The sequence below is a fragment of the Pseudophryne corroboree genome, chromosome 10 (genome assembly GCF_028390025.1).
Source record: "Pseudophryne corroboree isolate aPseCor3 chromosome 10, aPseCor3.hap2, whole genome shotgun sequence".
In the NCBI taxonomy this organism is placed as follows: domain Eukaryota; kingdom Metazoa; phylum Chordata; class Amphibia; order Anura; family Myobatrachidae; genus Pseudophryne; species Pseudophryne corroboree.
This window is the reverse complement of record NC_086453.1, coordinates 221,870,809-221,942,897: the sequence shown is the minus strand read 5'-3', so window position 1 is coordinate 221,942,897 and position 72,089 is coordinate 221,870,809. Positions and strand designations below refer to the sequence as shown.

The 72,089-nt window shown below is 47.3% G+C and overlaps 1 protein-coding gene across 1 annotated transcript; it reads left to right on the top strand.

The window, feature by feature from the left end:
* The first annotated feature begins 20,545 nt into the window (after positions 1–20,545).
* On the top strand, positions 20,546–68,401 carry SPSB1 (splA/ryanodine receptor domain and SOCS box containing 1). The gene is made up of 3 exons (XM_063943095.1): positions 20,546–20,870; positions 57,454–58,250; positions 66,368–68,401. The coding sequence occupies exons 2-3, from the start codon at positions 57,557–57,559 to the stop codon at positions 66,493–66,495; spliced, it is 822 nt and encodes a 273-aa protein (XP_063799165.1). The 5' UTR covers positions 20,546–20,870; positions 57,454–57,556; the 3' UTR covers positions 66,496–68,401.
* The last annotated feature ends 3,688 nt before the right edge of the window (positions 68,402–72,089 follow it).

Genomic DNA, 72,089 nt, shown 5'->3' with positions numbered 1-72,089 from the left:
GAAGCCCCAGCGTCATGCGGTGGACTTTGCAGATGCAGGGGAGGACTTCTGCTCTTGGGAACAAGCTGTGTGCAGCTTTTTTCCCCTGCCTTTCCCTCTGGCAACAAAGGATGATCCCTGTACCTTCTTGTTTTTTTTGGAACGAAAGGACTGCATTTGATAATGAGGTGCCTTTTTTGTATGCTGCAGGGGGACATAAGATAAGAAATTTGACTTACCAGCCGTAGAGACAAGATCCGAGAGGCTGTCTCCAAACAACTCCACCCCTTTGTAAGGCAAGGACTCCATATGCCGCTTTGAATCGGCATCTCCCGTCCACTGTCGGGTCCACAAGAGCCGCCTAGCAGAAATAGACATAGCATTTATTCTGGGGCTTAATAAACAAATGTCTCTCTGAGCATCCCTCATATACAAGGCAGCATCTATGATATGCTCTATGGTCATATGAATGGCATCCCTATCTAAGGTGTCAATTTCCGTAGATAAGGAATCTGCCCATGCCACAACCGCACTACAAAACCAGGCCGACGCCATAGCCGGTCGAGCAATAGTACCGGAGTGATTGTAAATGTGCTTTAAGGTAATTTCCTGCCTGCGATCAGCAGGTTCCTTGAGGGAAGCCGTATCCTGAGAAGGCAGTACCACCTTTTTGGACAAACGTGTCAGCGCCTTGTCAACTTTTGGCGAAGATTCCCAGCGTATCCTATCAGTTTGTGGAAAAGGATACGCCATGAGAATCCTTTTGGGAACTTGTGGTCTCCTATCCGGAGATTCCCAAGCCTTTTCGCACAAGTCACTTAATTCAAATGAGGATGGAAAAGTGACTTCAGGCTTTTTCCCTTTATACATATGTACCCTCGTGTCAGGGACAGGGGGCTCCTCAGTAATATGCAAAACCTCTTTAATGGCAATAATCATGTACCGTACACCCTTTGCCACCTTCGGCTGTAATTTTGCATCTTCATAGTCGACACTAGAGTCAGTATCTGTGTCGGTATCTGTGTCATCGATCTGGGATATGGTGCGCTTCTGAGACCCCGAAGGACCTGGCGCCCCAGGGACAGGCATGGACTGGCTACCTGACTGATCCCTAGCTTCTGCCTTGTCTAACCTTTTATGCAATAGATTGACATTTGCATTCAAGACATTCAGCATATCCACCCATTCCGGTGTCGGCGTTGCTGACGGCGACCTGACATTCAAGCACTCCCCCTCCACATTAAGCGAGTCTTCCTCGTCAAACATGTCGACACACGCGTACCGACACACTTCCCACACACACAGGGAACCCCTTTCCTGAAGACAGTATCCCTGTCAAGGCCCTTTGGAGAGACAGAGAGAGAGTATGCCAGCACACACCCCAGCGCAATGACCCTGGAGACCAACACAAAATGTTTTTCCCCAGCAGCGCTGTATAATATGTAAACCGCCAATTATGTGCCCCCCCCCCCTCTCTTTTAAGCACCCTTTCACCGTGTGTAAGCAGGGGAGAGTCCGGGGAGCTTCCTCTCAGCAGTGCTGTGGAGAGAAAATGGCGCTGGTGAGTGCTGAGGGAGAAGCCCCGCCCCCTCGGCGGCGGGCTTCTGTCCAGCTCAAACTTAGTTTAATATGGCGGGGGCTCTTTTATATACATGTACAGAGCCCACCTGTACATGTATATAGTCTTTTTGCCATGCAGAGGTTTATATTGCTGTCCAGGGCGCCCCCCCAGCGCCATGCACCCTTACAGTGACCGAAGTATGTGAGGTGTATGGGAGCAATGACGCATAGCTGCAGTGCTGTGCGTTACCTCAGTGAAGCTGAAGGCTTCTGCCACCTGACGACTTCTGTCTTCTGTACTTCTAGCTCTGTGAGAACGGCGGCGCGGCTCCGGGGGTGGACGCCCAGTAAGAACCTGCGTTCACCCCCTCTGGAGCTAATGGTGTCCAGTAGCCGAGGAAGCAAAGCCTATCTTTGACAAGGTCTGCTCCTCTCTCCTCAGTCCCTCGATGCAGGGAGCCTGTTGCCAGCAGTGCTCCCTGTGAAAAAGTAGTAAAAGGTAGAAAAAAATCCAAACAAAAATGCTTCTAGGCAGAGAACTCTGGAGAGCTCTCTGCAGTGCACCCATCTTGCTCTGAGCACAGTGTAAAACTGAGGTCTGGAGGAGGGGCATAGAGGGAGGAGCCAGTGCACACCCAGAGTCTAAAGTTTTCTTAAAGTGCCCTATCTCCTGCGGAGCCCGTCTATTTCCCATGGTCCTTACGGAGTCCCAGCATCCTCAAGGACGTTAGAGAAAATGCAGGCGTGGTTGGTCGAACGATGGTGTTCATGACGTCAAAACAGGAACTAAACAGTGTGAAGTGATCAGAAGCGCTGAGTAGGTATTGAGCTACTCTAAAACTGCACAAAAAATGTTTGCCGCCGCTCTGTGAACCTTTCGTTCGCATTTCTGCAAAGCTAAAATACACTCCCAGTGGGAGGCGGCATAGCGTTTGCACGGCTGCTAAAAACAGCTAGCGAGCGAACAACTCTGAATGACCACCAATATACCATCCAGTTCCAGACATTGGCATCAGAGGTTAAATGGAATAATCAAGCGTTGGTTGCTGCGTTCTGGCATGGACTATCCTACCGTATAAAAGATGAGTTGGCCACCCATAGATCTCCCAGAGCAACTGGAAGCTTTAATCTCCCTATGTGTGAAATTAGAGCTGTGTTTATGCAAAAGAACCAGTGAACGTTCTCGAAGTAACCCTCGCAAGCATCGAGCTATGCCTCTAGTACAGTCCCTACCCACTACTTCTGATGAGCCTATGCAAGTGAATAGGTCCCACTTACCCCTGAGGAGCGGTCATGAAGGTTACGAGAGACTGTGTCTATATTGTGCTGCTGCTGGTCACATGATTGGTTCCTGTCCTTCTCGTTCGGGAAACGCCAGATCCTAACTTGTAAAGGAGGAGTCAAGTTAGGAATTTCAGCCAAAGCTCCTTCTTCGCGAGACCTCATCCTCCCTGTAACATTGGAAACAGAGTGGATTACATACCTTTTCTGCTTTAGTAGATTGTGGTGCTGTTGGGAACTTTATTACACAAGCTGCAGTTGATAAAATCCATCTTCCTGTTTTAAAGTTGTCTTGCCCAGTCTACCTCACAGCCGTGGATGGTAGTCGTATTGCTGAGGGTTCCATCAACCAGCAGACTAAGCCAGTGGTCCTGGGAGTGGGCTTCCTCCATTCCAAGTTCATTGAACTTTTGGTCATGTCTAAAGCCACTCATGAGATCATACTGGGCATGCCCTGGCTTCAAATACACAACCCACAAATCAACTGGTCCAAACTACAGCTCACAGCATGGAGTCCTTCTTGTTTCCATTCCTGTTTGGCCGAAATCTGTCCTGTGAGATCTTCAGGGTTAAAACCGCAGTCTGGACTTCCTGAGGCCTACAAGGATTTTGCTAATGTCTTCAGTGAAAAGGCTGCTGACGTTCTGCCTCCCCATCGAGAATGCACATATCCTCGCTCCGTTCTTGAGACCCTTGCTATGAGTGAGTACATAAGAGAAAATCTGCAGAAAGGATTCATCCATCCTTCCTCCTCTCCAGCAGGAGCGGGGATTTTCTTCGTCAAGAAAAAAGACATAGGATTACACCCCTGCATCGATTACCGAGGTTTAAATGATATCACTATTAAGAACAGCTACCCTCTGCCATTAATCACGGAACTATTCGACAGGGTCAAAGGTGCCAGTATCTTCACCAAGCTAGGTCTCCGTGGAGCTTATAATCTCATCAGGATCCGAAGTGGCGATGAGTGGAAAACCGCCTTCAACACTCGCGATGGCCACTACGAATATCTAGTGATGCCCTTCGGCCTAAGTAATGCCCCGACGGTATTCCAGAACTTTGTCAATTAAATATTCAGAGACATATGTGGTAGTCTACCTCAATGACATCTTGATCTTCTCCTATGACTTGGCCTACCATCGCCAACAAGTGAAAGAGGTTCTACGACGTCTTCGACAGAATCGTCTTTATGGTAAACTGTCCAAGTGTACTTTTGAAACTTCTTCAATGCCCTTCCTAGGGTACATAATTTCCGGTTCCGATCTTCAAATGGATCCAGCCAAGTTGGAAGCCATAGAGAACTGGTCTCTTCCCACTACACTCAAGTCGATTCAGCGTTTCATTGGCTTCGTCAACTATTATAGAGAATTTATCAAAGGATTCTCCACATTGATAGCTCCCATTACTTGCCTCACTCGGAAAGGGGTGAGTCCTTCCCAGTGGTCTGAAGAAGCACTGTCTGCCTTTCGAAAAATAAAACAAGCTTTTGTTTCACCTCCTGTGTTACAGCAGCCAGATGTCAACAAGGCTTTCGTGTTAGAGGTGGATGCCTCGATGGTTGGCGTTGGTGCAGTCTTGTCCCAAGTGGGCGCCGATGGTTAGACTCACCATTGTGGGTTCTTCTCCCTTAGATTCCCACCCGAGATTAACTACTCCATCAGAGACCAGGAGCTGCTAGCAATTAAACTGGCCATCAAAGAATGGAGGCATCTGTTGGAGTTTATACCGACCACAAAAACCTCCTTTACCTAAAGGCAGCACAGTGTCTGAATCCTAGACAAGCAAGGTGGGCCTTATTCTTTTCTCATTTTAATTTCAAGTTGCAGTTTCGTCCTTGCTCTCAGAATGTTAAAGCAGATGCTTTATCACGCTCCATGAGTGCTAATGAAGAATCTTCAGAACAAATCTCTTGTCCAGTTCTCAATCCCATGGCTTTTGCTTCCACTAATGTGTCTCCAGCTCCGCCTCCTGGCAAGCTGTTCATTTCACCTGAGCTTCGTCCAAATCTCCTGTCTTGTGCTCACACTTCCAAGTTCACTGGTCATCCTGGAATCCTTGAAACTTATAAGTTCTTGTCACAATCCTATTGGTGGCCGCATATGAAAGCCGATATCCAATTTTTTGTAGCTTCATGTCCCAAATGCGCCCAGCATAAAGTTCCTCGTCAAGCTCCTGTGGTGAACTGTTGCCAAATTCCATACCAAGTCTTCCCTGGTCTCATCTGTCGATTGATTTTATTTCAGATCTACCTCCCTCCAAAGGGGCCGATACCATCTGGGTAGTGGTCGACAGGTTCTCTAAGATGGCCCACTTTATTCCTCTCATTGGCTTACCCTCTGCTCCAAAGCTTGCACAATTATTTCTACGTGAAATCTTTAGATTACATGGACTTCCAACCGAGATTATTTAAGACCGTGGAGTTCAATTTGTGGCAAGATTCTGGAGGGCCTTATGTTCTGCCTTGCAAGTCAAACTCGTTTTTCACAGCATACCATCCGCAAACAAATGGGCAGACAGAGAGAGTAAACCAGGAGCTTTAGACCTTTCTAAGACTCTACAGCTCTTCTTCGCAAGACGACTGGGTGGATTGGTTGCCCTGGGCCGAATATGCTCACAACTTCCGTTATCATTCAGCCACCGATACTACTCCTTTCTTTGCAGTTTATGGTCAACATCCCAGAGTTCCAGATTTCCAAGATCTTCCTGTTGTTGATGTACCCGCTGCTTCTTCAGCAGTTCTCTCAGATTTGGAAAAAGATTAATCTTTCTCTCAAGAAAGCATCCAACCAGTACAATGTCTTTGATGATGGGAAAAGGCGAGCAGTTCCAAGTTTAAAGCCAGGTGATAAAGTCTGGTTATCCACCCGTAACCTCCGTCTCAGAGTTCCTTCTATGAAGTTTGCTCCACGGTTCATTGGTCCATTTCCTGTTGAACGTGTCATCAATCCAGTGGCATACAAGCTGAAATTACCTCCTTATTTAAAAATCCCGAACTCATTTCATATTTCTTTCCTCAGACCTTTCATTCTTAACCGTTTCCAGAAAGCTCTTCAAGTGGCTCTAAAAGTTCAAACTCATCGGGGCGTAGAGTATGAGGTTGAGAAGATCTTGGATTCCCAACATCGGTATGGTCAACTACAATATCTGATCGACTGGTCCGGGTATGGTCCTGAAGAGAAGAGTTTGGTCAACGCCACTGATGTACATGCTCCACGGTTAGTTCAAGCTTTTCATAGACTTTTTCCTTCCAAGCCTCGTGGGTGTTCGGTGCCCACCCATAAAGGGGGGGGGGGGTACTGTCAGGAATCGGCATTCAGTGACATCTCACTTCCCAGTGCGCTGGTGTGCTTGCCTACGGAGATCACGGCCCCAGTTTGCGACTGCATGAATGCTCTGTCCGCGGACGCGATGCCCATTGTCATTGTGTACCCCTGAAACCCATCCAGTGTGTACCCACCATCTGTGCAGCATGGGCGCCGCCATGACACTTGCGGTCAGCTGACCTGTAACACCCAATCCTGCTCTGTGTCTGCACACATGATTCAAGCATCCATTGCCTGCAGACCAGAGGGTATAAATCCAGATCAGCTCAGTCTCATTGCCTTGAACAACGCATCACATCCAGTGTACAGCGTCTCCTGGCTCCAGTCTTCTGTCTCCAGTGATTTCCTTGCTCCAGTGTCTCCGTGGAACTACAGGCTCCAGCCATCCAGCTCTGCTACAACTCCTTCCACAGTCAGCTTCCACCTCTGCATGCAGTAAGAGACTCTCTCTAGGTGCTACTTACCATTCTCACCTGTGTGTTGTTTATACGCGTTCAGCACTGTGCTATTCCATCTGGCACTTAAAACAACCAGCTTGCAATTTACAAACTGTCTCCTGCTTTGGCCTTGCTTGGCTTTGTTGGCTTGTGCACAGTCTGTATAAATACAGATGGTGTGAATTCATTGCTGTTGCTTTCCAGACCAATCACCGGAGTTACTATTGCCTGTGTTCACTGTCATCAGTTGCATTACCATCATCTGCATATTTGACCGTTACCATCGACCTCCAAGTCGACCATCGATGTTTGCCATCGGCCTCCAGGATGGTCATCACTGTTATGTATCTCACTGGTTTACAGATCATCACCTGTGACTGTTGTTATACCTCTGTCAGCTTCCTTGCTTAAACCATCAGTATTTTTATTGTGCTTCAGTAACTGTCATACATCTGTGTGCTAAATAAAATAAGAATTTACTTACCGATAATTCTATTTCTCGTAGTCCGTAGTGGATGCTGGGAACTCCGGTTGGACCATGGGGAATAGCGGCTCCGCAGGAGACTGGGCACAAAAGTAAAGCTTTAGGACTACCTGGTGTGCACTGGCTCCTCCCCCTATGACCCTCCTCCAAGCCTCAGTTAGGATACTGTGCCCGGACGAGCGTACACAATAAGGAAGGATTTTGAATCCCGGGTAAGACTCATACCAGCCACACCAATCACACCGTACAACCTGTGATCTGAACCCAGTTAACAGCATGATAACAGAAGGAGCCTCTGAAAAGATGGCTCACAACAATAATAACCCGAGTTTTGTAACAATAACTATGTACAAGTATTGCAGACAATCCGCACTTGGGATGGGCGCCCAGCATCCACTACGGACTACGAGAAATAGAATTATCGGTAAGTAAATTCTTATTTTCTCTGACGTCCTAGTGGATGCTGGGAACTCCGTAAGGACCATGGGGATTATACCAAAGCTCCCAAACGGGCGGGAGAGTGCGGATGACTCTGCAGCACCGAATGAGAGAACTCCAGGTCCTCCTCAGCCAGGGTATCAAATTTGTAGAATTTAGCAAACGTGTTTGCCCCTGACCAAGTAGCTGCTCGGCAAAGTTGTAACGCCGAGACCCCTCGGGCAGCCGCCCAAGATGAGCCCACCTTCCTTGTGGAATGGGCTTTTACAGATTTTGGCTGTGGCAGGCCTGCCACAGAATGTGCAAGCTGAATTGTACTACAAATCCAACGAGCAATAGTCTGCTTAGAAGCAGGAGCACCCAGCTTGTTGGGTGCATACAGGATAAACAGCGAGTCAGATTTCCTGACTCCAGCCGTCCTGGAAACATATATTTTCAAGGCCCTGACTACGTCCAACAACTTGGAGTCCTCCAAGTCACTAGTAGCCGCAGGTACCACAATAGGTTGGTTCAGATGAAACACTGAAACCACCTTAGGGAGAAAATGAGGACGAGTCCTCAATTCCGCCCTGTCTGAATGGAAGATCAGATAAGGGCTTTTACAGGATAAAGCCCGCCAATTCTGACACGTGCCTGGCCGAGGCCAGGGCCAACAACATGACCACTTTCCATGTGAGATATTTTAACTCCACAGATTCAAGTGGTTCAAACCAATGTGACTTTAGGAACCCCAAAACTACATTGAGATCCCAAGGTGCCACTGGAGGCACAAAAGGAGGCTGTATATGCAGTACCCCTTTTACAGACGTCTGAACTTCAGGTAGTGAAGCTAGTTCTTTCTGGAAGAAAATTGACAGGGCCGAAATTTGAACCTTAATGGACCCCAATTTTAGGCCCATAGACACTCCTGTTTACAGGAAATGCAGGAATCGACCTAGTTGAAATTCCTCCATCGGGGCCTTACTGGCCTCGCACCACGCAACATATTTTCGCCAAATGCGGTGATAATGCTTTGCGGTTACATCCTTCCTGGCTTGACCAGGGTAGGGATGACTTCATCCGGAATGCCTTTTTCCTTCAGGATCCGGCGTTCAACTGCCCTGCCGTCAAACGCAGCCGCGGTAAGTCTTGGAGTAGACAGGGTCCTTGCTGGAGCAGGTCCCTTCTTAGAGGTAGAGGCCACGGGTCCTCCGTGAGCATCTCTTGAAGTTCCGGGTACCAAGTCCTTCTTGGCCAATCCGGAGCCACGAGTATAGTTCTTACTCCCCTCCGTCTTATAATTCTCAGTACTTTTGGTATGAGAGGAAGAGGAGGGAACACATACATTGACTGGTACACCCACGGTGTTACCAGAGCGTCCACAGCTATTGCCTGAGGGTCCCTTGACCTGGCGCAATACCTGTCCAATTTTTTGTTTAGGCGGGACGCCATCATGTCCACCTTTGGTTTTTCCCAATGGTTTACAATCATGTGGAAGACTTCTGGGTGAAGTCCCCACTCTCCCGGGTGGAGGCCGTGCCTGCTGAGGAAGTCTGCTTCCCATTTGTCCACTCCCGGAATGAACACTGCTGACAGTGCTATCACATGATTTTCCGCCCAGCGAAAAATCCTTGCAGCTTCTGCCATTGCCCTCCTGCTTCTTGTGCCGCCCTGTCTGTTTTCGTGGGCGACTGCCGTGATGTTGTCCGACTGGATCAGCACCGGCTGACCTTGAAGCAGAGGTCTTGCTTGGCTTAGGGCATTGTAAATGGCCCTTAGCTCCAAAATATTTATGTGAAGTGATGTCTCCAGGCTTGACCACAAGCCCTGGAAATTTCTTCCCTGTGTGACTGCTCCCCAGCCTCGCAGGCTGGCATCCGTGGTCACCAGGACCCAGTCCTGAATGCCGAATCTGCGGCCCTCTAGAAGATGAGCACTCTGCAACCACCACAGGAGAGACACCCTTGTCTTTGGTGACAGGGTTATCCGCTGATGCATCTGAAGATGCGATCCGGACCATTTGTCCAGCAGGTCCCACTGGAAAGTTCTTGCGTGGAATCTGCCGAATGGAATTGCTTCGTAGGAAGCCACCATTTTTCCCAGGACCCTTGTGCACTGATGCACTGACACTTGGCCTGGTTTTAGGAGGTTTCTCACTAGTTCGGATAACTCCCTGGCTTTCTCCTCCGGGAGAAAACACCCTTTTTCTGGACTGTGTCCAGGATCATCCCTAGGAATAGAAGGCGTGTCGTCGGGATCAGCTGCGATTTTGGAATATTGAGAATCCAACCGTGCTGCCGCAGCACTATCTGAGATAGTGCTACCCCGACTTCCAACTGTTCCCTGGATCTTGCCCTTATCAGGAGATCGTCCAAGTAAGGGATAACTAAAACTCCCTTCTTTCGAAGGAGTATCATCATTTCGGCCATTACCTTGGTAAAGACCCGGGGTGACGTGGACAATCCAAACGGCAGCGTCTGAAACTGATAGTGACAGTTCTGTACCACAAACCTGAGGTACCCTTGGAGAAGGGTAAATTGGGACATGTAGGTAAGCATCTTTGATGTCCAGAGAGACCATATAGTCCCCTTCTTCCAGGTTTGCAATCACTGCTCTGAGTGACTCCATCTTGAATTTGAACCTTTGTATGTAAGTGTTCAAGGATTTTAGATTTAAAATTGGTCTCACCGAGCCGTCCGGCTTTGGTACCACAAATAGTGTGGAATAGTACCCCTTTCCCTGTTGCAGGAGGGGTACCTTGATTATCACCTGCTGGGAATACAGCCTGTGAATGGCTTGCAATACTGTTTCCCTGTCTGAGGGAGACGTCGGTAAAGCAGACTTTATGAAACGGCGAGGGGGAGACGTCTCGAATTTCTTGAGACGGGTCCCCATCGTGCCTGAGACCGCTTGTAAAGCCCCAGCGTCATGCTGAGGACTTTGCGGAGGCGGGAGAGGGCTTTTGTTCCTGGGAATTGGCTGTTTGCTGCAGCCTTTTTCCTCTCTCTCTGCCACGGGGCAGAAATGAGGCGCCTTTTGCCCGCTTGCCCTTATGGGGCCGAAAGGACTGCGCCTGATAATACGGCGTCTTCTTAGGTTGAGAAGCTACCTGGGGTAAAAATGTAGATTTTCCAGCCGTTGCCACCAGGTCTGTTAGACCTACCCCAAATAACTCCTCCCTTTTATAAGGCGATACTTCCATATGCCTTTTGGAATTAGCATCACCTGACCACTGTCTTGTCCATAACCCTCTTCTGGCAGAAATGGACAGCGCACTTACTCTTGATGCCAGTCGGCAAATATCCCTCTGTGCATCACGCATATATAGAAATGCATCTTTTAAATGCTCTATAGTTAGTAATATACTGTCCCTATCTAGGGTATCAATATTGTCAGTCAGGGAATCCGACCAAGCCACCCCAGCACTGCACATCCAGGCTGAGGCGATTGCTGGTCGCAGTATCACACCCGTGTGAGTGTATATACATTTTAGGATATTTTACTGCTTTCTGTCAGCAGGTTCCTTAAGGGCGGCCGTATCCGGGGACGGTAGTGCCACCTGTTTAGACAAGCGTGTGAGCGCTTTATTCACCCTAAGGGGTGTTTCCCAACGTGCCCTATCCTCCGGCGGGAAGGGGTATGATGCTAATAACTTTTTAGGAATTAACAGTTGTTATCGGGGGAAACCCACTCATCATCACACACTTCATTTAATTCCTCAGATGCAGGAAAAACTACAGGCAGTTTTTTCTCACCCAACATAATACCCTTTTTAGTGGTACTGGTATTATCAGAAATGTGTAAAAACATTTTCCATAGCCTCAATCATGTAACGTGTGGCCCTACTGGAAGTCACATTCGTCTCTTAATCGTCGACACTGGAGTCAGTATCCGTGTCGGCGTCTGTATCTGCCATCTGCGGTAACGGGCGTTTTAGAGCCCCAGATGGCTTTTGAGACACCAGGACAGGCACAGGCTGAGTCGCCGGCTGTCTCATGTCATCAATCTTTTGTAAAGAGCTGACACTGTCACATAATTCCTTCCATAAGCTCATCCACTCAGGTGTCGACTCCCTAGGGGGTGACATCTCTGTTACAGGCAATTGCTCCGCCTCCACCTCATTTTCCTCCTCATACATGTCGACACAACGCACCGACACACAGCACACACACAGGGAATGCTCTGATAGAGGACAGGACCCCACTAGCCCTTTGGGGAGACAGAGGGAGAGTATGCCAGCACACACCAGAGCGCTATATATATATACAGGGATAACCTTATATAAGTGTTTTTCCCCTTATAGCTGCTGTATTGTTATACTGCGCCTAATTAGTGCCCCCCTCTCTTTTTTAACCCCTTTCTGTAGTGTAGTAACTGCAGGGGAGAGCCAGGGAGCTTCCCTCCAACGGAGCTGTGAGAGAAAATGGCGCCAGTGTGCTGAGGAGATAGGCTCCGCCCCCTTCTCGGCGGCCTTTTCTCCCGTTTTTCTGTGGAATCTGGCAGGGGTTAAAATTCATCCATATAGCCCTGGGGGCTATATGTGATGTATTTTCGCCAGCCAAGGTGTTTTTATTGCTGCTCAGGGTGCCCCCCCCCCCTAGCGCCCTGCACCCTCAGTGACCGAAGTGTGCTGAGGAGCAATGGCGCACAGCTGCAGTGCTGTGCGCTACCTTGGTGAAGACAGGATGTCTTCTGCCGCCGATTTTTCCGGACCTCTTCTTGCTTCTGGCTCTGTAAGGGGGCCGGCGGCGCGGCTCTGGGACCGAGCTCCGAGGCTGGGCCTGTGTTCGGTCCCTCTGGAGCTAATGGTGTCCAGTAGCCTAAGAAGCCCAATCCACTCTGCACGCAGGTGAGTTCGCTTCTTCTCTCCTTAGTCCCTCGATGCAGAGAGCCTGTTGCCAGCAGGTCTCACTGAAAATAAAAAACCTAAAACTAAACTTTCACTAAGAAGCTCAGGAGAGCCCCTAGTGTGCACCCTTCTCGGCCGGGCACAAAAATCTAACTGAGGCTTGGAGGAGGGTCATAGGGGGAGGAGCCAGTGCACACCAGGTAGTCCTAAAGCTTTACTTTTGTGCCCAGTCTCCTGCGGAGCCGCTATTCCCCATGGTCCTTACGGAGTTCCCAGCATCCACTAGGACGTCAGAGAAAATAAGAATTTACTTACCGATAATTCTATTTCTCATAGTCCGTAGTGGATGCTGGGGACTCCGTAAGGACCATGGGGAATAGCGGCTCCGCAGGAGACTGGGCACATCTAAAGAAAGCTTTAGGACTATCTGGTGTGCACTGGCTCCTCCCCCTATGACCCTCCTCCAAGCCTCAGTTAGGATACTGTGCCCGGACGAGCGTACACAATCAGGAAGGATTTTGAATCCCGGGTAAGACTCATACCAGCCACACCAATCACACCGTATAACCTGTGATCTGAACCCAGTTAACAGCATGATAACAGAGGAGCCTCTGAAAGATGGCTCACAACAATAATAACCCGATTTTTGTAACAATAACTATGTACAAGTATTGCAGACAATCCGCACTTGGGATGGGCGCCCAGCATCCACTACGGACTATGAGAAATAGAATTATCGGTAAGTAAATTCTTATTTTCTCTAACGTCCTAAGTGGATGCTGGGGACTCCGTAAGGACCATGGGGATTATACCAAAGCTCCCAAACGGGCGGGAGAGTGCGGATGACTCTGCAGCACCAAATGAGAGAACTCCAGGTCCTCCTCAGCCAGGATATCAATTTTGTAGAATTTTACAAACGTATTTGCTCCTGACCAAGTAGCTGCTCGGCAAAGTTGTAAAGCCGAGACCCCTCGGGCAACCGCCCAAGATGAGCCCACCTTCCTTGTGGAGTGGGCATTTACAGATTTTTGGCTGTGGCAGGTCTGCCACAGAATGTGCAAGCTGAATTGTACTACAAATCCAACGAGCAATAGTCTGCTTAGAAGCAGGAGCACCCAGCTTGTTGGGTGCACACAGGATAAACAGCGAGTCAGATTTCCTGACTCCAGCCGTCCTGGAAACATATATTTTCAGGGCACTGACAACGTCTAGCAACTTGGAGGCCTCCAAGTCCCTAGTAGCCGCAGGCACCACCAATAGGTTGGTTCAGGTGAGACGCTGAAACCACCTTGGGGAGAAACTGAGGACGAGTCCTCAATTCCGCCCTGTCCGAATGGAAAATCAGATAAGGGCTTTTTCAGGATAAAGCCGCCAATTCTGACACGCGCCTGGCCCAGGCCAGGGCCAACAGCATGACCACTTTCCATGTGAGATATTTTAACTCCACAGATTTAAGTGGTTCAAACCAATGTGACTTTTGGAACCCAAAACTACATTGAGATCCCAAAGTGCCACTGGAGGCACAAAAGGAGGCTGTATATGCAGTACCCCTTTTACAACGTCTGAACTTCAGGGACTGAAGCTAGTTCTTTTTGGAAGAAAATTGACAGGGCCGAAATTTGAACCTTAATGGACCCCAATTTCAGGCCCATAGACACTCCTGTTTGCAGGAAATGTAGGAATCGACCCAGTTGAATTTCCTCCGTCGGGCCTTACTGGCCTCGCACCACGCAACATATTTTCGCCAATTTCGGTGATAATGTTTTTGCGGTTACATCCTTCCTGGCTTTGATCAGGATAGGGATGACTTCATCCGGAATGCCTCTTTTCCTTCAGGATCCGGCGTTCAACCGCCATGCCGTCAAACGCAGCCGCGGTAAGTCTTGGAACAGACAGGGTCCTTGCTGGAGCAGGTCCCTTCTTAGAGGTAGAGGCCACGGATCCTCCGTGAGCATCTCCTGAAGTTCCGGTTACCAAGTCCTTCTTGGCCAATCCGGAACCACGAATATAGTGCTTACTCCTCTCCATCTTATCAATCTCAGTACCTTGGGTATGAGAGGCAGAGGAGGGAACACATACCCTGACTGGTACACCCACGGTGTTACCAGAGCGTCTACAGCTTATTGCCTGAGGGTCCCTGGACCTGGCGCAATACCTGTCAAGTTTTTAATCATGTGGAAGACTTCTGGGTGAAGTCCCCACTCTACCGGGTGGAGGTCGTGCTGAGGAAGTCTGCTTCCCAGTTGTCCACTCCCGGAATGAATACTGCTGACAGTGCTATCACATGATTTTCCGCCCGGCGAAGAATCCTTGCAGCTTCTGCCATTGCCCTCCTGCTTCTTGTGCCACCCTGTCTGTTTACGTGGGTGACTGCCGTGATGTTGTCCGACTGGATCAACACCGGCTGACCTTGAAGCAGAGGTCTTGCTAAGCTTAGAGCATTGTAAATGTCCCTTAGCTTCAGGATATTTATGTGAAGTGATGTCTCCAGGCTTGACCATAAGCCCTGGATATTCCTTCCCTGTGTGACTGCTCCCCAGCCTCGCAGGCTGGCATCCGTGGTCACCAGGACCCAGTCCTGAATGCCTAATCTGCGGCCCTCTAGAAGATGAGCACTCTGCAACCACCACAGGAGGGACACCCTTGTCCTTGGTGACAGGGTTATCCGCTGATGCATCTGAAGATGCGATCCGGACCATTTGTCCAGCAGGTCCCACTGGAAAGTTCTTGCGTGGAATCTGCCGAATGGGATTGCTTCGTAGGAAGCCACCATTTTACCCAGAACCCTTGTGCATTGATGCACTGAGACTTGGCTCGGTTTTAGGAGGTTCCTGACTAGCTCGGATAACTCCCTGGCTTTCTCCTCCGGGAGAAACACCTTTTTCTGGACTGTGTCCAGGATCATCCCTAGGAACAGAAGACACGTCGTCGGAACCAGGTGCGATTTTGGAATATTGAGAATCCAATCGTGCTGCCGCAACACTACCTGAGATAGTGCTACACCGACCTCCAACTGTTCCCTGGATCTTACCCTTATCAGGGAATTGTCCAAGGAAGGGATAACTAAAATTCACTTCCTTCGAAGGATTATCATCATTTCGGCCATTACCTTGGTAAAGACCCGGGGTGCCGTGTACCATCCATACGGCAGCGTCTGAACTGATAGTGACAGTTCTGTACCATAAACCTGAGGTACCCTTGGTGAGAAGGGTAAATTTTGACATGAAGGTAAGCATCCTTGATGTCCCGAGACATCATGTAGTCCCCTTCTTCCAGGTTCGCAATCACTGCTCTGAGTGACTCAATCTTGAATTTGAACCTCTGTACGTAAGTGTTCAAAGATTTTAGATTTAGAATCGGTCTCACCGAGCCGTCCGGCTTCGGTACCACAACAGTGTGGAATAATACCCCGTTCCCTGTTGCAGGAGGGGTATCTTGATTATCACCTGCTGGGAATACAGCTTGTGAATGGCTTCCAAAACTGTCTCCCTGTCAGAAGGAGACATCGGTAAAGCCGACTTTAGGAAACGGCGAGGGGGAGACGTCTCGAATTCTAATTTGTACCCCTGAGATATCACCTGAAGGATCCAGGGGTCTACTTGCGAGTGAGCCCACTGCGCGCTGAAATTCATTGAGACGGGCCCCCCACCGTGCCTGATTCTGCTTGTAAAGCCCCAGCGTATACTGAGGGCTTGGCAGAGGCGGGAGAGGGTTTCTGTTCCTGGGAACTGGCTGATTTCTGCAGCCTTTTTCCTCTCCTTCTGTCACGGGGCAGAAATGAGGAACCTTTTGCTCGCTTGTCCACGAAAAGACTGCGCCTGATAATACGGCGTCTTCTCAAGTTGAGAGGCGACCTGGGGTACAAACGTGGAATTCCCAGCTGTTGCCGTGGCCACCAGGTCTGAAAGACCGACCCCAAATAACTCCTCCCTTAATAAAGCAATACTTCCAAATGCCGTTTGGAATACGCATCACCTGACCACTGACGTGTCCATAACCCTCTACTGGTAGAAATGGACAACGCGCTTAGACTTGATGCCAGTCGGCAAATATTCCGCTGTGCATCACGCATATATAAAAATGCATCTTTTAAATGCTCTATAGGCAAAAATATACTGTCCCTATCTAGGGTATCAATATTTTCAGTCAGGGAATCCGACCACGCCAACCCAGCACTGCACATCCAGGCTGAGGCGATTGCTGGTCGCAGTATAACACCAGTATGTGTGTAAATACCTTTTAGGATACCCTCCTGCTTTCTATCAGCAGGATCCTTAAGGGCGGCCATCTCAGGCGAAGGTAGAGCCCATACAAGCGTGTGAGCGCTTTATCCCCCCTAGGGGGTGTTTCCCAACGCACCCTAACCTCTGGCGGGAAAGGATATAATGCCAATAACATTTTAGAAATTATCCGTTGTTATCGGGGGAAACCCACACATCATCACACACCTCATTTAATTTCTCAGATTCAGGAAAACTACAGGTAGTTTTTCCTCACCGAACATAATACCCCTTTTTTGGTGGTACTCGTATTATCAGAAATGTGTAAAACATTTTTCATTGCCTCAATCATGTAACGTGTGGCCCTACTGGAAGTCACATTCGTCTCTTCACCGTCGACACTGGAGTCAGTATCCGTGTCGGCGTCTATATCTGCCATCTGAGGTAACGGGCGCTTTAGAGCCCCTGACGGCCTATGAGACGTCTGGACAGGCACAAGCTGAGTAGCCGGCTGTCTCATGTCAACCACTGTCTTTTATACAGAGCTGACACTGTCACGTAATTCCTTCCAACAGTTCATCCACTCAGGTGTCGACCCCCTAGGGGGTGACATCACTATTACAGGCAATCTGCTCCGTCTCCACATCATTTTTCTCCTCATACATGTCGACACAAAAGTACCGACATACAGCACACACACAGGGAATGCTCTGATAGAGGACAGGACCCCATTAGCCCTTTGGGGAGACAGAGGGAGAGTTTGCCAGCACACACCAGAGCGCTATATATATACAGGGATAACCTTATATAAGTGTTTTTCCCCTTATAGCTGCTGTATAGTTAATACTGCGCCTAATTAGTGCCCCCCTCTCTTTTTTTTAACCCTTTCTGTAGTGTAGTGACTGCAGGGGAGAGACAGGGAGCTTCCCTCCAACGGAGCTGTGAGGGAAAATGGCGCCTGTGTGCTGAGGAGATAGGCTCCGCCCCTTTTTCGCGGACTTTTCTCCTGCTTTTTTATGGATTCTGGCAGGGGTTAAATGCATCCATATAGCCCAGGAGCTATATGTGATGCATTTTTTTGCCATCCAAGGTGTTTTTATTGCGTCTCAGGGCGCCCCCCCCCAGCGCCCTGCACCCTCAGTGACCGAAGTGTGAAGTGTGCTGAGAGCAATGGCGCACAGCTGCAGTGCGCTACCTTGTTGAAGACAGGACGTCTTCTGCCGCCGATTTTCCGGACCTCTTCTGCCTTCTGGCTCTGTAAGGGGGCCGGCGGCGCGGCTCTGGGACCCATCCAAGCTGGGCCTGTGATCGTCCCTCTGGAGCTAATGTCCAGTAGCCTAAGAAGCCCAATCCACTCTGCACGCAGGTGAGTTCGCTTCTTCTCCCCTTAGTCCCTCGATGCAGTGAGCCTGTTGCCAGCAGGTCTCACTGAAAATAAAAAACCTAATCTAAAACTTTCACTAAGAAGCTCAGGAGAGCCCCTAGTGTGCACCCTTCTCGTTCGGGCACAGAGATCTAACTGAGGCTTGGAGGAGGGTCATAGGAGGAGGAGTAAGTGCACACCAGATAGTCCTAAAGCTTTCTTTAGATGTGCCCAGTCTCCTGCGGAGCCGCTATTCCCCATGGTCCTTACGGAGTCCCCAGCATCCACTTAGGACGTTAGAGAAATATAATTGCGCACATGCGCAGGAATCTTCTATAGCCTCCTCGCTTCCTCCACCGCACCACCACTGACCCACTAGTGCCCCCTCCGGGAACAGACAGTTACAGACCTGACACCGCGACCTCAACCACAGAATGTGGTGAGCCAGGACAGACGTAGTTGACGCCTTGGCTGTCAAAACTACCACCTCAGAGAACGCCTCCGGAATGTAATAGGAGGCGGTGGTAATGTGAGACAGGTATTGTTTGGCAATGTCAGAAATATCCTCAGGAAGCTCTTCCTCTAACATCTGAACCCACACTTCAATGCCTTTTGCCGCCCAAGATGCAGCAATAGTGGGTCTATGAACAGCCCCTGTAAGGGAGTATATAGATTTCAGGCATCCCTCCACACGTTTATCCATCGGCTCTTTCAGCAAAGTGACAGTGGTGACAGGTAGAATGGACAACACCACAAGGCGGGTGACATGAGAATCCACCAATGGTGGAATCTCCCATTTGTTACACAACTCTGCAGGGAGAGGATAGCGAGCCAAGGCCCGTTTAGGGAGACGGAATTTCTTCCCTGTATTAGACCAGGGTTCCTGTCTGATGTCCACTGGATGATCAGAATGAGGTAATACAGTTTTAACCACCTTTTGCTGTTTAAACATATCCGATTTCTTTGCCACAGTAGTGGAATCCTCCTCATCAGTGTTTTGCAGGATATGTTTAAGAGCAACCACTAAGGCAGGGACATCAATTTGTAAGGGAGAATCCTCATCAGTAACACAGGATTCAGTGTCTGACAGGACCCCTCCTCTTCAGATGAAACATCAGAGAGGTTAGTAGATTGTGATGAGGAAGCAGCAAGCTTTGAGGGCCCAGGGGCACGGGAGTGACCTGGGGTAGTTTTCTGTCTAACCAGAGACTGATTTAGTTGTTGCAGTTGTTTAGACAACTGTGCTGACATTTATCTCCATGGGCCACTGGCCTCAGCAAATCCCAGTGCCAGTATTGTAAATGCCCTGGTGGCCTAGTGGGGTCCCCGAAGAACCAGATACACATTCATGAAGCAGCAAAAAGAGTGGAGAAGTGAGCCAGTGGAGAAGTTGCCAATGGCAACCTATCAGCTGCAACGTATATTTTATAGAATGCACTTGATAAATCATACCTCTCGATTCCAGCGTAATAGCCCCTGCTATTTGGACACTGTCCCACCCACTAGCCGAAGTTTCCCACGGGTGTGGGGACAGGTTGGGAGAGCCTGAGATCACGTCTGCTCTGCAAAGCAGCCAGTGACCACTGAACAGATGTTGTGTGACTGTGCACGCCATCTTTCAGTGCAGGGTGGTGTACTGCTCAGGGAACGCTGAGCACCCCCCCAAAAATGTTGATAACAGGGGTTGTAAAGCGAGGGCACTCTCCCTCTACCCAAGGCTTTTTTGGGGCCAGGTCCAGCATTTATTACCTATAAAGTTGGGAGGTATGGATAAATATTTCAATGCTGCTCGGTTGCCATGGGCAACTTCTCCATGTCTTTTCACTGCTTAATGAATAGACCTATATATCTCACACACACATGCATGAGGAAACTGCTTACTTCTGTGCTAACACAAAGCCTCCCTTCTATTTAGCCATCACACTTACCCAGCAATGGGGGTGACTCAGAGCTGATCGTAGATGTGCTAAAATGAGCACATCTACGATCAGATTCTCCGTCGCCCCACGTGTCTGCCCTTCCCCCCTTCACCGGTGCAAAAGAATTGCACCCAGCGAGTAGCTCCCTGCCTGCACAGCCTAGCTGCGCTGGCAGGCGGCTTCTCGACATGTTTTGGATCGCAGCAGTTGCCCCAGCAACGGTCCGGGTACGCTGGCGTTGTCCAACAGCGTTCTCACGATGGTTAAGCGCCCCCTCTAGCCCCGCGACAGCCTCTGCCTGTCAATCAGGCACTGGCGATCGCACCAGTGAGATGTGCTCATGTGCACAAGAGAAGGGGCTTCAGGGTGCGATCGCTGTTGTAGCAGCGATCAGCCCTGACTCAGGGCCAATGTGTGCTGTCTTCCCAGCATCATGCTATCACACTTGTAGTTCCACAGAAGCAGATATTGGGGGCCCAGGGTGGGAGAAGATGAAACACTGGAGAATGAGGGAAGGTGATAGGAGGAGGGGCTGCTGCTGGAGCCTCCTCTACCGGGGAGCGGGACAGAATTATGTAGCGGGAAATGTGGATGCAGCAGGACGAGACACCACGGCCGCTACCACCACACACACATCTTCCCACCTATGAGTCTGAGAGAACACGTGTCCAAAGTAACTGAACGGCGCATGTGACGTTATGGGCGTGGCTAAACGCCGGTGGGGGCGGAGCGTCAGACAGCTATTAGTAGGCGGTTATTGGGCTCTGTAAACCAGCTGGCGGCATAGGGGCGGAGTTCTTGCCGAGGGCGGGATACTGAGGTGGTGGCTGTTCTCGCGAGCGTATCCCGGCTGCTGCTCTCTGCCTCCCCCTCGTTCGGCGACTGAGGGTGAGAGAGCTCCCGGTGCGGGGAGGAGACACTGGACGCCGGAGAACGGGGAGCTCGCTGGTACGAGCTATAGACCGGCACTGACCTCAGTGGGGCGTCCGTCCGTACACCTCCCCCACCCGGGGAGCGCCAGGGAGGCTAACGGCCCCGGTGAGTAGCGCTACTAACTGATGGCTGGTAGAAGTGGTGACCCTGCCGAACCCGGTGCTCATCCTATAGGCCAGTGGTACAATCGCTTACAGCAGCTGGGTTGCTCCGTGGAGCATGGGCTCAGGGAGCCTTTGGGCACGGCGCAGTGCTGCTCTATTCTGCAGGGAAGCTGCTTGGTGCACACTGTAGTTTGTAAGATTGGGGCTGCCCTGCCTGGTGCCCTAGGGTTGGCTGCACTGTCTGAGCCTGGTGCCCCTGGGTATATCAGAAGGGGAATGTTACACCATGTATAGGCTGCACGCTGTATGTTGTGGGTGTCAGCCCTGTAATGTGAGGTGCATGTTCTCCCCTGTTGCCTCCTATGTCTTCTTCCCATACATGTGAGCCTGGCTATGTGGCCTGTGTAGTTGATCTCAGTTCTCATTCTTATCAGTTTGTTGTATTGGTAGCTGCTGCTGCACAGGCCTGCCCCTGCACACTCCGTTACTTGTTTTGCATCTTATCTGTAGAAGGCTCCTGCCTGAATTGTTTATTTTAAGAATAGGGTCCCCTTGCTGATTAGATAATGGTACATACATTTACTTTGCGTTCAAAAGTCAATATGAAGCATGATAGTACTGCTAGTTACAATTTATAACCCAGCTGAGGACTAGGCACCTGCAGATAGGTACTCTGTAAATATTTAATTGTCTTATCTGGAATTATTACTAACCCTATCTCTTCCTGCTATGTTTGGCTGATGCAGATATTAAGGGCTGGAAGTTACATTTTCCTGCAGGTTATAAAGGTGGTAAGTAGTTTGTGAGCTCAATGTTCAGTACTTCTCACCCTCATCGCCTTCCAGTGCTTTACTGTTGACTTTATTCAAGGATGAGTAATATAATACAGGTTGAGTCTCCCTTATCCAAAATGTTTGGGACCAGGGGTATTTTGGATATGGGATTTTTCCGTATTTTGGAATAATTGCATACCATAATGAGATATCATGGTGATGGGACCTAAATCTAAGCACAGAATGCATTTACGTTTCATATACACCTTATACACACAGCCTGAAGGTAATTTTAGCCAATATTTTTTAGAACTTTGTGCATTAAACAAAGTGTGTGTACATTCACACAATTCATTTGTTTCATATACACCTTATACACACAGCCTGAAGGTTATTTAATACAATATTTTTAATAACTTTGTGTATTAAAGTTTGTGTACATTGAGCCATCAGAAAACAAAGGTTTCACTATCTCACTCTCACACAAAAAAGTCCGTATTTCGGAATATTCTGTATTTCAGAACATTTGGATATGGGATACTCAACCTGTATGATAGCCCCAGGTCAGTTGTTCCTGAACTTATAACATGGAGTCCCAGAGTATCTGTTTTATTTTCATAGCACACCCTAGGTCAGGTTATTTGGGTAACTTACGTGGGTGCCCTTGGTTGGTGGTCCGAGACCAGTTAAAATTTATGGCAAAACCAGTGCTTGTACCTTTCCATCATAAAATATGTACATAAACAAGCAAATCCTGTCCCTCACCATACTCTAACTAAAGGCTGGGGCCACATAGTGGGCACGTGGGTCCTGCTGAACGGGACCTACTTGGCTGTGGGGGAGGGGTTTGTGTGCACATGGATCCTGTTCTGTGGGATGTCACGGAACAGGATCCGGCCAGTGACACACAGAATTTCATTGAAATGTATGTGTTCTTACTGAAAGCCCATTGTCCTGCTTTCTGGCCCAACTGCAGCATGCTGCGGTTGGATGTGGCGGCGGTACTGCCGCGCATGTGTGGAAGCCTGCTTGGGTGCCCTGTGCACTCCTTTCCAGCCAAGACGGGACCTGTTTGGCCGCTTTGTATGGCGCTACACTTAGAATGACACGTAACCACAAATCATTTAACTTGGAAAAAGAAAAAATACTCTGAATTTCTCAACAAAGTCTGATAAAAAAAAAAATTGCTGGAAACTCTGCCTTAGGCTAAAGTTTTTTTGTTTTTTGAGAAATTCAGAAAAAATCTTCAATAAAGTAACTTGTTCTTGCCTATCCGTAGGTTCCTTCATATGATGGTAAACAGGGTTGTGCTTCTGTTTACTCAAAACTAATAGCTACAGTAAAAACAATTGAATCTCCTCCCTTGTGTGTGCATTGTTATCTTGTTTTTATTATTTAGGAGTAGTACAGATCATAGTGTAGCTCAGACATCTTTCCATGTACTTTGCACAATGAAAATATTGATGCTACAGCATCTTAGTAGCTGAAATCTGTATGTAATCAATCGTATTGTAGTAGCAGTATTTGCAACCTCAAGTTTGGCTGTTTTTTGTCAATAGGCCTGTAGTTGTGCAGCCTTCAATGCTTAATGTATTACTTGTTCTCCTGTCACTTACTTTCAGGCATGTATTGATTATGTTTATGCAAAATGACAACTTTGCTGTGCTCTAAATTTGAGAACTGTCTTATGCCAGGGTAAAAATATTAATGAATGGCTGTCTAGCAGAAGAGGGATACAGAGTGTTATTTGTTTGGTTAGCTACGATGAGGATGACTTGCCTTTGCAACAGCATGGAAACACCGTCAGCAGCACTTCATTTTATCCCTGTTGGTTGGAGATATATTAGCCTGAGAGTCTGCTAGGCCAGAGCAATGGTATATGCTGTGTACTTGCGGCATAAGCAGACTTGCCCTAGTTGGCTTTCTAACAATGTATATCAGGCATGTCAAACTCGTGGACCTACAGCTGTTGAGCAACTACAAAACTACTGGGACTTGTAGTTTCACAACAGCTGGAGGGCCATGAGTTTGACATGCCTGATGTGTATATAGTAAATTACAAGAGAGAATGGAAAGGTATACTTATATTATCTGGATGTAAAACATTAGCGCTACAATCTTCTGTTGTAAGTTATCTGTATGTTAGGTGGTTGCTTGAGCAGTGTTCTGTTTTATCAGGAAATTACTCACTGGATGTCTCATCTTCTGCAAGTTTGTACATTTTACCAATCTATGGGGTTGATCCAATTAGGCTCACTGCGAGTCTATAATGCAAGCTATAGCCATAGGACTGTACAGAAATCCGCAAGCCTGTGGTGAGATCTAGGTGCTGTTGGCATTTCCATGACTTTGCAATGCCAGCTGCTCTTCGTGACTTAAATTGATTACACTGCTTGGTGAGTAACATCTCCTAATGTTTCCCCTCTCGGGCAGCCTGACAGTGGGCATATACACTGCGCGATATCGCATAGTGACGTCATGCAGCTTTGGACGAGCAGTCCAAATTGAGCTGCGTGCATGGCTGAGACCGTGGGCCGTTAATGACCCATGGGGCAGCACATTGCTCGTCGTCGGCTGCTTACGCACTGGGTGATATAGTAAACTATTGCTCAGGAGGGGGAAAATGAGCGGTATAGTTTACTATATCGTTAAGTGTGTATACACCTTAATTGGTTCGACCCCTCTGCTTTTAAGGTGTTTGCATAATTATCCTTCTGGTGGCAGTGTTTCCATTAGCAGGAAGTTCAAGTCTTCTGTTTACAAGGGCCATTGCAGCAGAGTATCTTTGTTATGGAATGTTAATGTTGCCATGTAAAACACAACTGGTTCGGACACTAGGCTAGTAGCTTCTGGACTGTAGAGCTGTGCTGACTGTTTACTCATATGTAAGCAATGTCACTTACATACTTAAACCCCTTTTCTTTACTTGAACTAAATGCTTGTTCTAAAGAATACCTGCGGTAAGATCTGACTACGTTAAGGGGGGAATACAAATTTTATCATACCCCTGATCCCACGTCTAAAGTGATGGGAGTTAAAGTGGCGATATTCAAATGCCCCGATCCCGCCTATTACACCTGGTTTTCAGCGCGCAAAGTTTTTAAACCTGACTAAAGTAATAGTAAACTGGTCTTTACACGCATTTTAGCTCTACCCCCGGGGGTAATGAGCTGAAATTAATTTGTCACGCCCATTCGCAGTAACATTAGAATACCACCGGCAGGCACAATAGGGGGCAGGAGAGGGTGATGGAGATTTGGATCTCGCCCTAAGAGTACTTTCCTCCTACACTTTGGTGTGGAAGCCATTTTAGGTTAAGAACCAGAATGTGTGACTAGGCAGCATTTTAGCACAAATAAGATAATTTAGACCTTTGACTGCAATACTACAAGTGCTTGACATTCCATATCGATGAATTATAGTTTCTGCTGTATGTAGTAGGTGCTCTTTAATGAGACATGGAAGTTTCAATCTATAGTACAGCATTCTAATGGGGCCTACACACTAATACCCCTTTTCCACTAGCTCTTAGAAACACGGGTAAATATTTTTCCCTAGTGGAAAAGAGTCCCCTGGCAAATTCCCGGATCAAGTGATCCGGGAATCCTACCCTGGTAGCTAGCCAGGTTGAACAAGTGTTCACCCCGGCTAGCTGTTTAGTGTGAACGGGAGCCGTGTCGAGGCGACACGGCTCCCGTTCAGTGTATGGGAGGGCGGCGCTGGGAGATCATGTGATCTCCAAGCGCCGCCCCCTGCCGCGTCAATAGCTGCGTCACCAACCCGGCAATTGGCGGGTTGGTGAGCGCTGTCTTTAGGGGGCTGTAGCACGGGTTGCCACCAAGTCAGGTGACACGGCTGCGACCTGTGCTACAGTAGTGGAAAAGGGGTATAAGCGATTACACTGAAAGATATGAACGATCTCGTTCATTAATGAATGAGAGATCTGTCATATCTTTCAGTGTGTATGCACCAACAATGCTCGGCCCCACGTTCGTTCATCATTGGTTCCGGGTTGTCTATGCAATCTTGTCCATATTGGCATGCAAGTCTATGGGGCTGGATGACGGGGGAGGGAGTCCGTCGGGCAGTTAGGTGGCATATCCGCCAGTGTGTTGGGCCCTTAACTTTCAGCCTTAGCTCTGCAAGGATTCATGCACTAAAAAAAACATTCAGAACAAGGGAAATATTATCTGCGCAAACTCCTTAACGAAAATTGTATTTAAATTTGCAGCCGTAGGACAAACCGTTACCCTAAATGGTTGTAGCTTAAAAAATAAGAATTCCAGGCGCAATATTTAAATGGAAAAATAGAAGATGAAAGAAAAGGAGAAGAAAAATAGAGAAGACAAAATATAGGAAAGTGCCAGACTGAATAAAAATTACAGTGCTTTTATTTAACTCAAATTAAAAATCTTTATGAACACAATAAAACATCAATGGGATCTATTTCCCATGTTAGTCCATTTAAATATAAATGGATCCACACAGTCACAGCCTGATCGGCTCGCAATGTCCTGGGACCTGATTTCCTTGGCCACAAAGGCTCCCAAAAAGTAATCAGTGTTCTTTGTAGTTTAAAAGGTATTGTGCTTTAAAAACGTCACATTACGGTCCCCTCATTTGTATCATATGTAATTTTTTACCAATAAGATAGGACCATAGGAACCCGGTGCAGTAACAGAGTTATTCCAGATTGTAGTGGGTACTATTTCATTTCCTGTCAACAAAATGTATGTCAGGTGTACCTTCTGTAGTTTTCTCTGTCCGCCGTCTCCCCGCCTTGGTCTCCGTTCAAGCTCCCTCCTTGGTAGACTCGCCCGCCGCCGCCTCCCAGAGCCTCAGTGCTCCTTCGTCCTGCACTGCCGGTGGGTTACGAGCAACACCACTCTGGCTTCCGGTTTCGCGGTCCGTGGCTTCCGGGGGTGTGAGCGGGGTGTGGGTGAGCGGCGTTCACTCGGGTGACAGATTCTGAATGCAGCTCCAACGCGTTTCCCCCCCTCAGGGGCTTCGTCAGGGATAGCTGCAATCCCAATCCATGCACTTTATATATGCTGGATCCAAACCTTAATTGGACTTAATAATTCAATTAATTAAATAGTTGTTCCATTAATTGAAGCAAATTCAGTCTGGCATTGATAAAAAGAGAAGTAAAAAAGGGAAAAGAAGGGGGGGAGAAGAAAAGGTGAAAGATTGAGGTGATAAATTGGCACGTTGTTCATATTTATAATAAATCATTTTTGTATTCAATTATATAATTATTGGTTCATAAGAAGGCTGCTAGATCAAAATCTATATTTAGACCTTTTGGTGTAATTGTATCAATCTGATAGATCCATTTTGCTTCTTCCTTGGATATTTCTGATATCTTATCGCCACCTCTCCAGTTGTTCTTTATTTTCTTAATACCCATAAATTTCAAGCCTGCAGGATCGCTGTTGTGGAAATTTTTAAAATGTACAGGAACACTATGTGTTTCCACATTCTTTTTTATGTTCCGTATATGTTCTGCAATACGTACTTTTAAGGGTCTTATGGTTCTCCCGACGTATTGTAGCCCACACGGGCATTCCAGCAGATAGATGATTCCCTTCGTGTCACATGTCACATGTCTTCTCCCCCCCTTCTTTTCCCTTTTTTACTTCTCTTTTTATCAATGCCAGACTGAATTTGCTTCAATTAATGGAACAACTATTTAATTAATTGAATTATTAAGTCCAATTAAGGTTTGGATCCAGCATATATAAAGTGCATGGATTGGGATTGCAGCTATCCCTGACGAAGCCCCTGAGGGGGGGAAACGCGTTGGAGCTGCATTCAGAATCTGTCACCCGAGTGAACGCCGCTCACCCACACCCCGCTCACACCCCCGGAAGCCACGGACCGCGAAACCGGAAGCCAGAGTGGTGTTGCTCGTAACCCACCGGCAGTGCAGGACGAAGGAGCACTGAGGCTCTGGGAGGCGGCGGCGGGCGAGTCTACCAAGGAGGGAGCTTGAACGGAGACCAAGGCGGGGAGACGGCGGACAGAGAAAACTACAGAAGGTACACCTGACATACATTTTGTTGACAGGAAATGAAATAGTACCCACTACAATCTGGAATAACTCTGTTACTGCACCGGGTTCCTATGGTCCTATCTTATTGGTAAAAAATTACATATGATACAAATGAGGGGACCGTAATGTGACGTTTTTAAAGCACAATACCTTTTAAACTACAAAGAACACTGATTACTTTTTGGGAGCCTTTGTGGCCAAGGAAATCAGGTCCCAGGACATTGCGAGCCGATCAGGCTGTGACTGTGTGGATCCATTTATATTTAAATGGACTAACATGGGAAATAGATCCCATTGATGTTTTATTGTGTTCATAAAGATTTTTAATTTGAGTTAAATAAAAGCACTGTAATTTTTATTCAGTCTGGCACTTTCCTATATTTTGTCTTCTCTATTTTTCTTCTCCTTTTCTTTCATCTTCTATTCCATTTAAATATTGCGCCTGGAATTCTTATATTTTAAAAAAAACATTGTTTATCAGGTGGTTTAGTATTGAATGTGAGTAGTTGGGAGGAGTGATTTTCAAGCTGTCACTACATTTAGTCTGACATGAGTTGTCCATGGTGTCATGCTCAGTGACACCAAGGTTATACAAATTATGCTGGGTTCTGCAGGATGTTCTGTGGCAGATTAATAGCAAGGGGAGGAGTGTGCTTTCACATGCTTGTCTCCTTACCAGGACACGCTCTGGTGCTCCCCTTTTCCCCCTTGCTCCTCTGGGTACTGTGCAGACTGTACAGGAGTAAGAACAAATTAATAGGAAAGTGGTACTACAGTAAGTAAACTACAATGGTTAAAGGGACTTGTGTGTGTGTGTGTGTAATCCCTGCTAATTGGATTCCCTCAGTGCAGAAATTCTCGTGGCTAATAGAATAACCCCCATAGTCTCATCTTAAATTGCAATACACAATAGTATACCAGAATATTGTGCATGAGTTCTGTTTTCAAGGTCCATCCTAAATTATCCTTAAAAGGTGCACCCATGTGTATAATCTGTTTTCAATTTGTTTCTCAAGCAAGTCTAGACTTTTTCACAACACTTATCTGTAATATGAAATTCCAGAAAACATGGAATAATGGGGAGTTTCCAGGCATAGGTGGCAGCATATCCTAAACATGAGTTTATCCTGAAATAGTAGTGTTTAGTTCTCAAGTGGGAATTTAGCTCCTGGGCTAAGTGTCCAGGAGCTGTTTAATTCCTACCAGTGACTAGCCCTGGGGCTGCACTTATCACTCCTGAGGAGTGAGCAGAAATCTGAGCAGAATTTCAGGTCTAGTCTCTACCTGACAGTTGCATCACACACAGGAGCAGCAGTTTTAAAGTGCTAACTCTGGATGACATTGTGAGAAGTAATTGGGGCCGATTCAAACATTTTTTTATTTCTCTCACGTCCTAGTGGATGCTGGGGACTCCGTAAGGACCATGTGGAATAGACTGGCTCCGCAGGAGACATGGGCACTTTAAGAAAGAATTTGGATTCTGGTGTGCTCTGGTTCCTCCCTCTGTCTCTCCTCCAGACCTCAGTTTGAATCTGTGCCCGGACGAGCTGGGTGCTGATTAGTGAGCTCTCCTGTAAGAAAGTATTTTGTTAGGTTTTTTATTTTCAGGGAGCTCTGCTGGCAACAGACTCCCTGCATCGTGGGACTGAAGGGAGAGAAGCAGCCCTACTCTGCAGATAGGTCCTGCTTCTTAGGCTACTGGACACCATTAGCTCCAGAGGGATCGTACACAGGATCTCACCCTTTGTCGTCCGATCCCGGAGCCGCGCCACCGTCCCCCTCGCAGAGCCGGAAGACAGAAGCCGGGTGAAAGAAGCAAGAAGACTTCGAAATCGGCGGCAGAAGACTCCAGTCTTCACTGAGGTAGCGCACAGCACTGCAGCTGTGCGCCATTGCTCCCACACTACACCCACATACTCCGGTCACTGTAGGGTGCAGGGGAGGGGGGGGCCTGGGCAGCAATTAGGACCTCTTGGCAAAAGTTAGACATATATACAGTTGTGCACTGTATATATGTATGAGCCCCCGCCATAATTTTGTACATAAACGCGGGACAGAAGCCTGCCGCTGAGGGGGCGGGGCTTCTTCCTCAGCACTCACCAGCGCCATTTTTTCTCCACAGCTCCGCTGAGAGGAAGCTCCCCAGGCTCTCCCCTGCAGATTCACGGAAGAAGAGGGTAAAAAGAGAGGGGGGGCACATAAATTAGGTGCAAAAACATAATATACAGCAGCTACTGGGTTAACACTAAGTTACTGTGTGATTCCTGGGACATATAGTGCTGGGGTGTGTGCTGGCATACTCTCTCTGTCTCTCCAAAGGGCCTTGTGGGGGAACGGTCTTCAAAAAGAGCATCCCCTGTGTGTGTGGTGTCAGTACGCTTGTGTCGACATGTTTGACGAGGAAGGCCATGTGGAAGCAGAGCGGGAGCAAATGAATGTGGTGTCTCCACCGACGGCGCCGACACCTGATTGGATGGATATGTGGAAGGTTTTAAATGATGATGATGATAATTCCTTGCATAAAAGGTTGGATAAAGCTGAAACCTTAGGACAGTCAGGGTCTCAGCCCATGCCTGATCCTATGTTGCAGAGGCCGTCAGGGTCTCAGAAGCTCCCACTATCCCAAATTGTTGACACACATACCGACATGGAATCTGACTCCAGTGTCTATTACGATGATGCAAAGTTACAGCCTTAATTGGCTAAATCCATCCGTTATATGATTATAGCAATTAAAGGATGTGTTGCACATCACAGAGGAAACCCCAGTCCCTGACAAGAGGGTTCATATGTATGGGGAAAAAAGGCAGGTGGTGACCTTTACCCCTTCACATGAGCTAAATGAGTTATGTGAAAAGGCTTGGGAATCTCCAGATAAAAAACTGCAGATTTCCAAACGGATGCTTATGGCGTATCCTTTCCCGCCAACGGACAGGTTACGCTGGGAATCCTCCCCTAGGGTGGACAAAGCTTTAACACGCTTATCCAAGAGGGTAGCCCTGCCGTCACAGGATACGGCCACCCTAAAAGATGCTGCGGATAGAAAGCAAGAGGGTACCCTGAAGTCCATTTATACACATTCAGGTACCTTACGAAGGCCGGCAATTGCGTCGGCCTGGGTGTGTAGTGCTGTAGCAGCATGGACGGATACCTTATCTGAGGAACTTGATACCTTAGACAAGGATACTATATTAATGACCCTGGGGCATATAAAAGACGCTGTCCTATATATGAGAGATGCTCAAAGAGACATTAGCCTACTGGGCTCTAGAATAAATGCAATGTCGATTTCTGCCAGAAGGGTCCTGTGGACTCTGCAATGGACAGGTGATGCCGACTCAAAAAGGCACATGGAGGTTTTACCTTACAAGGGTGAGGAATTGTTTGGGGAGGGTCTCTCGGACCTAGTCTCCACAGCTACTGCTGGAAAGTCAAATTTTTTGCCATATGTTTCCTCACAACCTAAGAGAGCACCGTATTACCAAATGCAGTCCTTTCGATCACAAAAAGGCAAGAAAGTCCGAGGTGTGTCCTTTCTTGCCAGGGGCAGAGGAAAGAAGCTGCACAACACGGCTAGTTCCCAGGAACAGAAGTCCTCCCCGGCTTCCACTAAATCCACCGCATGACACTGGGGCTCCACAGGCGGAGCTAGGCCCGGTGGGGGCGCGTCTCCGAAATTTCAGCCACAAGTGGGTTCACTCCCAGGTGGATCCCTGGGCGATAGAGATTGTGTCTCAGGGATACAAGCTGGAATTCGAAGAGATGCCCCCTCATCGATACCTCAAATCGGCCCTGCCAGCTTTACCCCTTAGAGAGGGAAATAGTGTTAGCTGCAATTCACAAATTGTATCTTCAGCAGGTGGTGGTCAAGGTTCCCCTCCTTCAACAAGGAAAGGGTTATTATTCGACCATGTTTGTGGTACCGAAACCGGACGGTTCGGTCAGACCCATATTGAATTTAAAATCTCTGAACATATACCTGAAAAGGTTCAAGATGGAATCGCTCAGAGCGGTCATCGCAAGTCTGGAAGGGGGGGATTTTATGGTGTCTCTGGACATAAAGGATGCATACCTTCATGTCCCCATTTACCCACCTCATCAGGCGTACCTCAGATTTGTAGTACAGGATTGTCATTATCAATTTCAGACGTTGCCGTTTGGTCTCTCCACGGCACCGAGAATATTTACAAAGGTAATGGCGGAAATGATGGTGCTCCTGCGGAAGCAAGGGGTCACAATTATCCCATACTTGGACGATCTCCTCATAAAGGCGAGGTCCAGAGAGCAGTTGCTGATCAGAGTGGCACGCTCTCGGGAAGTGTTACAACAGCACGGCTGGATTCTAAATATTCCAAAGTCGCAGTTGATTCCTATGATTCGTCTGCCTTTCCTGGGCATGATTCTGGACACAGACCAGAAGAGGGTTTATCTCCCGATGGAGAAGGCTCAGGAGCTCATTACACTGGTCAGAGACCTATTAAAACCAAAACAGGTGTCGGTGCATCACTGCACGCGAGTCCTGGGAAAGATGGTGGCATCATACAAGGCCATTCCCTTCGCCAGGTTCCATGCAAGGACCTTTCAATGGGATCTGTTGGACAAGTGGTCTGGATCACATCTTCAGATGCATCGGTTGATCACCCTATCCCCCAGGGCCAGGGTGTCTCCTGTGGTGGCTGCAGAGTGCTCACCTTCTCGAAGGTCGCAGATTCGGCATTCAGGACTGGGTCCTGGTGACCACGGATGCAAGCCTCCGAGGGTGGGGAGCAGTCACACAGGGAAGAAATTTCCAAGGGCTGTGGTCGAGTCAGGAGACTTGCCTTCACATCAACATACTGGAACTAAGGGCCATATACAACGCCCTACGTCAAGCGGAGTCCCTGCTTCGCGACCAACCGGTTCTGATTCAGTCAGACAACATCACTGCAGTGGCTCATGTAAACCGCCAAGGCGGCACACTGAGCAGGGTGGTGATGGTAGAAGCCACCAGAATTCTTCGCTGGGCGGAGAATCACGTAAGCGCACTGTCAGCAGTGTTCATTCCAGGAGTGGACAACTGGGTAGCAACTTCCTCAGCAGGCACGACCTCCACCCGGGAGAGTGGGGACTTCATCAAGAAGTCTTAACGCAGATTGCAAGTCGGTGGGAACTGCCACAGGTGGACATGTCATCCCGCCTCAACAAAAAGCTACAGAGCTATTGCGCCAGGTCAAGGGACCCTCAGGCGATAGCTGTGGACGCACTGGTGACACCGTGGGTGTTCCAGTCAGTCTATGTATTTCCTCCTCTTCCTCTTATACCCAAGGGGCTGAGAATCATAAGAAAAAGAGGAGTGAGAACAATACTCATTGTTCCAGATTGGCCAAGAAGGACTTGGTATCCAGATCTGCAAGAAATGCTCACACAGGACCCGTGGCCTCTGCCTCTAAGACAGGACTTGTTGCAACAAGGGCCCTGTCTGTTCCAAGACTTACCGTGGCTGCGTTTGACGGCATGGCGGTTGAACGCCGGATCCTAGCAGAAAAAGGCATTCCGGATTAAGTTATTCCTACGCTGATAAAGGCTAGGAAGGATGTGACAGCTCAACATTATCACGGTATATGGTGAAAATATGTTGCTTGGTGTGAGGTCAGGAATGCCCCTACGGAGGAATTCCAGCTGGGCCGTTTCCTTCACTTCCTACAGGCGGGAGTGACTTTGGGCCTAAAACTGGGTTCCATTAAGGTTCAGATTTCGGCCTTATCCATTTTCTTTCAAAAAGAACTGGCTTCTCTGCCTGAAGTTCAGACGTTTGTAAAGGGAGTGCTGCATATTCAGCCCCCTTTTGTGCCTCCAGTGGCACCTTGGGATCTTAACGTGGTGAGTTTCCTAAAATCACACTGGTTTGAACCACTCAAAACAGTGGAATTGAAATATCTCACGTGGACGGTGGTCATGCTACTAGCCTTGGCTTCGGCTAGGCGTGTCAGAATTGGCAGCTTTGTCACATAAAAGCCCTTATCTGGTTTTCCATGCGGATAGAGCAGAATTGCGTACCCGCCCACAATTTCTGCCAAAGGTGGTTTCATCATTTCATATAAGCCAGCCTATCGTGGTGCCTGTGGCTACTACTGACTTGGAGGATTCCAAGTCACTGGATGTGGTCAGGGCTTTGAAGGTTTATGTAGCCAGAACGGCTAAGGTCGGAAACGGAATCTTTGTTTATCCTGTATGCTTCCAACAAGCTTGGGGTGCCTGCTTCAAAGCAAACTATTGCTCGCTGGATCTGTAACACGATTCAGCAGGCTCATTCTGCGGCAGGGTTGCCGCTGCCTAAATCAGTTTAGGCCCATTCCACAAGGAAGGTGGGCTCTTCTTGGGCGGCTGCTTGAGGGGTCTCTGCATTACCGCTTTGCTGAGCGGCTACTTGGTCAGGTTCAAACACCTTTGCAAAGTTCTACAAGTTTGATACCCTGGCTGAGGAGGACCTTGTGTTTGCTCATTCGGTGCTGCAGAGTCATCCGCAGTCTCCCGCCCGTTTGAGAGCTTTGGTATAATCCCCATGGTCCTTACGGAGTCCCCAGCATCCACTAGGACGTTAGAGAAAATAAGATTTTACTTACCGGTAAATCTATTTCTCGTAGTCCGTAGTGGATGCTGGGCGCCCGTCCCAAGTGCGGACTTCTTCTGCAATGCTTGTGTATAGTTATTGCTTAAATAAGGGTTATGTATAGTTGCATCAGGGTTGATCTGATGCTCTGTTGTTCATACTGTTAACTGGGTAAAGTTATCACAAGTTATACGGTGTGGCTGGTATGAGTCTTACCCTGGATTCCCAAAATCCTTTCCTTGTACTGTCAGCTCTTCCGGGCACAGTTTCTCTAACTGAGGTCTGGAGGAGGGACATAGAGGGAGGAGCCAGAGCACACAGCAGAATCCAAATTCTTTCTTAAAGTGCCCATGTCTCCTGTGGAGCCCGTCTATTCCCCATGGTCCTTACGGAGTCCCCAGCATCCACTACGGACTACGAGAAATAGATTTACCGGTAAGTAAAATCTTTATTTTTTTCCGTGTCCTCTACTAGAGGGTGCTCAATGGCATATTTTTTTTTTTTGTCTTGTTTTCCCCGCAGCATTCTGAGGTGCGATAAGGTGTCCAAACCTGGCACTTTGGGCATTGAAACGGTCATTTAGACGCCCAAAACAGGAGTTAAGCCGTCTGTTTGGGCGCGACATGCATGATGTGCACAGGCATCCAAACAAATAAATAGTGACAATTCTTTGGCCGTTTAAACAGGACTGTTTAGACAGGATTTTTATACTCCCAAAACAATTGAATCTCTCTTTCCCCCCCCCCCCCCCCCCCATTGAATAGCTCATCTGCACTTAGGCCACAAGCTAAATTTTGATGCCGCCTCAGTGAGCCTATGCTCAATATGGAGGTATAAAATCCTTATTTTCAGGTGCTGATAGTTACAGGAAACCACCTTTAAGTTGGCTATATACTGTAGTGCAGTGGTTCTCAAACTGTCCTCAGAACCCCACACAGTTCACGTTTTCCGTGTCACCCAGCAGCTGCACTGTATTTCACCAACTGTCACATTTTAAAAATCTAGAGGTGACCTGCAACATATGAACAGTGTGGGGTCCTGAGGACTGTTTGAGAACCTGTGCTGTAGTGGCAACATCGCAAGTTGACCTCTGTGGGGTGCAAGGGAACTTGCAATGCTAGTGGGCACAATATGCCATTTCGGAATGGCACATGGCATCCTTTGCCTTGAATTGAAACCCCTATCCCCATGAGACTACGTATTTGAAGATTTATTTATTTTTTAAATGATATTTTAAATGATATTTTATTTTATGATATTTTATGATATTTTATATGATAAATGATACGCATGTGACTACATGTTGAAAGATCCCTCTCTAGAAAATATTTTGATACTGTAGTCCATACATCACAGCGGGTTAATGCAATTTAAAGATGGCATTGGCTACCAGGATCAGGCTCTTGAAAGGTAAGATTTTTGGAGCTTGTTAAATTGGCCATTATCGCAGTCCCCATAGACCGAAATGGGAGCTGCTTTTGTCAACGATGGTAGTGTCACTGCAGTAACCCTCATAAATGATCATCCTTAAAGTGTGGTAAGCCTTTGAAAATGTCTGTTTACGGAAGATTGACCTCAAATAATGGGACAGATGTATTAAGTCTGGAGACGGCATAAGGAAGTGATGAACCAGTGATAAATGCAAGGTGACAAATGCACTAGCCAATCAGCGCCTAACTCTTAATTTACATATTGGAGCTGATTGACTGGTATTTATCACCTTGCAGTTATCACTGGTTAGTCACTTCCTTATGCTGTCTCCAGGTTAATACATCTGCTCCATGGTTTGATAAATAGACCAGGTAGTGGTGAATGCTTCTCCTGTAACTTCCATTCACAGGACTTGGTTGCTACACCTGCTCCCTGCTTGAATATTTAGCGTGACTTCAGTCCCTGCTTGCTGAGTGCTCTCCTTTCATTTTGACACTTAATTATTTGTTCCTTAATGTGAAAACAAAGGTGAAGAATATATGAAGCTTTAGTTTTTGTGGCTGTTATAGCTGGACAGTATTAACGGATACTGCATCTGGCCTCAATACACTATGAATGTCAGTCATAAATGAGCAGCTGGGTCCCATGGAACTTCACTAGCGTTGGGTATCTTTTTTTTTTTTTTTTTTTTTTTTTTTTTTTTTTTTTGGGGGGGGGGGGGGGGGGGAAGCTTACATTTTTTTTTTTTTTTTTTTTTGTATGACTGTCTTAATGAAAAAATGTAATCCTGCTTATTTAATACTATGAAACATTGCTATGTATTAGAAACCTTGATCAACCATGTTTTAATGATTTCTAACATTAACAAATCACATCTTTCGATAAAACCAATTTTTTTTACTGCTCTTCACTCCTAATTCATCTGAATATGCCCCAACACCAGAGTCCTCCTTTCATAGTTTGACTATACATCTGAATATATGTAGATGGAGTAAACCTATTAACCTACAAAGTACACTCTGATATAGATGGAACTGAAAATAAGAATAAAAAGTTGTCGTACTTATTACGCATAACTAAGTATTTGTACTGGGCATGCCACTGGCATTAAACATTTTGGGACCAATTCAATTGTGGCGCACACCACCTGCTGGCCATCTGAGGGGATGGGCATCTATTGGGGCTATTCAATTGTTTCTCCAATAGACGAACATCAGCTGTTGGAGATGTGTTTTTGCGGGGGGGGGGGGTTTGGCGGGAAAAAGTTTTGGCACCCAAACCAAGACTTTGGATGCCCATTTAGGCTTTTTAGACAAGTTTATCCCCTCTTCCCATGCAATTAGTCAAACATGAGTTTAATAAACAAAAAAAACCTTGAGTGAAAGCAGACTTTATTGCTGCAAATGGTGGTTTAGGCTTGTGCATTCTAGGGAACAGGCATTAGACTGGATGCAAATACCCTTATATTAGGAGTCGGAAAGGCGTTCTTGGATAATGCTTGCAGGTGTTTGTGGGTTGTTGTTTTTTCCTGCTGGAACTGTGGCTTCTTTTTTGTAGTAAATAAATTCCTAATGACTTCATTGACTGGTCCCAGTCTTTATTAGCAGTTATTTATATAGCGCACACATTCCGCAGCGGTGTACAGAGAATATTTGCCTATTCACATCACTCTTCCCCAGTGAAGCTTACAATCTATATTCCCTACCACATGTACACACACATTCACACTAGGGTTAATTTTTTGTTGGGAGCCAATTAATCTACCAGTATATTTTTGGATTGTGGGAGGAAACCAAAATACCTGGAGTATACCTACGCAAGTACGGGGAGAATATACAAACTCTGCACAGTACTATTCACTTTATGATTTTCATATGTATAGTAGTCTTAGTATTTTGGTCCTGGCATACTGGGTCGCTAGCTCGGTGCTGCAAATTATTATTTTTATTTTTTTCCTTTTCTCACTTGTACCCACCCCAGCCTCACAGGCAAAACCAAATCTCCCCCACCTGTGCAAAAACTAGTCTTTCTCATGAAAGCACATAGGTCTCACTGAACCTGTTTTCCAGAGAAGTTTTTATTTTTTATTTTTTTTCCCCAGAGGTGATCTAATTGGATAGCCTGTGTGTAATAAAAAAACGTAAGTAAATATAAGTGTGAAAAACTGACTTACTGCGACTAATTGGATACCACCCTCAGTATGTAATGTCTCTCACCTCTGTTCCCAAATCCTTTCTGTGATACAGAGTAAAGGTGCTGTTGGCACCACCTGTAGCTGCCCACCTCCATTGGTGGTCCCCCTCTCCACACCTGCAAGTGGGCAACTTCCGGGTGCATTTGCTGATGGGAAGAAACAGTCCTGTCCTAATGGGCCCTACACACTTTAAGATAACTGAGCGCTATGAACGTTCTCGATTAATGAACGAGAACTCGTTCATATCGTTCAGTGTGTAGGCACCAACAATGAACCATGCGCTGCCCCACGCTCTGTCATCGTTGGTGCGATGTCACTTATGCATGCAGGCCAGTACAGACATTCTCATCCATATTATCATGCACTGCTATGGAGCTGGGGGGGGGTGTGAAGAAACTTCACTCCCCCCGCCACCGGGTTGGGCAGCTCAGCGGCGGGTAACCTAATGTACTAGGGGGAGAAGACCGAAGCAAGGCTATATTGGAAGTCTTCCAGCCATTGTAACATATAGCTGTATAATTTGCTGTGGTCTCGTTAGCCAGAGCAGCTTTGTGTTGTGCAAATGCATAGGATATAATTGCAAACGTGACTCAGGGCTGCAATGAGACATCAGACTAGGAATCCTTAGGCCACGGGCAGTTGGCCTACCCAAGTTATCTGTTTATGTAGTGTCAAGAAACAATGTGCTAGGATTGCTGCCACACTGGAAGAACTAACATTGCGAAATGTCCAAACTTTAGCATTACAGCTGCTGCTAAGTGATTGCTGAATCGTGGGATATGTGGTTTAAATGGCTGGAGTGCTAAATTTCAATGCACTAGTGTAGCCTGTTCAGTACCCTGCCACATAATTGAGTGTATGCCAGCAGTCACAAAGACAATGTTCTGATTTTCAACTGCTGACTTTGTCTAAATGATGATCTTGCATAAGTTGAGAAAGATGGCCATGGAAACTTCCTGGAAGGTATATCCAGGACTCGATGGACAGAATTCAATTCTTATCGAAGGGCCCCGCACCTGCCCACCGGCACCTTTTCAAATGTTTCTGCCAACGTGTGCATGAACTTCAATTGAGCTCGCTACACCTTGCGGTGGGGAGCTGAAATTCAGGGAAAGTGACCCGTTTTGGTGCCTAAATGGGATTTTTCACATTGGGGTCGATTCAATTCGGCAACTTATGAATAGCGCCGGGAATTAGCTCCCGACGCTATTCAATTCAGCTAAAGTTAAGTCGCCGACTTAACAGGTAGTTTTTGTCGGGAGAACGGGCATTCTCCGACTTAACTACCCGCGGTGATGCTGAATCCCGACAGAATCAGCCTCGCTCCGGGGACGCGGCAGCACTTTTGTCTGTTTTCTTCTCTCACCCCCCGGGGATGAGAGAAGAATTCCCGACAATTGCGGGTAACTAGCAGCTGAATTGAATAGCGTCGGGAGCTAATTCCCGGCGCTATTCATAAGTTGCCAAATTGAATCGACCCCATTGTGCCCATTCGTTTTGCTGCTTTAGGAGTCTAAACCTGACTGATATGGGCGTGATAAGGAGGATCAATTGAATATTGCCCCACAATCCTCTGTTTATCATATGCGAGAAAATGGTTGAATAACCTCGCCCCCCCCCCCCCCCCCCCCCCCCCCAATCTATCATTTTAGTGTTACTTTCTCATACGTCCTAGAGGATGCTGGGGATGCTTCAAGAACCATGGGGTATAGACTAGCTCTGCTGGAGACATGGGCACACTATAAGACTTTGAATGGGTGTGAACTGGCTCCTCCCTCTATGCCCCTCCTCCAGACTCCAGTTAGATTCTGTGCCCAGTGAGACTGGAGAGCTCCTCAGTGTGCATCCAGAGTTTCTCAGAAAAAAAGACAGGGTTGTTTTCAGGGAGACCTGCTGGCAACATGCTCCCTGCATCGTGGGACTGAGGGGAGAGAAGCAGACCTACTTCTGAGTTCAAAGGCTCTGCTTCTTAGGCTACTGGACACCCATTAGCTCCAGAGGGTTAGATCACTTGGTGCGCCTAGCTGCTTGTTCCCCGAGCCGCGCCGTGCCGTCACCCCCCTCAGAGCCAGAAGACAGAAGCTGGGTGAGTATAGGAAGATCAGAAGACTTCAGTGACGGCAGAAGACTGTGTTTGAGGTACCGCGCAGCGGTCGCGCGGCGCACCATGCTCCCACATATGAACGGCACTGCAGGGTGCAGGGGGGGCGCCCTGGGCAGCACTGGACCCTCAAATAGCACTGGCAGAAGTAAAAACAGTGCCTAGGCACTAGTTATGGGACCCCTGCCAGTATAAATATGAAATTTAAGCGGGACTAAAGCACGCAATGTAGGGGGCGTGGCTTAGCCCTCACAGCCCTGACCAGCGCCATTTTTCTCTTCAAAGAAGCTGCAGAGACGCTGGCCCTGACCTCCACACTGCTGTACAAGTAACAGGGTGCAAAATGGGGGTGGGGGGGGGGGGGTACAGGTGATTTGGTGCTAATTATTTATTTATAAAGCGCTAACAGGTCTGGGCATTCTTTTTACTCGCTTCAGTACCGGGATAGGCGCTGGGTTGTGAGCTGGCAGAACTCCCTTTGTGTGTCTCTTACAGGCTTTGTTGTGGGTCTGTCTCCTATAGCCCCAGTGTGGTTGTGGGTGTCTAAGTGTGTCGACATGTCTGAGGCTGAGTGCTCTTCAAAGGAGGAGGCTGGAGTGGGGACAGAAAATACTGAGTGACCGTGTCGGCACCGCTGACGGATGATTGGGTAAATGTTGAGTGTTTTAAATGCAAATGTGACTCGGTTGACTAAGAGATTTGATAGATCTGAGTCTAAGAACCAGACATGGAGGAAATCCATGGAGAATGCTTTGTCACAAGCTCAAACCCCTTCGGGGTCACAGACGTGCATTTACCCAAATAGCTGATACGGATACCGACACGGACTCTGATTCCAGTGTCAACTATAGTGATGCCAGATTAAATCCCAAACTGGCGAAGAGCATTCGGTACATGATTGTGGCAATAAAAGAAGTGTTGCATATAACAGAGGACCCTGCTGTCCCTGATACAAGGGTCTGTATGTATTAAGGAAAGAAACCTAAGGTAACGTTTCCTCCCTCTCATGAACTGAACGCGCTTTTTGAAAAGGTCAGGATTTTCCCAAGCAAGATGATACAGGTTCCCAAAAGAATTCCAGTGGCATATCTGTTTTCATTTGGGGACAGGGAAAAGTGGGAGTCAACCCCCACGGTAGACAAAGCTTTATCGCGTCTATCCAAAAAGGTGGCGCTTCCGTCTCCTGACACAGCAGCCCTAAAGGATCCTGCGGATCGTAAGTAGGAAAATACACTAAAATCCATTTGTCACTACAGGGTCGCTACGCAGGCCTGCTGTTGCTTCGGCATGGGTGAGAAGCGCTATTGAAAAGTGGGCAGATAACTTGTCATCTGAGAGATTACCTAGACAGGGATAGCGTGCTTTTGACTCTGGGTCATATCAGGGACGCTGCAGCATATTTAAAAGAAGCTGTAAGGGATATTGGCCTTTTGGGATCAAGGGGCCAATGCCATGGCAGTCTCAGCAAGGAGAGCATTGTGGATTCATCAATGGAATGCTGACTCTAAGAAGGCGATGGAGTCGTTACCGTTGAACGGTAGTGTCCTGTTTGGTGACGGCCTCACTGACCTGGTGTCTACGGCTACCGCGGGTAAGTCATTTTTACCTTGTGTTCCTGCACAGCAGAAGAAAACGCCTCACTATCAGATGCAGTCCTTGTGGCCCAATAAATTAAAAAAAGGACGAGGGTCCTCCTTCCTTGCTGCGAGGGGAAGGGGAAAGGTCACAGGCTGTGGCAAGTTCCCAAGAGCAGAAGTCCTCTCCGGCTTCTACCAAATCCACCGCATTACGCTGGGGCTCCTCTGCGGGAGTCCGCACCGGTGGGGGCACGTTTCAGACTTTTCAGTCAGGTCTGGGTGCACTCGGACCTGGATAGTAGAAATAGTAACCCAAGGATACAGATTAGAGTTTCAAGACGTGCCCCATCACCAATTTTTCAAATCTGCCTTGCCAGCTTCTCTTTTATAGAAAGGGAGGTAGTATGCGCTGCGATACTAAAGTTGTGTCAAAATCAAGATGGAATCTCTCTGAGCAGTGATCTCCATTCTGGAGGAGGGGGATTTTGTGGTGTCGGTAGACATAAAGGATGCCTACTTGCATGTCCCCATATATCCTCCACATCAGGCTTACCTGAGAGATGCTGTTCAGGATTGTCATTCCCAATTTCAGACGTTGCCGTTTGGTCTGTCCACAGCTCCGAGGATTTTCGCCAAAGTAATGGCGGCAATGATGGTTCTCCTGCACAAGCAGGGAATCACAATTATCCCGTACTTGGACGATCTTACAAAGGTGAGATCCAAGGAGCAATTGCTGAAAAATGTTGCCCTTTCACGGACTATTCTGCAGCAACATGGTTGGCTCCTAAATTTGCCAAAATCAGTTGGATCCAACGACACGGCTGTCGTTCCTGGATATGATTCTTGATACAGAATTGCAGAGTTTTTCTTCCAGTGGAAAAAGCTCTGGAAATACAGAACATGGTAAAACAGATTCTGAAACCAGCAAAGGTGTCAGTTCTTCAATGCACTCGGTTGCTGGGGAAGATGGTGGCGGCCTACGAGGCCATTCCGTATGGCAGGTTCCATGCCAGGGTGTTTCAGTGGGACCTGTTGGACAAATGGTCCGGATCTCACCTGGACATGCACTGGGAAATTCTATCTCCCAGGACCAGAATCTCCCTTCTGTGGTGGCTGCACAGTTCTCACCTTCTGGAGGGACGCAGGTTCGGGATTCAGGATTGGATCCTGGTGACCACAGATGCAAGCCTCCGAGGCTGGGGAGCAGTCACACAGGGAAGAAATTTTCAGGGAAAGTGGTCAAGCCAGGAAGCTTGTCTACACATAAACATTCTGGAATTAAGTGCCATTTACAACGGCATTCTGCAAGCAGAACATCTTCGAGGTCTGCCTGTCTTGATTCAGTCAGACAACGTGACAGTAGTGGCGTACATAAACCGCCAGGGCGGAACAAGGAGCAGAGCGGCGATGGCCGAGGCCACGAAGATTCTTCGCAGTGCAGTCTTCATTCCAGGAGTGGACAACTGGGAAGCAGACTTCCTCAGCAGACACTGTCCATCCAGGAGAGTGGGATCTTCGAGATGTCTTTGCAGAAGTGACAAGTCGTTGGGGAATTCCTCAAGTAGACATGATGGCATCCTGCCTCAATAAGAAACTTCAGAGATATTGGTCAAGGGACCCTCAAGTGATAGCGGTGGATGCCCTACTGACACCGTGGGTGTTTCCGTCGGTATGTGTGTTCCCTCCACTTCCACTCATTCCAAAGGTGATACAAATTATAAGAACAAGGGTTCAGGCGATACTCATTTGTTCCAGATTGGCCAAGAAGGGCCTGGTATCCAGATCTTCAGGAGTTGCTCACAGAAGATCCCTGGCCTCTTCCTCTTCGGGAGGACCTGTTGCAACAGGGGCCGTGCGTGTATCAAGACTTACCATGATTGCGTTTGACGGCGTGGCGATTGAACGCCAAATCCTAGCCCGAAAGGGTATTCCCAGTGAAGTCATTCCCACTCTTCAGGCTAGAAAAGCAGTAACGGCAAAGCATTACCACCGTATTTGGAGAAAATGTGTCTTGGTGTGAATCCAAGCAGGCCCCTATGGAAGAATTTCACCTAGGGCGTTTACTCCATTTTTTGCAAGCAGGTGTGGATGCGGGCCTGAAGTTAGGATCCATTAAAGTACAGATTTCGGCCTTGTCTATCTTTTTTCAGACAGAATTGGCCTTACTTCCAGAAGTTCAGACCTTCGTGAAAGGCATGCTACACATCCAACCTCCATTTATGCCTCCTGTGGCACCGTGGGATCGTAATGTGGTGTTGCAGTTCCTGCAGTCGCATTGGTTTGAACCTTTGTGCAAGGTTGAGTTAAAATTCCTTACTTGAAAAGTAGTCATGTTGGCCTAGGCGTCCGCAAGGCGGGTGTCTGAGTTGGCGGCTTTGTCTCACAAAAGCCCCTCTTTAATCTTCCATGCTGATAGAGCGGAGTTGAGAACTCGTCGGCAATTTCTGCCAAAAGTGGTTTCATCATTTCACGTGAACCAGCCTATTGTGGTGCCAGTGGCTACTGATTCCTTGGTGGAATCAGTCTCGATGTGGTCAGAGCTTTGACGATCTGTCGCCAGAACGGCTCAGATTAGGATAACAGAGGCTCTGTTTGTCCTGTGGGCTCCCAACAAGATTTGGGCTCCTGTTTCTAAGCAGACTATTGCATGCTGGATTTGTAATACAATTCAGCAAGCTCAATCTACGGCAGTATTGCCATTACCGAAATCTGTGAAGGCCCATTCTACCAGAAAGGTGGGCTCATCCTGGGCGGCTGCCCGACGGGTCTCTGCGTTACAACTTTGTCGAGCTGCTACTTGGTCGGGATCAAACACCAGTGATCGCGCTGAGCCTGAAAAAAAGTGGGTCCCAGGGACCCCTCACTTTTAAAAATTGGGGTCCTACCTGTCCTATTCTGGGTCCCATCAGAATGAAGGTTATTATTAATCTTATTAATGATTCAAATATGAAACCCCACAACTTTATTTGGACACTACAAAAGTGTTGCAAGGGGAAGAAGGGGTGACTGGGCTGTGTAGTATACAGAACACTGCTCCAGAGCTGTACCTAGACATTTTGGTGCCCTTTGGCAGAGAGTGAATTGGTGGTCCCCCTCCCATATTGGAAAGTATGGACAGTGCGCGCCGAAGGCGCGCATAAAAATTTTAAGGGTCTGGCTTTGTGGGGAAGGGGCTTGGCCACATAATAGTACCAATTCACATTACACCACAGAGTACCGCCGCTTATACACATTACACCATGTAGAACCACCTATACACACTGCGCCAGGTAGAGCACATTAATACACATTGCACCAGTTAGAGCACATTATACACATTGCACCAGGTAGAACCGCCTATACACACTGAGCCAGGCAGAGCACATTATACACATTGCACCAGGTAGAGTACATTATACACTTTGCGCCAGGCAGAGCACAATATATATATATATATATATATATATATATATATATATATATATATATATATATATATATATATATATATATATATATATATATATATATAATAAATATATATATATATATATATATATATATATACACTTTGCACCAGGTAGAAGCACCTATATACACACTGAGTCAGGTAGAGCACATTATATTCATTGCATCAGGTAGAACCACCTATATACATTGTGCCAGGCAGAGCGCGTTATACACATTGCGCCAGGCAGAGCGCGTTATACACATTGCGCCAGGCAGAGCGCGTTATACACATTGCGCCAGGCAGAGCGCGTTATACACATTGCGCCAGGCAGAGCGCGTTATACACATTGCGCCAGGCAGAGCGCGTTATACACATTGCGCCAGGCAGAGTGCGTTATACACATTGCGCCAGGCAGAGTGCGTTATACACATTGCGCCAGGCAGAGTGCGTTATACACATTGCGCCAGGCAGAGTGCGTTATACACATTGCGCCAGGCAGAGTGCGTTATACACATTGCGCCAGGCAGAGTGCGTTATACACATTGCGCCAGGCAGAGTGCGTTATACACTTTGCGCCAGGCAGAGTGCGTTATACACTTTGCGCCAGGCAGAGCGCGTTATACACTTTGCGCCAGGCAGAGCGCGTTATACACTTTGCGCCAGGTAGAGCAGTATATAATGGCCACTGTGGGTGTGCAAGTGATGGTCTGTGGGTATGTGTTGGGGGGGTGTATGTTGCCCACAGTGGAAGAATTTGGTGTGTTTATAATGGACACTGAGGAGGTATGGGCAGAGTGTATGATGGGCACTGCCCCATCCTCCATATCTGCATCATTAGCTGCCGACACTCTCTTCATACGCTCCCTGTTAGTTGATTATAAGTATGCAGCCAGAGAGACACAGGCTTCCTCAATGATTGCGCTGCGCTGGCTAGTGAGCAGCCACTGTGTGTCATAACACAGCCCGCCCCGGCGCCTGCTCGCAGCTGCTTCTTACTGTAGTTTGGAGCAGAACGGCGAGTACGCTGGCGGACAGGGAGGAGGGACGTCACATCTCAGCCGCACTTGAATGGGGAGACATTGCCGGCAGCGCGATTGGATGGGGAGAAGCTGCGGGCAGCGCGATTGCACAGGGAGAAGCTGCGGACAGCGCGATTGGACAGGGAGAAACTGCCGGCGGCGATTTAATGGCGAGAGAGGCACTGAAGAACGGTATTGGCAGAGACGCACTGGTCAGTTAGAGACAGTGCGTCCTACAGGACCCGCTCATTTAAAAAAAAAAGTCCCCCTCTGCTTGTAGCGCGTAAAAACGCGCCATAGCACGTATTTTGCAATCACTGCATTATACACATTCCAACAGGCAGAGCACAGGGGAAGGGGGGAAGTTATTACACACACAGGGGAAGGGGGGTGGGGGGGAAGTTATTACACACACAGGGGAAGGGGGGTGGGGGGGGAAAGTTATTACACACATAGGGGAAGGGGGGTGGGGGGAGTTATTACACACACACAGGGGAAGGGGGGTGGGGGGGAAGTTATTACACACATAGGGGAAGGGGGGTGGGGGGGGAGTTATTACACACACAGGGGAAGGGGGGTGAGGGGGGAAGTTATTACACACATAGGGGGGTGGGGGGGGGAGGCAGTTATACACACAGGGGAAGGGAGGAAGGGGCAGTTATTATACACACTGGGGAAAAGGGTGGGGGAGGCAGTTCTTGTATTCCTCCAGTATTACCCTGCTCCTGTGCCGTTTCAACAGAGTATCGTGGAAGAGGGGAGCAGGTGACAGGGTTTAGATTACAATACAGAGCGGCCGGTTAGAGGGAATGAATGGGGCGGGTCTGGTCCTGCAGGAGCTTCCCCCTACTCCTCTCCAGCCGATATGACCCTCATGCTGTAGCCCCCGCAGCCGCCTCTTGTCCCTCGACTTACCGCCGGCATCTTCCTGCTTCCTCCGCTGTCTGACTCCTGTAGGTCGCTGGAGGGGCACCGTGGATTTCCTCAGCCCGCCCGCGGAGGTCACAGCCCTAGCTACGGCGCACACACACACACAGCAGGATGATTCCTGTCATGTGCGGCGCGCGCGGAGCAGACGGTGAGGGGAGGCGGGGCGGGAGAACACACAGACACTCTCACAGGGTCTCCTCCCCTTCCAAGTTCCTCCCTCTGCTGCCGTGGAGACGGAATCTGACTGACAGCGCAGGACAGCGCTGCTGGTCAGAGCGCGTCCTGCGGGACCCTGGGTGTTTTTATTTTTGAGTCCCCACAATCAATTATTGGGTAAAATACGGGCTATAGCGCGTTTTTGCGATCACTGAAACACCTTTGCAAAGTTTTACAAGTTTGATACCCTGGCTGAGGAGGACCTCTTGTTTGGTCAATCGGTGCTGCAGTCATCTGCACTCTCCCGCCCGTTCTAGAGCTTTGGTATAAAACCCATGGTTCTTGAAGCATCCCCAGCATCCTCTAGGACGTATGAGAAAATAGGATTTTAATACCTACCGGTATATCCTTTTCTTAGTCCATAGAGGATGCTGGGCACCTGTCCCAGTGCAGGCTGTATCTGCAGTTTGGTTATAGTTACGCTTGTGTTACGTTGAGTTCAGTCAATCTGTGACTGTTGGTCATGCCGTTGCATGCGTTGTTGTTGAATGCCATGTTGTACGGCGTGTTTGAGGTGTGAGCTGGTATGTGTCTCACCTTAGTTTTTATAATTAAATTCCTTTTCCTCGAAATGTCTGTCTCCCTGGGCACAGTTCCTATAACTGGAGTCTGGAGGAGGGGCATAGAGGGAGGAGCCAGTTCACACCTATTCAAAGTCTTATAGTGTGCCCATGTCTCCTGCGGATCCCGTCTATACCCCATGGTTCTTGAAGCATCCTCTACGGACTAAGAGAAAAGGATTTACCGGTAGGTATTAAAATCCTATTAGCCTCAGGTTTTGCATAGGTGTTACAAGTTATGCTGCACTGGACAGGCGAAAAACCGACTACATAGCAGAAGTCAGTGCCTTTTTTTTTTTTTTTTTTTTTTTTTTTTTTTTTTTTTTTTTTTTCTTCTAATGAACAATAAATGTGCTTGGCAGTAGTTTACCCCCATCTCCCAGAAATGACAATGTAATACCTTGTTATGGTAGGCAGGGACTTTTTTTTTTTTTTTTTGTCTGGTCCACTGCCGTGTTTAAAATTGAGCACTTTGGTAATGGCAAAGACATGAGGATAACTGTAAATTTTATGAAAGTCTATTCATTCCTAAACATACAGCACTGAGGAACTAACCTGACATAACAGATCTAACTCCTTTATGCCACAAGATCTTCATAATCCTCTTTTATTACCGTCTGTCCCCAGATAATTGCAGACTGATCCTTCAAAAGAATCCATATTAAAATGGCTAAAGGGATTCTTAATTGACTTTCATCCATCCCATCCCATAATTCAATTAAGATTTGCATACCTTGCTGGTGATTCCAGGAATGATTGTACAGTCTGCATGTCTACCTGCAGGATGGAGACTCTGCAAAGGTTGTGTATACAGATTTACTATAGGTCTGTCTGGCATAAAGGGGGGTACTCACGGAGTGATATTCTAAGCAATCTGACTAGATTGCTTATGATTTAAGCATGATCACTCTGTGTGTACCCCCCTATAGCGATGCACAGCCCCGTGCATCGCTATTGCTAGATGGGCCTGGGTGAAATGAGCTCAGCACACCTCTCCCACATCGGCCCGTCTATATGGGCCCTTAGGCTTTGAATAGATACCCCTGTGCATCCAGACTTATGGAGGTGTTTTAGGTATGGATCACCAAATCTACATTAGGAAGGTCTGCAGTCTTCAGGTTGACGGCTATTGCTAGACATGCATAAAGTTGACTGGGTAAAAAGGTTTGTACATGAAAGTCAACATAATGTCTGGGAGGAATGTTATCGACACTGCCTCTAAAGGTTTGACTGGATGCAGATAGTGCCTGGTATTGGTTACCCTCACCTTCTGGTTTGCTGAACTAAATGTCACTGCAATTTGATAGCTGAGAAAAAAAAACTGCAGGCTTAACCTGCCAACACTTCCTTTCCCTGGAAATACTCCTTGGCAGCCAGGTTTCCCACCAATCTATATATTCTATAATGTTTTTACTATACATTTTGAGTGAATGGCTGATTGTAAAAATATGGTTGAGGTATGGAAATAAAGATCTTGCCACTGTAGATGTGGTCGAAGAGAAAAATGAGATTGGGACAACTGTTGCGGAGCAGCGAAGTTCCCATGTAAAGTTTGTGAGAAGCATGCTGAAGAAATGTAGATTTGCTCTACAGCCAGAAAGTGTCCGCTTAATTTACCTTGCGTAGGAGATCATTGCCCTTATCTAAATAAGGTGCTCAGCTCAGTGTTAGACTTGGTGTGTGCATAGTGTTCGTTGAGCAGTCCTAAATTAAATACTAATGGTCCCCATACACTTGTGCGATGCAACGTGACATCGCTGGGCATCGCACTGGCAGTTCAGGTGTGATGAAATCACACCTGAACTGCCAAAGTGATTACATGGTAATCACATGATGGGCACGTCACCGCCGATGGGGGAGAGGTGGCGGGTGCCCATCACAGTGCGATATATCGCATGTGTTTTTAAAAACACATGCAATCGCGATGCGATAAATATTTAAGTGCAGCTTAAGTTGTGTGTTTTTTTTTGGGGGGGTTTAATAAACTAAAGTCTATTGCTATGTGTTTCTGCTAGTCAGATTTGTTTAGAGATGGCCTGAGAAGGTGCACCTCTCTGCATAGTATTTAGTGAGGAGAGTTAAGCTGGGCACACACTGTTGTACATTAAATTTGCACACTGTGAATAGCGCTGGGAACAAGCTCCCATCGCTATTCAGTTCTGCTCATGTTAAGTCGTCGAATGCCTATTCTCCTGGACTTAACAGGTTGGTTTGTGAGGAGAACGGGCATTCTCTGACTTAACTGCCCGGCGTGATGCTGATTCCCGACAATCGGCCTCGCGCCGGCTGCGCACTAGCACTTTTGTCTGATTTCTGCTCACCCCTGGGAGCTAATTCCCGGCACTATTAAAATGTCAGCACATTGAATTGACTCCACTGAGCTATACGTCTGATCTGCCAGATCAGATATATTGCTCCATTCAGTACTTCATTAAAGTTTGTTCCAGTATGTTTGTGCTGATGGGGATTAGTTTTGATGAACGAATCCCTGGTGTGTACCCAGCTCTCTACATGCTAAATACCTATTTCTCTGACGTCCTAGTGGATGCTGGGAACTCCGTAAGGACCATGGGGAATAGCGGCTCCGCAGGAGACAGGGCACATCTAAAGAAAGCTTTAGGATCACCTGGTGTGCACTGGCTCCTCCCCCTATGACCCTCCTCCAAGCCTCAGTTAGGATACTGTGCCCGGACGAGCGTACACAATAAGGAAGGATTTTGAATCCCGGGTAAGACTCATACCAGCTACACCAATCACACTGTACAACTTGTGATCTGAACCCAGTTAACAGCATGATAATAGAGAAGCCTCTATAAAAGATGGCTCACTACAACAATAACCCGAATTTTTTGGTAACAATAATTATGTACCAGTATTGCAGACAATCCGCACTTGGGATGGGCGCCCAGCATCCACTACGGACTACGAGAAATAGAATTATCGGTAAGTAAATTCTTATTTTCTCTGACGTCCTAGTGGATGCTGGGAACTCCGTAAGGACCATGGGGATTATACCAAAGCTCCCAAACGGGCGGGAGAGTGCGGATGACTCTGCAGCACCGAATGAGAGAACTCCAGGTCCTCCTCAGCCAGGGTATCAAATTTGTAGAATTTTACAAACGTATTTGCTCCTGACCAAGTAACTGCTCGGCAAAGTTGTAAAGCCGAGACCCCTCGGGCAGCTGCCCAAGATGAGCCCACCTTCCTTGTGGAGTGGGCATTTTAAGATTTTTGGCTGTGGCAGGCCTGCCACAGAATGTGCAAGCTGAATTGTACTACAATTCCAACGAGCAATCGTCTGCTTAGAAGCAGGAGCACCCAGTTTGTTGGGTGCATACAGGATAAACAGCGAGTCAGATTTTCTGACTCCAGCCGTCCTGGAAACATATATTTACAGGGCCCTGACCATGTCAAGCAACTTGGAATCCTCCAAGTCCTTAGTAGTCGCAGGTACCACAATAGGTTGCTTCATGTGAAATGCAGAAACCACCTTAGGTAGAAATTGAGGACAAGTCCTCAATTCTGCCCTGTCAGAATGAAATATTAAATAAGGGCTTTTATATGATAAAGCCGCCAATTCTGACACACGCCTGGCTGAAGCCAGGGCTAACAGCATCGTCACCTTCCATGTGAGATATTTTAAGTCCACAGTGGTGAGTGGTTCAAACCAATGTGACTTTAGGAAACTCAACACAACATTGAGATCCCAAGGTGCCACTGGAGGCACAAAAGGAGGCTGTATATGCAGTACCCCTTTTACAAATGTCTGAACTTCAGGCACTGAAGCCAGTTCCTTTTGGAAGAAAATCGACAGGGCTGAAAATTGAACCTTAATGGACCCTAATTTTAGGCCCATAGACAGTCCTGTTTGCAGGAAAAGGAAACGACCCAGTTGAAATTTCTCTGTAGGGGCCTTCTTGGCCTCCCACCACGCAGCATATTTTCGCCAAATGCGGTGATAATGTTTTGCGGTTACGTCCTTCCTGGCCTTGACCAGGGTAGGGATGACTTCATCTGGAATGCCTTTTTCCTTCAGGATCCGGCGTTCAACCACCAAGCCGTCAAACGCAGCCGCGGTAAGTCTTGGAACAAACAAGGCCCCTGCTGGAGCAGGTCCTTTCTTAGAGGTAGAGGCCACGGTTCGTCCGTGAGCATCTCTTGAAGTTCCGGATACCAAGTTCTTCTTGGCCAATCCGGAGCCACGAGTATCGTTCTTACTCCCCTTTGCCGTATAATTCTCAGTACTTTTGGTATGAGAGGCAGAGGAGGGAACACATACACTGACTGGAACACCCACGGTGTTACCAGAGCGTCCACAGCTATTGCCTGAGGGTCTCTTGACCTGGCGCAATACCTGTCCAGTTTTTTGTTGAGGCGGGACGCCATCATATCCACCTTTTGGTTTTTCCCAACGGTTCACAATCATGTGGAAGACTTCTGGATGAAGTCCCCACTCTCCCGGGTGTAGATCGTGTCTGCTGAGGAAGTCTGCTTCCCAGTTTTCCACTCCCGGAATGAACACTGCTGACAGTGCTATCACATGATCTTCCGCCCAGCGAAGAATCCTTGCAGCTTCTGCCATTGCCCCCCTGCTTCCCGTGCCGCACTGTCTGTTTACGTGGGCGACTGACGTGATGTTGTCCGATTGGATCAATACCGCCTGACCCTGAAGCAGGGGTTTCGCTTGACTTAGGGCATTGTAAATGGCCCTTAGTTCCAGAATGTTTATATGAAGAGATGTCTCCAGGCTTGACCATAAGCCCTGGAAATTTCTTCCCTGTGACTGCTCCCCAGCCTCGCAGGCTGGCATCCGTGGCCACCAGGACCCAGTCCCGAATGCCGAATCTGCGGCCCTCTAGAAGATGAGCACTCTGCAACCACCACAGGAGGGATACCCTTGTCCCCGGTGACAGGGTTATCCGCTGAAGCATCTGAAGATGCGACCCGGACCATTTGTCCAGTAGGTTCCACTGGAAAGTCTTGCGTGGAATCTGCCGAATGGGATTGCTTCGTAGGAAGCCACCATTTTTACCCAGAACCCTTGTGCATTGATGCACTGAGACCTGGTTCGGTTTTAGGAGGTTCCTGACTAGCTCGGATAACTCCCTGGCTTTCTCCTCCGGGAGAAACACCTTCTTTCTGGACTGTGTCCAGGATCATCCCTAGGAACAGAAGACAAGTCGTCGGAACCAGCTGCGATTTTGGAATATTGAGAATCCAATCGTGCTGCCGCAACACTACCTGAGATAGTGCTACACCGACTTCCAAGTGTTCCCTGGATCTTACCCTTATCAGGGAATCGTCCAAGTAAGGGATAACTAAAATTTCCTTCCTTCGAAGGGATATCATTTCGGCCATTACCTTGGTAAAGACCTGGGGTGCCGTGGACCATCCCTACGGCAGCGTCCGAACTGATAGTGACAGTTCTGTACCATAACCTGAAATACCCTTGGTGAGAAGGGTAAATTTTGACATGAAGGTAAGCATCCTTGATGTCCCGAGACATCATGTAGTCCCCTTCTTCCAGGTTTGCAATCACTGCTCTGAGTGACTCAATTTTGAATTTGAACTTCTGTATGCAAGTGTTCAAAGATTTTAGATTTTAAAATCGGTCTCACCGAGCCGTCTGGCTTCTGTACCACAATAGTGTGGAATAATACCCCGTTCCCTGTTGCAGGAGGGGTATCTTGATTATCACCTGCTGGGAATACAGCTTGTGAATGGTTTCCAAAACTGCCTCCCTGTCAGCGGGAGACGTCGGTAAAACAGACCTTTGGAAACGGCGAGGGGGATACGTCTCGAATTCCAATTTGTACCCCTGAAATATTACCTGAAGGATCCAGGGGTCTACTTGCGAGTGAGCCCACTGCGCACTGAAATTCATTGAGAACGGAACCCCACCGTGCCTGAACTTGTAAAGCCCTAGCGTCATACTGAGGGCTTGGCAGAGGCGGAAAAGAGTTTCTGTTCCTTGGAACTGGCTGATCTCTGCAGCCATTTTCCTCTCCCTCTGTCACGAGCAGAAAAGAGGAACCCTTTTGTCCGCTTGCCAACCAGGACTGCGCCTGATAATACGGCGTCTTATTTTGAGAGGCGACCTGGGGTACATCCCCTTTTTTGTTAAGGCAATACTTCCAAATGCCGTTTGGAATCCGCATCACCTGACCACTTTACTGGTATAATTGGACAACGCACTTATACTTGATGCCAGTCGGCAAATATTCCGCTGTGCATCATGCATATATAGAAATGCATCTTTTAATTGCTCTATAGGCAATAATATACTGTCCTTATCTAGGATATCAAATTTCCAGTCAGGGAATCCGACCACGCCAACCCAGCACTGCACATCCAGGCTGAGGCGATTGCTGGTCGCAGTATAACACCAGTATGTGTGTAAATACATTTTAGGATACCCTCCTGCTTTCTATCAGCAGGATCCCTAAGGGCGGCCATCTCCAGAGAGGGTAGAGCCCTTGTTCTTACAAGCGTGTGAGCGCCTTATCCCCCCTAGGGGGTGTTTCCCAACGCACCCTAACCTCTGGCGGGAAAAGGTATACTGCCAATAACTTTTTAGAAATTATCAATTATCGGGGGGAAACCCACGCATCATCACACACCTCATTTTATTCCTCAGATTCAGGAAAACTACAGGAAGTTTTTCCTCACCAAACATAATACCCCTTTTTTTTTTTTTTTTTTTTTTTTTTTTTTTGGTGGTATTTATATTATCAGAAGAGTGTAAACTTTTTCCATTGCCTCTCATGCAATGTGTGGCCCTATTGGAAATCACGGTTGTCTCTTCACCATCGACACAGGAGTCGGTATCCGTGTCGGCGTCTGTATCTGAGGTAACGGGCGCTTTAGAGCCCCTGTATGAGACGTCTGGACATGCACAAGCTGAGTAGCCGGCTGTCTCATGTCAACCACTGTCTTTTATACAAAGCTGACACTGTCACGCAATTTCAACAGTACATCCACTCAGGTGTCGACCCCCCAGGGGGTGACAACACTATTACAGACACTCTACTCCGTCTCCTCATTTTCTCCTCATACATGTCGACACAAACGTACCGACACACAGCACACACACAGGGAATGCTCTGATAGAGGACAGGACCCCACTAGCCCTTTGGGGAGACAGAGGGAGAGTTTGCCAGCACACACCAGAGCGCTATATATATACAGGGATAACCTTATATAAGTGTTTTTCCCTTTATAGCTGCTGTATTGTTTATACTGCGCCTAATTTGTGCCCCCCTCTCTTTTTTTAACCCCTTTCTGTAGTGTAGTGACTGCAGGGGAGAGCCAGGGAGCTTCCCTCCAACTGAGCTGTGAGGGAAAATGGCGCCAGTGTGCTGAGGAGATAGGCTCCGCCCCTTTCTCGGCATCCTTATCATCCGTTTTCTTGTATGTTTTGGCAGGGGTTAAATGCATCCATATAGCCCAGGAGTTATATGTGATGCATTTATTTTAGCCATAAAAGGTTTTCTATCGATTTATTGCGTCTCAGGGCGCTGCCCCCCCAGCGCCCTGCACCCTCAGTGACCGGAGTGTGAAGTGTGCTGAGAGCAATGGCGCACAGCTGCGGTGCTGTGCGCCTACCTTTATCTGAAGACAGGAAAGTCTTCTGCCGCCGATTTTTCTGGACCTCTTCGCTCTTCTGGCTCTGTAAGGGGGCCGGCGGCGCGGCTCCGGTGACCCATCCAGGCTGAACCTGTGATCATCCCTCTGGAGCTAATGTCCAGTAGCCTAAGAAGCCCAATCCACTCTGCACGCAGGTGAGTTCGCTTCTTCTCCCCTTAGTCCCTCGATGCAGTGAGCCTGTTGCCAGCAGGTCTCACTGAAAATAATAAACCTAAACTAAAACTTTCACAAAGAGCTCAGGAGAGCCCCTAGTGTGCACCCTTCTCGTCGGGCACAGAAAATCTAACTGAGGCTTGGAGGAGGGTCATAGGGGGAGGAGCCAGTGCACACCAGGTGATCCTAAAGCTTTCTTTAGATGTGCCCTGTCTCCTGCGGAGCCGCTATTCCCCATGGTCCTTACGGAGTTCCCAGCATCCACTACGGACTACGAGAAATAGAATTATCGGTAAGTAAATTCTTATTACATCTCTAGTATGGAGAGTGACACCTTATCACAGATTATTATGCATTGAGTGATCTTTAGCTGGTGGTCTTCAGTATGCCGGCTGTCGGATCCCGGCACACAGTATACCGGCACCAGAATCCCGACAGCTGGCATACCGACACTTATTCTCCCTCGTGGGGGTCCACGACCCCCCTGGAGGGAGAATAAAATAGCGTGGCGCGCGGTGAGCCCGCAAGGGGCTCATTTGCGCTCACTTCACAGTCAGTAAGCCGGCGGTCAACCTCCCGACGCCGGTATGCTGGTCACCGGCATACCATACTACACCCATCTTTAGCTTAATCCTGGTCTCTTCAACCTACTTGTGTGTAAAGCTTTTGTCTGGCTTAACTGGCTAATGGTCTTTAGACATGAACATCTTGTCCTCTTGACCTTACTGTTTACATATTCACCACTCTATGCAGTACACAATGTACACTGTCTCTGTGAAAATGTTGTAACACTGGAGAAAGTCAGAACGCTTTATTTTTCTATTGTCCAGCAGCATGTTGCCAAATGGCAACTGTGTACTTGTGAAACAAGAACACAGACATCCTATGACTTGCACTATTGGCAGTGAGCGTGAATTAAGTTATGTAAATGTTCAGCGATTGGGGTAATGTAGAATCAGTGCTATTTATGTTTAAGCCTTATGCAATGTTATAACACAGTATTAAAACTACGTTGTACATTAGAAGTGTGTGGCTGTGGAAGGGGAATAGTGTCTCCTGAGTAGATCACATGCATACGGCTGTATGGGAGTGTGCCTCCATCGTCACTCTTCCAAGAAAGATGTCCCTTCTAGATGCAAGCATGACCGCATAATGGGTGCTGTCGCAAAGAACATTCCAAGCGGTTATTCCCATGTCCTAATAGGCCTGTATGATGCATACCTAGGTTTTCAAATTCTGTCCTCAGGACGCACAAACAGTTAATTGTTTTCAAGGTATCCTAACACTTTCATAAGTGAAATAATTAGCTCCACCTGTGTATCTTGTAAAATGTCAGTGAGCAATGAATACACCTGTGCACCTTCTAGGTGACCTGGAAAACATGAACTGTTTGGGCCACTGGGGACAGAGGGGCAGATGTAATAACCTGGAGAAGGCATAAGGAAGTGATAAACCAGTGATATGTGCAAGGTGGTACACGCACCAGCCAATCGGCTCCAGCCAATCAGCTCCAATATGTAAATTAACAGTTGGGATCTGATTTGCTGGTGCCTTTATCACCTTGCACATATCACTGGTTTATCACTTCCTTATGCCTTCTCCAGGTTAATACATCTGCCCCAGAGTTTGAGAACTGCTCTTAGCCAGTGCTGAAAACCACACGTTAACAAAGGTCTTGATAATGCAATATTTCAACATGCATGTGCAGTACATGTGCAGCTTCTTGCCAGTATTCCTGGCCACACCACTCTCTGGCTGTGCTGGTATGGTGAACATTCCAGCCGACAAGTAGACTCATGCGGAGGCTATACAAAGTGAAGTATCTCTCCTGGTGTTTGTGTGTGACTTTTTTTTTTTTTTTTTTTTTTTTCTCTCGTCAAATATTAACCCAACTCTCTTTCCTTTCCAGGATAGCCTGGCCTGAACCATTACCTTGCACAACTTTCTTGGGCAGTGGGCTGGACAGCTGAATAAGATTGCGTCTGGACTTCTAAAGTAAATCTCTGTGGAATATGGGTCAGAAGGTTACAGGAGGCATAAAGACAGTGGATATGAGGGATCCAGCATACAGGCCACTGAAGCAAGATCTCCAGGGTGTGGACTACTGTAAACCTGCTCGACTTGACCTCTTGTTGGATATGCCTCCAGTATCTTATGAAGTACAGCTTCAGCATTCATGGAATAATAATGATCGGTCTCTTAATGTTTTTGTCAAAGAGGATGACAAACTTGTTTTTCACCGGCATCCGGTGGCACAAAGCACAGATGCCATTCGTGGCAAGACTGGTTACACACGGGGCCTACATGTGTGGGAAATAACATGGGTCATGAGACAGCGAGGGACTCATGCTGTTGTTGGTGTTGCAACAGGAGATGCACCACTCCATTCTGTAGGATACACAACACTCATAGGAAGCAACGGGAAATCCTGGGGATGGGACTTGGGTAGGAACAAACTGTACCATGATGGTAAAAATCAGCCAAGTAGAACATACCCTGTTTTTCTGGAGCCTGATGAAACCTTCATAGTGCCAGATTCTTTCCTGGTGGTTCTAGACATGGATGATGGTACGCTAAGTTTTATTGTGGATGGACAGTACATGGGCACTGCCTTTAGAGGATTAAAAGGAAAAAAACTCTACCCTGTGGTTAGTGCGGTTTGGGGCCACTGTGAAATCAGAATGCGCTATTTAAATGGACTTGATCGTAAGTAATATTTTTTCCAAAGAATAAAACTTGTTTTGGGTTAAGAACTGGTGTAAATATGGTTAGTAAAAGTTATACAGAGGTGTCCTCATACACCTAGCCTCAATACACCATGTGGTGAGAGAAGCCTGCCTCAAGTGACGTGCCATTTGTCTCAATACCAAGGTGCTGTGACAAAACCGCTTCATGAAACTATAGAGATTAATTTGATATGTAACACTTATATTTGTGTGACTGGGCCTGGATTGGTTTACAAAGCACAATGGCACTTGGTATGAAACACCACGGCCGCTGCATCATAGCAATTAATACAGGATTAAACTATTAGCGCACACAAGTGTCACGTTAACTCAATGAAGCAGTTTTGTTGCATTGCTCTTAAAATGAATATTCGCAGAAAATGCTTAACACATATGACATGGTGTGCAAAGAAGTTTGGCATGACTGCAGCAATCCTGTATAAGGGCACATCTGTACATGGTCTAGACTTCTATCCATACAGAGAACTGATATTATTTGGGTTGGTTTTTTTGTTCTTGCGTCCTAGAGGATACTGGGGTCCACATTAGTACCATGAGGTAGCCTTGGGGACTTTAAGAAATCAGTAGTGTGGGCTGGCTCCTCCCGCTATGCCCCTTCTACCAGACTGTTTAGAAAATGTACCCAGAGGAGCCGGTCATGCTTAGGGAAGCTAATGACGTTTTCTGCATTTATTTTCTGTTATATTCAGGCAGGTCTGGTTGGCGCCAGACTGCCTGCTTCAAGGGACTTAGGGGGGAGACCGGCCCAACTTCCTAAAGAGTTAATGGTCCTGTGTCTCCACTGTGCTCCTGAGGGAGTCATTCGCAAGCCCCACCACGGTAAGCGTACCCTCCCGCAGCATGCCGCCACCCTTAACAGAGCCAGAAAGAGTGAGGAGTACAGTGCCGGTGTCCCAGTTAGCGGGGAGGAGAGAAGTGTTGTAGTATACGAAGCCCTATTAAGGTAATTAGTGTGTCGACCCAGCTAAGTTTTGCTTGGTTACAGGGTCGCTGTGTGGCTGGCTCCAATTTGTCTCCCTGAGGGCTTTGTGTGGGTTAAACTGTTTTCACCTTCTGTCTGTGGTGGTGTGTCCCCCTTTACGTTACCATGACCAGGGACTGTTTTTCTGCTCAGCTGAATGTCTTTCCTCCCCTGGAGACTCACTACCCTGTACTCGGGGTAGGGCACATTCTCAAGCTAGTGGGGCAGAACCCCCATGGTTAGCTTCCATTAAAGGGATGATATCTAATATTTCTACTGAATTATTCCATAATGAGAGACACCGATTTAAAGACTGTCTATGGATGACCTGATGAATAGATTCAGTTCACATACCAGCGTCTCAAATCCCTGCCATTGGCCCACAAAATCGTACTTTGGCCCAGCTCATGCAGGATGATACTGACTATTCATCAGATCCAGAGGAGGGTGAAGTGGATGTGAGTGCAGTCCTGTGTCACAAGGAATACAGGCCCTGATAGCCTCTATCAGAAATGTCCTGCACATTCCTGACAAGACGGCGGAGGTAGAGGAGGAATCTTATTTTAATGTAAAAGATCCTCAGCTACTTTTCCTCCATAGGAATTGAATGCCCTGTTTTAAGAAACTTGGGCTAACCCTGACACAATTTCAGATCCCTAAAAGATTGATTACATCCTTTCCCTTTCCTCTGGAAGATAGAATGAAATGGTGAGAACCTGCCTATTGTGGACGCATCTGTATCCAGGTTGTCACGTAAGATAGTCTTACCTGTTCCTGGGGCAGCATCCTTAACCACTTAACTGTCATGGTCCGATCTCATGCGACTGCGCTGTCCCACCCTGTCCCCCCATTTTTTGAGATCCATTCTGCAGATGTGCATAATATGTTTAAAAAAGTGTTTTTCTAAATATTTAAACTGTTTATTTATTTTATTTAATAATGTTAAGTTTTTTGAAGGGAAAAATTGTCAGGTAAGTGGTTAAAGAACACGGCTGACCGCAAGATTGAGAATACGCTCAAATCGTTGTACACAGCTGCTGTGGTGGCCCAGAGACCCACTATTGCTTGTGCATGGATCACTAAAGCCTTTGCAAAGTGGACAGGTAACCTAACTGACAGATTGGATACCTTATCAAGGGGGGAGATAGTTTTACTCCTGCAGCATATTCAAGACTCTGCTAACTTTGTTGGAGGCCATAAAGGAAATTGGTTTGCTCCACGCACCACTGTGATGGCCGTATCAGCACACAGGAGTCTGTGGCTACGCCAGTGGACTGCAGATTCCTGGAAAGGCGTGGAAAACCTACCATTCACAGGTGAGGCCCTTTTTGGAGATTAAGTGGATATCCAAGTCTACGACGGGTAAGTCTACGTACCTTCCATCCGCAACACCCCCAGCTCGAAAAACGTACTCTGCTCCGACTCTGCAGTCCTTTCGGACAGCGAAATTCAAAGGCAAATACAAAGGTTCTTTTTCAGCCTTTAAAGGTAATAGAGGTAAACCCAGAATACCAGCAGCTGCAGACTTCTGGGTCTGCTTCCTCAAAGCCTTCAGCATGACTGTGTGGTCTACTCTGCCCGAAAGACAGGCAGGTGGGAGCTCGATTACGGTATTTCAGTCACGTTTGGGAAACATCTTGCCAGGATCACTGGGTCACAGACCTTATCACCCAGGGATACAGACTGGAGTTTCAGGAACTCCCACCTCACAGATTCTTCAAATCAGGCTTACCAGCTTCTCCAGAAGCAAGTATGACTTTACAGGCAGCAATTAAAAAAACTGGTACAGGCTCGGGTCATTGTCCCAGTTCCACTTCAACTACAGAACAAAGGTTCAACCTGTTTGTGGTAACGAAATCGTTCGGTAAGGCCCATTTTAAACCTCAAATCACTGAACCTCTATTTAAGGGTGCTCAAGATGGAGTCTGAGAGCGGTGATCTCGAGTCTGGAGGAGGGGAAATTCCTGGTGTCTCTGGACATCAAGGATGCGTACCTTTAATGTTCTGATTTGGCTGCCTCATCAGGCTTCTACGGTTTGCACTACAGGACCGTCACTACCAGTTTCAGGCCCTGCCATTTGGCCTCTCCACAGCGCTGAGGGTATTCACCAAGGTAATGGCAGATGTTTTTCCTCCGCAAGCAGGGAGTGAACATAATAACGTACCTGGGCGACATGATAAAAGCGCCTTCCAGGGAGAGGTTGTTGGACAGCATTACCCTCTCAACCAGACTACTTCAGGATCACAGTTTGATTCTGAACCTACCTGGAACCAACACTGAGGCTTCCGTTCCTGGGGATGATACGGAGGTACAGAAGGTATTCTTTCTGTTTGGAAAAGGCATTGGTAATCCAGTCGATTGGTGTGGGATGTTCTAAAACCAGCCTGGATATCAGTGCATTTATGCATTTGCCTTATGGGGAAGATTGTCGCCTCTTGGGAGGCTCTGCAGTATGGAAGGTTTCATGCAAGGCCCTTCCAGATGGATCTGCTGGACAAATGGTCTGGATCGCATCTTCACGTGCACCAGAGGATAAGTCTGTCGCCAAAAGCCAGGATTTCTCTTCTGTGTGGCTTCAGACTTCTCACCTGATCGAGGTTCGGGATTCAAAATTGGATTCTGCTAACCACAGACACAGCCTCAGAGGTTTGGGAGCGTTGACCCAGGGGGAACAGTTCCAAGGAATATGGTCAACTCGGGAAGCCATTCTTCCAATTAACATTCTGGAACTAAGGCCCATATAAAACGCCCTTCTACAGGCATCACATCTTCAAGATCAAGCCATTCAGATTCAGTCGGACAATGTGACAGCAGTAACGTACATAAACCGACAGGGTGGAATGCAGAGCAGCAATGTCTGAGGTAACAAGAATTCTCCTCTGGACAGAAAGACACGCGGTGGCACTGTCGGCAATCTTCATTCCAGGAGTAGATAACTGGGACGTGGACTTCCTCAGCAGACACTACCTCCACCCGGGAGATTGGGGCCTTCACCTGCAGGTGTTCGAGTCTAACAAGTCTGTGGGGAATTCCACAAATAGACATGATGGCCTCTCTTCTCAAGAATCTAAAGCAGTATTCCGGGTCGAGGGATCCGAAAGCGGTGGACGCTCTAACTCCATGGGTCTACCAGATGGTTTACGTGTTTCCACCTCTTCCACTGATCCCAAGAATTCTCAAAAGAATAAATGAAAAAGGATCAAGCAATTCTCATTGCTACAGACTGGCCAAGAAGGGCCCAGTACACATCTACTGGAAATGCTCCTAGATTACCCATGGCCTCTACCTCTTCGAGAGGATCTTCTACAACAGGGGCCGTTCGTCTATCAAGACTTACCACGGCTACGTTTGACGGCATGGAGGTTGAGCGTCAAATTTTAGGCCGGAAAGGCATTCTGGATAAGATTCCAAGCCAGGAAAGGGGTTACGTCTAAACATTACCACCGTATTTGGAAAATGTCTCGTGGTGTTAAAACGGGAAACTTCCTGCAGTGGAATTTCAGCAGGGAAGTTTTTTTTTATTATTTTTATTCTACAGCCTGGTGTGGATACAGGCCTACGTTTGGGCTCCTTGAAGGTCCAGATTTCGACCTTTATCCATTCCTTCTCCATTTCCCCTCCCTTCCCAGAAACAATCATCTTTCCTCCCTGAGGTTCAGACATTCTTGAAGGGGGGTTCTGCACATCCAACCGCCCTTTGTGCCTCCCACGGCACCTTGGAATCTTAACGTGGTGTTGCAATCTGAATGGTTTGAGCCTTTACAGGAGGTTGATGTAAAATTTCTTGCGTGGAAGACCGTTACACTGTGGCCTTAGTTTCTGTCTCACAAAAGCCCCTATTTGCTTTTTCATGAAGATAGAGTTGAACTCAGAACTCGTCAGCAAATTCTTCCTAAGGTGGTGTCTGCGTTTCATATCAACAACCGATTGTGGTTCCGGTGCTTAACGACACCTCTGCTACCTCAAACTCCTTGGATGTTGTGAGGGCTTTGAAGATCTATGTGAAGTGGACAGCTCATCGCAGGAAATCTGACTCGCTGTTTGTTCTCTGATCCCAAGAAAATTGGGTGTCCTGCTTCAAAGCGGTCAATTGCTCGTTGGATCAGGCTTACTATCCAGCATGCTTATTTATCAGCAGGATTGCCGGTTCCTAATGTACAGGCCCACTTTACTAGGTCGGTGGGTTCTTCCTGGGCGGCTGCCCGGAATGCTTCGGCTATACGGCTCTGCCAAGCGGCTACTTGGTCGGGTTCGAACACATTTGCTAAGTTCTGCAAGTTCGGTACTTTGGCCTCTGAGGACCTTCAGTTTGGTCAATCAGTTCTACAGGAACCTCGGCACTCTCCCACAGTTTGGGAGTTTTGGTACATCCCCATGGTACTAATGTGGACCCCAGTATCCTCTAGGACGTAAGAGAAAATAGGATTTTAATTGCCTACCGGTAAATCTTTTTCTCGTAGTCCGTAGAGGATACTGGGTGCCCATCCAGTGCTTTGTTTTTCGTGCACTGTTACTTTAAGTAATGTTGGTTCAGCTGTTGCTGTCCCTGTTCAAGTTTGGTTAGCATGGCTTTCCTCATTTGTGTGTGCTGGTTCGAATCTCACCACTGGCCTGTTACATCCTTCCTCAGGATATGTCCGTCTCCTCGGGCTCAGTTTCTAGACTGAGTCTGGTAGGAGGGGCATAGAGGGAGGAGCTAGTGCACACTATTGATTTCTTAAAGTGCCCAAGGCTCCTAGTGGACCTGTCGATACCCCATGGTACTAATGTGGACCCCAGTATCCTCTACGTACTACAAGAAAAGGATTTACCGGTAGGTAATTTTAAAATCCTATTTTATTTTTATTTTCTCTCTAGCGGCTTCAGGTGTAAGAATGAACTTATTGCGAGCAGTATTGCATGTTGTACAGCCTGCAATTCCTTACAGAAATAACTGCTGAATGGAAATCTTTAGCTGGAATTTTGTCTAGCGTCGGCATTTTATTCCTGCCAACTGCTTACAACATGTGGTGTTGTAATAGTACTAGAATTTGAATAGTAAACTTGTTCTCTAGTTTCTATGCATCTAAACAGATGATCAAAGCTTTGTCTAATGACTGCCTTTATTTCCCAGATTTTTTGCCTGCTAGAAGGGACTGTTACAGGTTATACGTAGAATATACGTATTCTTGTGGTCAGAAATATCCTTAACCGGAGTGGTGTAGTCTTCCTAGGAGCCAGATATGCCTTTCAGGTGATGAGGAAGATGTGCAGGCCTTTGAAGCTATAGGAATGAATAAATTATGACCACACCCACTTTAATATACAAAATATAACTTAAAACTTATTCCAGTCCTCCAACTTCATGCTGTTGCATGCCTTTTACAGCAGTCATATGATGAAGTACCAATTTCCTAGTGTCCTCCCATCTTCCTCCACCTAACTAAATTCCTACGACTTGCTGCATACCTTTCTTATGTAACATAGGGCTTATAGAAAAGGAGGAGTCCATACCCTAAATAACCGGTGAGTGACTTTCTCGCTTACATGATGGAGGCAAAATCTCTTGAGGCAGTGGTCCTTATTCAGAGTTGGAAATGAGCAAAAAGAGGAGCGATTTGTTCCTGGAATAAACAATGATGCGGGGGTGCAAAGGTTTGCAATGAAAATACTTGATTACTTTTGCACATGAACAACAACTTGGCAACTTTGTTTTTACACTCTGTCCTTATGACACATCCCAATTTGCCACTCTTGGCTGTTCCTAGCACTTAGAGGTGCTGGGATTCCCCTTGGTTTGAATAGATGGCATGCGCATGGCATCTAGCCACACGTCTGCAATATCAAACGGCAACTCTTCCCACCCACTGGAGACTGATCTGTGGGTGGGGACTGCACTAGACAGGCTGTTTTAGCAGGATGCCGGAATTAGGGCAGAGTGCATTTTGCCACTTTAAAATCGTATGTGGCGCCCTGCTACAATGGCCTATAGTGAGCACTAAGTTCAAACAAGACTATTAACAAAATAGTGCAACTTTGTAAGTTACAACACCCCTGTCCCCCACCCCCCTGCATGTACCATATAAACAAAGATACAATGAGGAAGTTTTACATGGGCACTAGGCTTGGTAGCAGCCACACCCCTAAAGGGGGGTACTCACGGGAGAGATGTGTGCTGAGCGATCTTAACACAGACCGCTCAGCACACATCTCACCCCGCTCAGCACAGCGCGATGTGCTGAGCGAGGGGGAAAGCCGACGGGGTGCCGCTCACTTCACACAACAGTGAAGTGAGCGACCCGCTAGATTGAGCCTGCATGCAGGCTCAATCTAGCACCCACGCAGCGCTATCGCTGGAGGGCATACACACGGCAGATCTGTGCTTAAAATCTAAGCAATCTAGCAAGATTGCTTAGATTTTAAGCACGGATCTCTGTGTGTACCCCCCTTAACACTATGGTAGTTCTGCCTTTGCGAAGATATAAGATTGCCCTACGCCCATGCTTACAATGTATAGTTAGGTGCCACGGCTTGCATGTTTCCACATGGCATCCCATTCTGACTAACATGAGAATTTAAACCTGCATTAAACTTAGTTCTATCAGAATGTTCTTGATGTACTGCCCTGAAATCTGTATCTCATTTTGTCAGACTTGTGATCTTTCCTATTTAAGAAATAGCATATCAATAAGCAGAAGAGTGAGCTTTCAGTGGCAGTCCCTTGCTGTAACAGTCTACTAGCTGCACAGCTTAATTACTTAAGGCAGTGGCTCTCAAACCTTATAAAAAACATTTTTATTCATGGCAACCCTAGGCCAAAAGCTTCTTGAGAAATTAAAAAATATTTAAGTAAATTGTTTGTCATCCTTATGTTCTGTTGTGTGGTGAGGGACAAGATTTGCTTCTGTTTGTCCAGCTACTGGCACTGGTTTGGCCTATTACAGTGAACATAAATTATTTTAATTGGTCCTGGACATCCAATCCAAGGCACCCCTGTAAGTGTCCTTAGACACCCCGGGGTGCCACGGCAGTTTGGGAACCACTGGCTTAAGGAACAAAGTATAGTGGCAGAAACTATTAGAAAAGCATCAATCGTATCTAACACTGATGTACATGTAATCTGTTTTCATTGCAGCGGAACCCCTGCCTCTCATGGACTTGTGTCGGCGATCTGTTCGTCTAGCACTGGGAAAAGAGAGACTGAATGAAATCGAAGTGCTTCCACTACCAGCGTCTCTTAAAGGCTACCTACTCTACCATTGACGAACTGCAGATGGCCTTAGACTCTAGTCTGTGGTGGACTAGTCTCCTTTCAATCCAGTGCTATGCTTCCTAAGGCATCACTTCTTTTTCCTTAATGCTTGCTGGTAGGAAGATGGTACAGTCTCCTCACATGCATGCTTCCAACTACAAAATACCTCTAAGCCTTTTTTTTTTTTTTTTTTTTTTTTAAACTTCAATCCAGATTTTTCTATGAAGGATATCTGCAATGTTGTGTGTAAAGTGCATGATGTTTAATGAGTTGTTTGACCAATTTTTAACTTCACTGTCTTTTCTGAAGATGTAGACTTGTGATCATATGCCCAAATGGGCCCTGATGTGTCTGTACATTTTAAATGTCTTGTCCTTAACTGCTATTGTGCCTCAAACACTAAGATGTGGGGTGTTCACTCATAGGGGTTTATTTCTGTAACCCAGTTATTTGTGCTTATGCCAAATATTTTAAAGGGCAATGCTTTTACTAGCAAGACACTACTAGTAAAAATGTTGCCCTTTTAGATATCTAGCATAAACACGGTCAGAAGTGCTGGAATCTATAAACTGATGCTTCATAAATAAACCCCCTAGCTCCTGCTTCCTCATTATGTGGCTGAAGGGTTGACAGTGGTAACAGCACTTGTACAAAGCATTATGACTCTATACTTAGATGCTCAAATCTGAATCTGCAGGCCTCAGCACTTGGTGTATCAGTCAGAGGGGGGAGTGTCTGACAAAGTTGGTAGAGACGTGTGAACTTTTTTTTTTTTTTTTTTTTTTTATAGCTCTTGGGGTATCCCTGCCCCCAATCAAAGCAAATGGTTGACTAGCGTGCTTGAATACTCACAAGCCATACTCGCTAAACATAAATCAACTGTGCTTTACTCAGAGGTGATGGATATTGTTTTTTAACTGTACTTTTCACTTGTGCTGCCTATTGATCATGTCCTTAGCTGCAGGAAGTTCTCTTTATGACTCTGGACATTAAAGTGCAATATGAAAGTATAGGAAGATGATCAATTAGCTTCCCTTTTATACAAGCATAAGACTTTACCTGTTAACCCCTAAATGTAGACTTTTTTTTTTTTTTATATCCATCTTTCATGTGGGACCCTTATATTAGGCCTGATTAAGGCTATGGATTGTGCCCCACATTTGTTTTAGGACATAGGTCTGAGCGCCTCCTAACCTCTCCCATACATCAGTCTACAAGTGCTGCTTACCATTCACTCTAACAGGCCATATAGATCAAAAGAAATGAAGAAAGCAATATATGCACAGGTACAATGGCTTATGTGTTTGTTTGTTTTGTTTTTTTGTTTTGTTTTTTCTCATGTCATGTGTTGTAGCTATGTGAATTCCTGTAAAGTGTTCCTGTCACCTGCACACAGTGAAAATGAACAGTCTATTAGCTGAGCTAATGTTCCCGAGACTGCAGTCTCATCAAGTCATCTAGGATCTAGTGACTTCACTTCATCATAACTCAGTGGTGTCACTAGTGTGGTGATCTGGCTCAGCCCACAGAACGGCTGCCTCTCTTCCTGTGGGTGATGGGTACACTACAAACACTGCTGCTGTAGGGTACTAAAAAAAAAGAAATCAAACTAGATTTTAAAATAAATGCACGTCAGTGCCAAGACTATGAGGGTGATGTACCACCATATCTTGCCTATGAACTTGTTCTGCAGTGTGAGGACTCTTGCTGCTTTGCACATAAAAGGGAGTTGTATAAGACCTCTTGGTATTTTGCCTTTTTAATAGACTTTTTTTTTCCTCTCGGTGCAAGTAGTCCTCCACTTAAACTGTCTTGGCGACTCTCCTTACAGTCTACGTATTGTTGCTTGTACAGTTTTAAACTTTATAATTCTGTAGATAAATTCTGTAATAAAGAAATAGTTTATTAAATATAAAATGTGGTTTGACTATCTTTGGTAATCCCAGGGTTTGGTAAATGTCTGCTGCAGCTAATGGGCATTTTATGGAGAAACTGAATAACTCTGATAGACGCCCAGAACTTTAGACCACCAGCAGGTGGCGTGCACCACAACTGAATTGGCTCCTATTCATGTCTTTATGAACGATCAGTGATGGTTAGATGGTATGGTCTACCTTGTCCTTGATGTGCGTAATGCCAACATGGTCAACATTTTGACATTCACTATGTTGACTGCTTTGAGACCCTGTTGACATTCTTGTGTCAACATAATTGTGGGGATTTCAGCTTTTCGGTTAGTGCCGGATTTTCCAGAGTTCCAAACTGGGAATAGCAACACTGTTAGAGGGGGGTGCGCCCCTTCTATAAAATGTAGACTGGTTTGTTTGCTTCCCACACCTAAACTACTTGCGCTATCAGTGGGCTGAGTGCATAATTTGATTTTATAAATGTTCCTATTTATCCAGCTTTAATAATGCAATGTGAAATAAAGCATAATGTGGGATCAATGTCGCCGTTCGAATTCTGTGATTAGCCATGTTGGCTGCTTTCATAAGCTCACATCACCGATCTCAAGAACATAACAATGGTCCTCATAGGAGTGGTTGTAGGTCAAAGGGTCACTGACAGATTCAACGCTTGCAAGAATTATAATTTTAAAATGCTTTCCCAAGAACTTTAACACTTTGGCTGACAAGCACAGCAAATATGACTGTAGGCCAAAATTGCAAAACTGTTTCGTGTCTTGGCTTCTCCATAACCTTCTGCCCATGTTCTTTCGTGTACAGTCCTCTGCTTACAGTGTAAGTAGCTGTGTTTCCTGACCCAATATTCCCTAGATCTAGTAACAAGGTTTCTCTAACGTCCTAGTGGATGCTGGGGACTCCGTAAGGACCATGGGGAATAGATGGGCTCCGCAGGAGACTGGGCACTCTAAGAAAGATTTAGTACTACTGGTGTGCACTGGCTCCTCCCTCTATGCCCCTCCTCCAGACCTCAGTTAGAATCTGTGCCTGGACAGAGCTGGGTGCATTTTAGTGAGCTCTCCTGAGCTTGCTAATAAAGTATTTTAGTTAGGTTTTTTTATTTTCAGAGAGCTTCTGCTGGCAACACTCTGCTACGTGGGACTGAGGGGAGAGAAGCAAACCTACTAACTGCGGCTAGGTTGCGCTTCTTAGGCTACTGGACACCATTAGCTCCAGAGGGATTGAACACAGGAACCTAACCTTGGTCGTCCGTTCCCGGAGCCGTGCCGCCGTCCCTCTCGCAGAGCCAGAAGCAAGAAGACGTCAAAATCGGCGGCAGAAGACTCCTGTCTTCATATGAGGTAGCGCACAGCACTGCAGCTGTGCGCCATTGCGCCCACACTAGCCTACACACTCCGGTCACTGTAGGGTGCAGGGCGCAGGGGGGGGCGCCCTGGGCAGCAATTGATTACCTCCTGGCAAAAAAAAAGCAGCATATATACAGCTGGGCACTGTATTATGCATGAGCCCCCGCCATTAATTTTACACAAAATCGCGGGACAGAAGCCAGCCGCTGAGGGGGCGGGGCCTTCCTCAGCACTCACCAGCGCCATTTTCTCTCCACCGCTCCGCTGAGAGGAAGCTCCCCAGGCTCTCACCTGCAGACTCACGGTAGAAAGAGGGTAAAAAGAGGGGGAGGCACATCAATTTAGCGCATTAATCGTATATACAGCAGCTACTGGGTAAACACTAAGTTACTGTGTGATTCCTGGGTCATATAGCGCTGGGGTGTGCTGGCATACTCTCTCTCTCTCCCCAAAAGGCCTTGTGGGGTCCTGTCCTCACATAGAGCATCCCCTGTGTGTGTGTGTGTGGTGTCTGTACGCGTGTATCGACATGTTTGACGAGGAGGGCTATGTGGAGGCAGAGCAGGTGCAGATGAATGACGTGTCTGCGCCAACACCTGATTGGATGGATATGTGGAAGGTGTTAAATGATGTAAACTCCTTGCATAAAAGGTTGGATAAAGCTGATGCCTTGGGACAGTCGGGGTCTCAGCCCATGCCTGATCCTAGAGCGCAGAGGCCGTCAGGGTCTCAGAAGCGCCCACTATCCAAAATTGACACAGATATCGACACAGATTCTGACTCCAGTGTCGATGACGATGCAAAATTGCAGCCTAAAATGGCTAAAGCCATCCGCTACATGATTATAGCAATGAAGGATGTTTTGCACATATCGGAGGTAAACCCTGTCCCTGACAAGAGGGTTTATATGTATGGGGAGAAAAAGCAAGAGGTGACTTTTCCCCCTTCACATGAGTTAAATGAGTTATCTGAAAAAGCGTGGGATTCCCTCGATAGGAAAGTGCTGATTTCCAAAAGGTTACTTATGGCGTACCCTTTCCCGCCAACGGACAGGATACGCTGGGAATCCTCCCCTAGGGTAGATAAAGCTCTGACACGCTTATCTAAGAAGGTGGCCCTGCCGTCACAGGATACGGCCTCCCTAAAGGATCCTGCCGATAGGAAGCAGGAAAGTATCCTGAAGTCTGTTTATACACATTCAGGTACTCTACTGAGGCCGGCAATTGCGTCGGCCTGGATGTGTAGTGCTGTAGCAGCATGGACAGATAATCTGTCTGAGGAACTGGATACCTTAGACAAGGATACCATTTTACTGACCCTGGGGCATATAAAAGACGCTGTCCTATATATGAGGGATGCCCAGAGGGACATTTGCCTACTGGGCTCTAGAATAAATGCAATGTCAATTTATGCCAGAAGGGTCCTGTGGACTCTGCAATGGACAGGTGATGCCGACTCCAAAAAGCACATGGAGGTTTTACCTTACAAGGGTGAGGAATTGTTTGGGGACGGTCTCTCGGACCTAGTTTCCACAGCTACGGCTGGGAAGTCAAATTTTTTTGCCATATATTCCCTCACAGCCTAAGAAAGCACCGTATTACCAAATGCAGTCCTTTCGATCACAAAGAAGCAAGAAAGTCAGAGGTGCATCCTTTCTTACCAGAGGCAGGGGTAGAGGAAAGAAGCTGCACCATACAGCTAGTTCCCAGGAACAGAAGTCCTCCCCGGCTTCCACTAAATCCACTGCATGACGCTGGGGCTCCACAGGTGGAGCCAGGAGCGGTGGGGGCGCGTCTCCGAAATTTCAGCCACCAGTGGGTTTGCTCACAGGTGGATCCCTGGGCTATACAGATTGTCTCAGGGATACAAGCTGGAATTCGAAGTGATGCCCCCTCACCGTTACCTCAAATCGGCCCTGCCAGCTTCCCCCATGGAAAGTAGTGTTAGTGGCAATTCACAAATTATATCTCCAGCAGGTGGTGATAAAGGTTCCCCTCCTTCAACAGGGAAGGGGATACTATTCCACAATGTTTGTGGTACCGAAACCGGACGGTTCGGTCAGACCCATATTGAATTTAAAGTCCCTGAACATTTATCTGAAAAGATTCAAGTTCAAAATGGAATCGCTCAGAGCGGTCATTGCAAGCCTGGAAGAGGGGGATTTTATGGTGTCTCTGGACATCAAGGATGCTTACTTGCATGTCCCCATTTATCCACCTCATCAGGAGTACCTCAGATTTGTGGTACAGGACTGTCATTACCAATTCCAGACGTTGCCGTTTGGGCTCTCCACGGCACCGAGAATATTTACCAAGGTAATGGCAGAAATGATGG

Coding starts and splice junctions, on each gene's coding strand:
- SPSB1 (XM_063943095.1), top strand. CDS start 57,557: ATGGGTCAGAAGGTTACAGGAGGCATAAAGACAGTGGATATGAGGGAT. Junction 58,251..66,367: donor CTATTTAAATGGACTTGATC/GTAAGTAATATT, acceptor TTTTCATTGCAG/CGGAACCCCTGCCTCTCATG.